The sequence below is a fragment of the Lolium rigidum genome, chromosome 5 (genome assembly GCF_022539505.1).
Source record: "Lolium rigidum isolate FL_2022 chromosome 5, APGP_CSIRO_Lrig_0.1, whole genome shotgun sequence".
In the NCBI taxonomy this organism is placed as follows: Eukaryota; Viridiplantae; Streptophyta; class Magnoliopsida; order Poales; family Poaceae; genus Lolium; species Lolium rigidum.
Window position 1 is genome coordinate 74,246,363 of NC_061512.1, and position 72,089 is coordinate 74,318,451.

Genomic DNA, 72,089 nt, shown 5'->3' on the forward strand with positions numbered 1-72,089 from the left:
CGTGGAATGGAGTAGGCTACGATGGCGGCGCAAGCAGAGAGAGGTGGCAAAACCCTAACTCGTGTATTAGATGTGTTTCTGCGGTAGCCGGGCAAGAGATTATATAGGCTCAGGAAACCCTAGGCAACGTGGGCCACGCCCACGTCGCACGCACGTTTTCGAGTCGGTTACAGATAGCCCACGGTCCGGGAGTGATCCGAACCGACTAACTGCGACCCGTCCGTCTAGGACTCTATTCGTTTTCCTGAGCTGCAAAAAGTAAGGAAAGTCTCGGCTCAATCCACTCACCACGAGCGCGGCGTGTCGTGTCGTGTCGAGACGAGACAAGCGAGCGAGAAGGAGGAGGAGCGCGCGTGAACCACTCCTATTCTTACTCACTTACTAGTGGTGGAACAACCCACCTTATAAGGTGGTCTAACTTCCTCCCAACTTTCCACGTGGGACTAAACTTCCCACCTCTTGCCACTCCCTAGTGAGCTTCCACCAACTTGGGCTCAAACTCACAAGGCTGTCACTATATGAGTTTTGAGATTTATAGGAAAATCTGAAATCTAGTATGGGCCACTAAGTGTGGGCCCAATATTTCAACAGTCCCCCACCAGATCTTAGATCCCCATTTAGAGATTTACCAATACTCGCTGCTTGTTTATATACCAGTGTTTCAGCGGAGACTGTTAAGTTGAACTTCCGCGTAGAACCTTAAGCTACATCCATTCACACTTGAACAATGGACTAAGCCTTGAATTGCAAGTTTTGCGTGAACAGGGTTTCACTCAAAGTCATAACCAGTACATGGCTGCCAGTAGCCTACCCCGCGGGTGAAGCATATGTGTCATTCTTCGTGGTCTCTTCATGAGTTTAGTAGAGATCACCCAAATCTCATAGATTGCAATGTTTAACAATCGAACTCATATATGTGTGTTATTTCAAGAATGCTCTGTAGGACAGCATCTTTGATAAAATAGCCAACATAAACACATTAAGGCTTGTTGCCAACCTGCCTTACAACAATTGAGAGTTGTGCATCTTCACATAGAAATGGTTACATAATACTCTCCTCAATTAAACCATTAGTTGTTCTTCCCAGGTCCTAATTCATGGGATCTCCGATCATAAAGGTTGGGTTACCACTATGGTGTAACATCAACGGGTCTCAAACCCATATCCCTCGATGCACTTTCTTTCACATTACGTGATAGTCCCTTTGTAAAGGGATCTGCCAGGTTTTTGTCTGTTTGAATATATGTAACAGTTATTACTCCGGAGTTTCGCAATTTCCTGACAGACTTCAAACGCCTTTTGACGTGTCTTGATGACTTCGCGTTATCCTTAGAATTGTTTACTTTGACAATTGCAGTTTGATTGTCACAATTCAAAAGGATTGCCGGAACAGGTTTCTCCCCACGGGCAATTCCATCAAGAGCTCACGCAACCATTCTGATTCAACAATGGTTGTGTCTAAAGCAGTAAGTTCTGCTTCCATAGTTTACCTCGTCAATATGGTTTGCTTGCAAGATCTCCATGACACTGCGCCACCTCCAAAGGTAAATACATACCCACTAGTGGCATAGAGATCAGCTACATCAGAGATCCAATTTGAATCACTATATCCTTCAAGCACAGCTGGGTGTCCTGAATAATGAATCCCATAACTCATTGTACCACATAGGTAGCGCATGACCCTATCAAGTGCATGTCAATTATCAGTACCCGGGTTTGACATGAACCTACTCAACTTGCTAACAGCAAAAGAGATGTCAGGTCTAGTCGCGCTCGCTGATGTCTACGGGTGCTTCTATTCTTGTAGACAGTGTTGGGCCTCCAAGAGAAGAGGTTTGTAGAACAGCAGCAAGTTTCCCTTAAGTGGATCACCCAAGGTTTATCGAACTCAGGGAGGAAGAGGTCAAAGATATCCCTCTCATGCAACCCTGCAACAACAAAGCAAGAAGTCTCTTGTGTCCCCAACACACCTAATAGGTGCACTAGTTCGGCGAAAAGATAGTGAAATACAGGTGGTATAAATAAGTATGAGCAATAGTAACGCAGCAGATAACAACGCAGTAGAAACAAGTAAACAAGCAGCGATAGCGATATTTAGGAACAAGGCCTAGGGATTACACTTTCACTAGTGGACACTCTCAACATTGATCACATAACGAATAGATAAATGCATACTCTACACTCTCTTGTTGGATGATGAACACATTGCGTAGGATTACACGAACCCTCAATGCCGGAGTTAACAAGCTCCACAATTCAATGTTCATATTTAAATAACCTTAGAGTGCATGAAAGATCAACACGACTAAACCAAGTACTAACACAAGCATGCACACTTGTCACCTTCACACTATGTAGGAGGAATAGATCACATCAATACCATCATAGCAATAGTTAACTTCATAATCTACAAGAGATCATAATCATAGCCTACGCCAAGTACTAACACGGATGCACACTACTCGTTACCATTACACCGTGCAGGAGGAATAAACTACTTTAATAACATCACTAGAGTAGCACATAGATAAATTGTGATACAAAACACATTGCAATCATAAAGAGATATAAATAAGCACTTCACTATGCCATTCATAACAGTGAATAAGTATTCTGTGAAATATAGCCTAAGAGACCCACACGGTGCACACACTGTCACCTTTACACACGTGGGAAAAAGAGTCTCCGGAGATCACATAAGTAAAACCCACTTGACTAGCATAATGACATCAAGATTACAAGCATCATCATATGAATCTCAATCATGTAGGGCAGCTCATGAGATTATTGTATTGAAGTACATAGGAGAGAGATGAACCACATAGCTACCGGTACAGCCCCGAGCCTCGATGGAGAACTACTCCCTCCTCATGGGAGACAGCAGCGTTGATGGAGATGGCGGTGGTGTCGATGGAGGAGCCTTCGGGGGCACTTCCCCGTCCCGGCGGCGTGCCGGAACGAGACTCCTGTCCCCCGGATCTTGGCTTCGCGATGGCGGCGGCTACGGAAGGTTTCTCGTACCGTGGCTTTTCCGTCTCGAGGTTTTAGGTCTGGTACCTTTATATAGGCGAAGAGGCGGCGTCAGAAGGTCGAAGGGGCGACGACACCATAGGGCCGCGCGGCCAGGGGGTGGGCCGCGCCACCCTATCATCTGGGGGCCCTGTGGCCCCCCTCTGGCGACTCTCGGGTGTTATGGATGCTTCCGGGGATTCTAAGATCTTTGGCGTTGATTTCGTCCGATTCCGAAAATATTTCCTTACTAGGATTTCTGAAACCAAAAACAGCAGAAAACGAGCAAGCGGCACTTCGGCATCTTGTTAATAGGTTAGTTCCAGAAAATGCACGAATATGACATAAAGTGTGCATATAACATGTAGAAGTCATCAATAATGTGGCATGGAACACAAGAAATTATCGATACGTCGGAGACGTATCAGCATCCCCAAGCTTAGTTTCTGCTCGTCCCGAGCAGGTAAACGATAACAAAGATAATTTCTGGAGTGACATGCCATCATAACCTTGATCATATTGTAAACATATGTAATGAATGCAGCGATCAAAACAATGGTAATGACATGAGTAAACAACTGAATCATAAAGCAATGACTTTTCATGAATAGCACTTTCAAGACAGGCATCAATAAGTCTTGCATAAGAGTTAACTCATAAATCAATAATTTGAAGTAAAGACATTGAAGCAACACAATGGAAGATTAAGTTTCAGCGGTTGCTTTCAACTTGTAACATGTATATCTCATGGATAATTGTCAATGCAAAGCAATATAACAAGTGTAATAAGCAAGTATGTAAGAATGAATGCACAGTTCACACAAGTGTTTGCTTCTTGGGATGGAGAGAAATAGGTGAACTGACTCAACATAAAAGTAAAAGAATGGTCCTTCAAAGAGGAAAGCATCGATTGCTATATTTGTGCTAGAGCTTTGGTTTTGAAAACATAAAGAGAGCATAAAAGTAAAATTTTGAGAGGTGTTTGTTGTTGTCAACGAATGGTAGTGGGCACTCTAACTACCTTATCAACCAGACTTTCAAGAGCGGCTCCCATGAGGGACGTTATCTCTACCAGCAAGGTAGATCATCCCTCTTCTCTTTTGTTTACACATGTACTTTAGTTTCATTATTTATGGATGACACTCCTCCCAACCTTTTGCTTACACAAGCCATGGTTAACCGAATCCTCGGGTGCCTTCCAACAATCACATACCATGAAGGAGTGTCTATTTGCAAAATTAAGTTGCTTACTTGATGAATCAGAGCAAAACATGTGAAGAGAATTATTAATGCAAGTTAATTAATCGAGGCTAGGAACCCCATTGCCAGCTCTTTTTGCAAAATTATTGGATAAGCGGATGAAGCCACTAGTCCATTGTGAAAGTCCGTCAGAAGTAAATGACAAGATCGAAAGATAAAACACCACATACTTCCTCATGAGCTATAAAACATTGACACAAATCAGAGGTGATAAATTTTGAATTATTTAAAGGTAGCACTCAAGCAATTTACTTTGAAATGGCGGAGAAATACCATGTAGTAGGTAGGTATGGTGGACACAAATGGCATAGTGGTTGGCTCAAGGATTTTGGATGCATGATAAGTATTCCCTCTCGATACAAGGTTTAGGCTAGCAAGGTTATTTGAAACAAACACGAGGATGAACGGTGCAGCAAAACTCACATAAAAGACATATTGTAAACATTATAAGACTCTACACCGTCTTCCTTGTTGTTCAAAACCCAATACTAGAAATTATCTAGACTTTAGAGAGACCAATTATGCAAACCAAATTTTAGCAAGCTCTATGTATTTCTTCATTAGTAGGTGCAAAGTATATGATGCAAGAGCTTAAACATGAGCACAACAATTGCCAAGTATCAAATTATTCAAGACATTCTACCAATTACTACATGTAGCATTTTCCGTTTCCAACCATATAACAATTAACGAAGCAGTTTCAACCTTCGCCATGAAAAATAAAAGCTAAGAACACATGTGTTCATATGAACCAGCGGAGCGTGTCTCTCTCCCACACAAGCATTTATTCAAACAAAAACAAAAACAAAAGCACACAGACGCTCCAAGTAAAGTACATAAGATGTGACCGAACATATAGTTTCAAGAGAAGAAACCTGATAAGTTGTCGATGAAGAAGGGGATGCCTTGGGCATCCCCAAGCTTAGACACTTGAGTCTTCTTGAAATATGCAGGGGTGAACCACCGGGGCATCCCCAAGCTTAGAGCTTTCACTCTTCTTGATCATAGTATATCATCCTTCTCTCTTGACCCTTGAAAACTTCCTCCACACCAAACTCGAAACAACTCATTAGAGGGTTAGTGCACAATAAAACTTAACATGTTCAGAGGTGACACAATCATTCTTAACACTTCTGGACATTGCATAAAGCTACTGGACATTAATGGAACAAAGAAACTCATCCATCATAGCAAAAGAGGCAATGCGAAATAAAAGGCAGAATCTGTCAAAACAGAACAGTCCGTAAAGATGGATTTTATTGAGGCACCAGACTTACTCAAATGAAAATTCCCAAATTAAATGAAAGTTGCGTACATATCTTAGGATCACTCACGTATATTGGCATAATTTTATGAGCTACCTACAGAGAGGCAGGTCGAAATTCGTGACAGCAAAGAAATCTGTTACTGCGCAGCAATCCAAATCTAGTATCAACCTTTCTATCAAAGACTTTACTTGGCACAACAATGCAATAAAATAAGATAAGGAGAGGTTGCTACAGTAGTAACAACTTCCAAGACACAAATACAAAATAAAAGTACTGTAGTAAAATAAACACATGGGTTATCTCCCAAGAAGTTCTTTCTTTATAGCCATTAAGATGGGCTCAGTAGTTTTAATGATGCACTCGCAAGAAATAGTATTTGAAGCAAAAGAGAGCATCAAGAGGCAAATTCAAAACACATTTAAGTCTAACATGCTTCCTATGCATAGGAATCTTGTAAATAAACAAGTTCATGAAGAGCAAAGTGACAAGCATAGGAAGATAAAACAAGTGTAGCTTCAAAAATTTCAGCACATAGAGAGGCATTTTAGTAACATGAAAATTTCTACAACCATATTTTCCTCTCTCATAATAACTTTCAGTAGCATCATGAGCAAACTCAACAATATAACTATCACATAAAGCATTCTTATCATGAGTCTCATGCATAAAATAAGTACTACTCCCAACATAAGCATAGTCATTCTTATTAGTTGTAGTGGGAGCAAATTCAACAAAGTAGCTAACATTATTATTGTCATCATCAAATATAGGAGGCATATTGAAATCATAATCAAATTTATCCTCCATAACAGGCGGTACTAAAAGACTACTATCATTATAATCATCATAAATAGGAGGCAAAGTATCATCAAAGAAAATTTTCTCCTCAATGCTTGGGGGACTAAAAAGATCATGCTCATCAAAACTAGCTTCCCCAAGCTTAGAACTTTCTATATCATTATCAACAATGGTGTTCAAAGCGTTCATACTAATATTACTACCAGCATGCAAATAAGATTCCATAGGTTTTTTAATTTTCGCATCAAACCATCCATGTCTTAAATCAGGAAATAGAATAAGAAGCTCATTGTCGTCCATTATGCCAAACTAGTGTAAACAAGAAACAAAAAGATGCAATTGCAGGATCTAAAGGAAATAGCTTCGAGTACTTACAACGAGCGAAAATAGCTTAGTAGCCGAGATCCGGAGTGTGAGTACCTTTTACCTTTCCTCCCCGGCAACGGCGCCGTAAAATAGCTTGATGTCTACGGGTGCTTCTATTCTTGTAGACAAGTGTTGGGCCTCCAAGAGCGAGAGGTTTGTAGAACAGCAGCAAGTTTCCCTTAAGTGGATCACCCAAGGTTTATCGAACTCAGGGAGGAAGAGGTCAAAGATATCCCTCTCAAGCAACCCTGCAACAACAAAGCAAGAAGTCTCTTATGTCCCCAACACACCTAATAGGTGCACTAGTTCAGCGAAGAGATAGTGAAATACAGGTGGTATAAATAAGTATGAGCGATGAGTAACGCAGCGAAGTAACAACGCAAGTAAAATAGTAAACAAGCAGCGATAGCAAGTATTTAGGAACAAGGCCTAGGGATTACACTTTCACTAGTGGACACTCTCAACATTGATCACATAACAGAATAGATAAATGCATACTCTACACTCTCTTGTTGGATGATGAACACATTGCGTAGGATTACACGAACCCTCAATGCCGGAGTTAACAAGCTCCACAATTCAATGTTCATATTTAAATAACCTTAGAGTGCATGAAAGATCAACACGACTAAACCAAGTACTAACACAAGCATGCACACTCGTCACCTTCTCACTATGTAGGAGGAATAGATCACATCAATACCATCATAGCAATAGTTAACTTCATAATCTACAAGAGATCATAATCATAGCCTACGCCAAGTACTAACACGGATGCACACACTGTCACCATTACACCGTGCAGGAGGAATAAACTACTTTAATAACATCACTAGAGTAGCACATAGATAAATTGTGATACAAAACACATTGCAATCATAAAGAGATATAAATAAGCACTTCACTATGCCATTCATAACAGTGAATAAGTATTCCGTGAAATATAGCCTAAGAGACCCACACGGTGCACACACTTGTCACCTTTACACACGTGGGACAAAGAGTCTCCGGAGATCACATAAGTAAAACCCACTTGACTAGCATAATGACATCTAGATTACAAGCATCATCATATGAATCTCAATCATGTAGGGCAGCTCATGAGATTATTGTATTGAAGTACATAGGAGAGAGATGAACCACATAGCTACCGGTACAGCCCCGAGCCTCGATGGAGAACTTGTTATCACCAGATTTTGGCTAAATCAGGAGGTGGGCCGCGATCAAGATGGGCTTGGAAGATTACATATGGAAGATCTATGAAGCGGCCTTACACGGAGAATTTGGGCTAGTTAGCCCGTGTATCTTAGTATAATAGATGGTGTATCGATTTAGAAGTTAGAGTTTATCTCGTGCACGGTTTAGTGCACGCCCACATTAGAAAGTCCGCTGGACTATAAATATGTACCTAGGGTTTATGGAATAAACAACAACTCACGTTCAACCCCAAAACAAACCAATCTCGGCGCATCGCCAACTCCTTCGTCTCGAGGGTTTCTATCGGTAGCGACATGCTGCCTAGATCGCATCTTGCGATCTAGGCAAGCACAAGCCCCACGTTGTTCATGCGTTGCTCGTACTGAAGCGCTTTTGATGGCGAGCAACGTAGTTATCATTAGATGTGTTAGGGTTAGCATTGTTCTTCGTTTAAGCATGCTTACGTAGTGCAACCTTTGCATATCTAGCCGCCCTCACGCCTATCTCAGTGTGGGGGCGGCACCCCGCTTGATCATTATTTAGTAGATCTGATCCGTTACGATTGCTCCTTGTTCTACAAGGATTAGTTTAATATCTGCAATAGTTAGGCCTTACAAAGGGAGGGAGGATCCAGTGGCACGTAGGGTGGCGTTCGCAAGTCCTAAACGGGATGTTCCGAGGATCAACTTCATGTTGGTTTGTAGGCCCTGTTTAGGATCGGCTTACGAGCACCGTGCGTGGCCGCGAGGCCCAACCTGGAGTAGGATGATCCGATTATGCGGTGAAAACCCTAAATCGTCGTAGATCTCATTAGCTTCATCTTGATCAAGCAGGACCACCAAGTATTCGTGCACCCCGTACGGATCATGGGTGGATCGGCTCTTTGAGCCGATGCACAGGATAACCTGAGAGCCGATCGAGGCTCGTATTTAACGTTTACATGTATGCCCTGCAGGAAACTAAGCGAGGCATCCCCATCACCTTCCTGACCAGGTATAGGTCAGGTGGCACGCCCTTGCACTTCGCAACGCCGCGTGTGACCAGAAGAGCATTGCGGGCCGTCGCTCGGGGGGGTCTCAGCCAGCCGCAGCTCTAGGCTCTTCCCGGCTCTACGGTGTTGACAAGGCCGCTTCCCGCCGGTGGGTTTTGGCAGTCAACACATTCTGGCACGCCCGGTGGGACCATCGTCTACATCAACCACATCGCCATCTACATCTAAGATGGCGGACGGCACGCCAGTCACGTGCGACGAGATCAAAGCCATCCTCGAAGCCGAACTCTTCGGCTCTTCCCACCGAACCCACTCCCATGGCGTCGGGGGGAGGGGTTCCACGCCCGAAGGTGCACTCGATGGGATAGATCTCTCCACCCCATCGGAGGAGCGCACCAGGTCTCTAAAGCATGGGGATCTGCCGTAGAAGCTCAGAAGGAAACATGACGGGATCAAGGCAACCCTTGGGACCGAACTCATCGGCTCCGCTGAGAAGACCCGGCCGCACGATATCAAGCTCGGTAGAAACCCACGTCCGGGGCCCGGTGTCGACACGGTGGATCTCAGCCACCCCATAGATCAACCAAAGTTTTCCTTTGGTGTCAATATGGCGGGATCCGCAAGCCGCCATGACAAAGAGGAAACAAAGCAGCCACTCCCGTGGCAAGGATGAAGAGGGAGCCAATCCGCGCGACCAACCCCGAGGTGAAGACAGCGGTACCCGGCAAGGGAGGGAATAAGAAGCATGCGGTATCGCCGCCCACGCTCCAAGCACCCTCTCAACAAATACGAGCAACACCACGACCGACGTCGGCACTACGATGCGGACGATGAAAGGAATTTCCTGGTCCGATGCCGAGATCGGAAGGCACCGCCAACATGGCAGAAGCAACAACGGGTACGATCGTCGCGCCGAAGGGAGGCCAAGGGGGCAGAGTGACACTGGATAAGCACCGGGATTGCCCGTTCTTCAAACACCGCCGGGACTCGAGGATGAGCCGATTGCCAACAATCGAGGACTGCCCGTAATGCAAACAAAGGAAGAAGGGTGCCGCTAACGTGTCTGTGTTCAGCCGGCTAGGGCCTTTCCCGCATCGGAACAAGCGTGCTGAGTCCCCTCAGATGGAAGATCTCGAGGAGCTAGAGGACGGTGGTGAAGAATACAAATATCATCAGCCCGTGATGGTGCCCCGATGGGCTCAGCCGTTCCCGTAAGCAAAGAGTCCCAGCGTCTGCGTGGGTTGGAAGAAACTGAAAGATTATACCTGCGCACGCTAAGGAAGGCACGGCCTGATCTGGCCGCCAAAATTCTGCGAACCCTGGACGAAGAAGGTCAGCCACAAAGAAGAGAGTGGCGCCCCGAACAGAGAAAAGCCGATGATGAAACATCGGCTGGCACAAATATGGTGTTTATCCTCCCTTCGGAGTTCAGTGCTCCAGGATTAGATGAGACATCCGTGGCACAACTTGACTGCGGCCCACGGCCGGTTATCTTTGAGAAGCCACGAGACAGGAGCTACAGGCATCTGAAGGCCCTGTACTTACGAGGGTATATCGATGGGAGGCCTGTAAACAGGATGCTGGTGGACACCGGAGCGGCAGTTAACATCATGCCGTACTCTATGCTACGTCGGCTGGGACGCTCGAGTTCGGATCTAATCAAGACCAACGTAACGTTGAGCGACTTCAACGGCCAAGCGTCTGAGGCACAAGGAGTTCTGAACGTGGATCTGACCGTAGGAAGAAAAACCATCCCTACGGCGTTCTTTATCGTTGATAGCACGAGCAGTTATGCTGTTTTGCTGGGAAGAGATTGGATCCACGCCAACTGCTGCATTCCCTCCACGATGCACCAATGCATAATACAGTGGGATGGTGATGAGGTAGAGGTCGTCCAAGCCGACGACTCGGCTGAAGTTTCAACGGCCGGCATGAACGCATGGGAAGCAAGCAGGCCAAGAACCCCTCTCAGGCATCAAATTGGACGATCGCGAGCGCATCGATGTGACAAAGGGAAGGGTTAAGCTAGTTTTATCCACTGGCCTGACCATGTAGTTGAAGCCAAGCGATGTGCAAGTTGGCGAGGCTGATCCTTGTGATCGGCCCCAAGGGTCTATGAAGGAGCATTACAAAACCTTCACTGAGCAAATAACGTGGAGGCCGATTCCAGTGATCGGCCGTGGATATCCTCACCCACCATTCTGCCCGGGTTCAACATGTTATCCAACAGAGCCGATACCATCAATTCTCTTGACAGAATCGGCTCGGGGGGCACCCAGGTAGATAAAATACGAGGATATGCAACGGGAGCATTTCATCTTCTGTTGATGGGTATTGGAATATGGGGGCCGATACACAAGTCGGCCGAATTCGAAAATTTTCAAGCATAGCCGATGCACAGACATCGACTTAAGAGCAGGGGGCTAGTTCCCTCCAAGAGATATTGCGCCCAGAATCTGGAGGGCATCAGAAATGTAAAGACGTTCTCACCGGGAGTTGCTTCAGCCTGCCAAAGATGATGAGCTGATCTGATCAGCAAGGCGCAAGGTTTGGACTGAAGAAGCTCGGGGAGGGCGGCTCGCCCTGAAATTCCCTCACTTTAAAGAGCCGATTTTGTTGAATCGGCTGATACGGCGTTGCGAGTTGGAAACCAAGGATGATCGACGTGATCAGCTCGCTGCTATTCTCACCCGACTAAGGCCCGGGGGGCAGCTCACCTTGAAGGTTATCTGCTCCGGGGAGCCGATTTCGTTGGAATCGGCTAGACTCTGCACCACAAGTTACCTGAATGGTGCTTATGTTGCAAAATTATCATAGCCTGCTGGATCGGCTGTATGGACCCTCGACGGAAGGGAGGTGATCGGCTGGTGGCCCTGCAGGACAGCTCTCTTGGACAAGGTTGAGCCCGCCCCGAAATTTCAACGGTGATGATCCATTCTTTATCCTCGCCTTGGCTGAGACTCGGGGGGCAGCTCGCCCTCGAGGTCTAACCAACTTGTCGGAATGGGCTCACTCTTCGTGACGGCTCGTTCAAGAGACAGTGATTGTTGTAGAAGGAAACTGCCGGAGCTGAGCGAGCAGAGTTCGGAGAAGATAATTTAAAGGAGACCTGACATTATTTCAGGAGTTTTGCCGCTAAGTTCAACATGCCATCTTGAGAGATCTGCGGATTTGCGCGATTAGGGCTTGGCCTTGTTTGGCAAGGAGTTTGGGTCTGGGTGGATCTATCTCGAAATCTATCGTGAGAGACCGATGCGATGCCATCGGCTTGTTGGGCATTGTCCAGTTTGGCAATCGGCAGAATCAGAACGAAAGACAATCGGCTAAATTATCATAAAGGGAATCGGCAAAATCGAGTTGGGGAATTTCTTCATTGATAAGCCAGATTTCTTACATAGAAGAGCTGATTGCTCTCAAAAGGAAATACCAGGGGGATACATTGCCCCGTCTGCTACTGCTAGCCCTATGCTAAGACCCTATCTAGGGGCCGCTGCTGCCCTCATCGTCGTCGTCGCCGTCGTCGCCACTGCCGGCGCTGCTCCCTGTCGGCTCGTCATCACTGCTCCAGCGGCCGCCGACAGGACCCTCGTCGTCTTCATCCTCTTCGTCAGCGTCGTCGTCCACTGTCGACGTCGCTGAAGTTCCCGGGCCAGAGGTGGCGGCGTTTGGCCGGCGGCTCGTCGGAGGAGCTGTCTTCATCCTCCTCCTCCTCTTCCTCCTCCTTCACCTCCTCGGAGGTGGTGAAGTCCGCCCAGGAGAGGCGGTCGTCTTCGCTCTCCTCCACCACTTCCTCGTCAGCAAGGAAGCGGAGGTCGCTCTCCCCGTCGGTGTGGGATTTATCATCCTCGGACCTAACGGAGGAGTCATGGTCCTCTTTGTCCCACTTCGTTGGGGCGAGGATGTCGTACGCCGCTTGCGTACCCCACGAGGGCGTCGACTCTCGGATGGGAGAGGACACGTGGGAAAGATCCGACGAAGAAGAAGAGGAAGAGGAAGAGGACATGGTTGCAGGGGAGGGTTTTTTGGAGCGCTGCTGCGGAAGGGGTAAAGAGGAGAACTGTTCGATGCGGCTAAATAAAAGGAGGTGGGGGTTTTTAATTTCCGAGCAGTTCTCGAGGACATGGTGCCAAAACTGTCAAATCGTGCAGAGAAGTTGGGAAGGCAAGTCGTCATGATGAGGCATGCTGCGACAGTTCCGCTCTGCCGTGACACGACCCCTCCGAGGAAAAACAGAGTGGCTTTGAAATTATCATTACCAAAACCAGGGGGCATGTGTTATCACCAGATTTTGGCTAAATCAGGAGGTGGGCCGCGATCAAGATGGGCTTGGAAGATTACATATGGAAGATCTATGAAGCGGCCTTACACGGAGAATTTGGGCTAGTTAGCCCGTGTATCTTAGTATAATAGATGGTGTATCGATTTAGAAGTTAGAGTTTATCTCGTGCACGGTTTAGTGCACGCCCACATTAGAAAGTCCGCTGGACTATAAATATGTACCTAGGGTTTATGGAATAAACAACAACTCACGTTCAACCCCAAAACAAACCAATCTCGGCGCATCGCCAACTCCTTCGTCTCGAGGGTTTCTATCAGGTAAGCGACATGCTGCCTAGATCGCATCTTGCGATCTAGGCAGCACAAGCTCCACGTTGTTCATGCGTTGCTCGTACTGAAGCGCTTTTGATGGCGAGCAACGTAGTTATCATTAGATGTGTTAGGGTTAGCATTGTTCTTCGTTTAAGCATGCTTACGTAGTGCAACCTTTGCATATCTAGCCGCCCTCACGCCTATCTCAGGTGTGGGGGCGGCACCCGCTTGATCATTATTTAGTAGATCTGATCCGTTACGATTGCTCCTTGTTCTACAAGGATTAGTTTAATATCTGCAATAGTTAGGCCTTACAAAGGGAGGGAGGATCCAGTGGCACGTAGGGTGGCGTTCGCAAGTCCTAAACGGGATGTTCCGAGGATCAACTTCATGTTGGTTTGTAGGCCCTGTTTAGGATCGGCTTACGAGCACCGTGCGTGGCCGCGAGGCCCAACCTGGAGTAGGATGATCCGATTATGCGGTGAAAACCCTAAATCGTCGTAGATCTCATTAGCTTCATCTTGATCAAGCAGGATCACCAAGTATTCGTGCACCCCGTACGGATCATGGGTGGATCGGCTCTTTGAGCCGATTCACGAGATAACTCGAGAGCCGATCGAGGCTCGTATTTAACGTTTACATGTATGCCCCGCAGGAAACTAAGCGAGGCATCCCCATCACCTTCCCGACCAGGTATAGGTCAGGTGGCACGCCCTGCACTTCGCAACGCCGCGTGTGACCAGAAGAGCATTGCGGGCCGTCGCTCGGAGGGGTCTCAGCCAGCCGCAGCTCTAGGCTCTTCCCGGCTCTACGGTGTTGACAAGGCCGCTGCCCGCCGGTGGGTTTTGGCAGTCAACAGAACTACTCCCTCCTCGTGGGAGACAGCAGCGTTGATGGAGATGGCGGTGGTGTCGATGGAGGAGCCTTCCGGGGGCACTTCCCCGTCCCGGCGGCGTGCCGGAACAGAGACTCCTGTCCCCGGATCTTGGCTTCGCGATGGCGGCGGCTCCGGAAGGTTTCTCGTACCGTGGCTTTTCCGTCTCGAGGTTTTAGGTCCGGGACCTTTATATAGGCGAAGAGGCGGCGTCGAAGGTCGAAGGGGCGACGACACCATAGGGCCGCGCGGCCGGGGGTGGGCCGCGCCACCCTATCATCCGGGGCCCTGTGGCCCCCTCCGGCGACTCTCGGGTGTTCGGATGCTTCCGGGGATTCTAAGATCTTTGGCGTTGATTTCGTCCGATTCCGAGAATATTTCCTTACTAGGATTTCTGAAACCAAAAACAGCGTAGAAACAACAGAATCGGCACTTCGGCATCTTGTTAATAGGTTAGTTCCGAAAAATGCACGAATATGACATAAAGTGTGCATATAACATGTAGAAGTCATCAATAATGTGGCATGGAACACAAGAAATTATCGATACGTCGGAGACGTATCAGCATCCCCAAGCTTAGTTTCGCTCGTCCCGAGCAGGTAAACGATAACAAAGATAATTTCTGGAGTGACATGCCATCATAACCTTGATCATATTGTAAACATATGTAATGAATGCAGCGATCAAAACAATGGTAATGACATGAGTAAACAACTGAATCATAAAGCAATGACTTTTCATGAATAGCACTTTCAAGACAGGCATCAATAAGTCTTGCATAAGAGTTAACTCATAAATCAATAATTTAAAGTAAAGACATTGAAGCAACACAATGGAAGATTAAGTTTCAGCGGTTGCTTTCAACTTGTAACATGTATATCTCATGGATAATTGTCAATGCAAAGCAATATAACAAGTGCAATAAGCAAGTATGTAAGAATCAATGCACAGTTCACACAAGTGTTTGCTTCTTGGGATGGAGAGAAATAGGTGAACGGACTCAACATAAAAGTAAAAGAATGGTCCTTCAAAGAGGAAAGCATCGATTGCTATATTTGTGCTAGAGCTTTGGTTTTGAAAACATAAAGAGAGCATAAAAGTAAAATTTTGAGAGGTGTTTGTTGTTGTCAACGAATGGTAGTGGGCACTCTAACTACCTTATCAACCAGACTTTCAAGAGCGGCTCCCATGAGGGACGTTATCTCTACCAGCAAGGTAGATCATCCCTCTTCTCTTTTGTTTACACATGTACTTTAGTTTCATTATTTATGGATGACACTCCTCCCAACCTTTTGCTTACACAAGCCATGGTTAACCGAATCCTCGGGTGCCTTCCAACAATCACATACCATGAAGGAGTGTCTATTTGCAAAATTAAGTTGCTTACCGATGAATCGGAGCAAAACATGTGAAGAGAATTATTAATGCAAGTTAATTAATCGGGGCTGGGAACCCCATTGCCAGCTCTTTTTGCAAAATTATTGGATAAGCGGATGAAGCCACTAGTCCATTGTGAAAGTCCGTCGAAGTAAATGACAAGATCGAAAGATAAAACACCACATACTTCCTCATGAGCTATAAAACATTGACACAAATCAGAGGTGATAAATTTTGAATTATTTAAAGGTAGCACTCAAGCAATTTACTTTGAAATGGCAGAGAAATACCATGTAGTAGGTAGGTATGGTGGACACAAATGGCATAGTGGTTGGCTCAAGGATTTTGGATGCATGAGAAGTATTCCCTCTCGATACAAGGTTTAGGCTAGCAAGGTTATTTGAAACAAACACGAGGATGAACGGTGCAGCAAAACTCACATAAAAGACATATTGTAAACATTATAAGACTCTACACCGTCTTCCTTGTTGTTCAAAACCCAATACTAGAAATTATCTAGACTTTAGAGAGACCAATTATGCAAACCAAATTTTAGCAAGCTCTATGTATTTCTTCATTAGTAGGTGCAAAGTATATGATGCAAGAGCTTAAACATGAGCACAACAATTGCCAAGTATCAAATTATTCAAGACATTCTACCAATTACTACATGTAGCATTTTCCGTTTCCAACCATATAACAATTAACGAAGCAGTTTCAACCTTCACCATGAAAAATAAAAGCTAAGAACACATGTGTTCATATGAACCAGCGGAGCGTGTCTCTCTCCCACACAAGCATTTATTCAAACAAAAACAAAAACAAAAGCACACAGACGCTCCAAGTAAAGTACATAAGATGTGACCGAATAAAAATATAGTTTCAAGAGAAGAAACTGATAAGTTGTCGATGAAGAAGGGGATGCCTTGGGCATCCCCAAGATTAGACGCTTGAGTCTTCTTGAAATATGCAGGGGTGAACCACCGGGCATCCCCAAGCTTAGAGCTTTCACTCTTCTTGATCATAGTATATCATCCTCCTCTCTTGACCCTTGAAAACTTCCTCCACACCAAACTCGAAACAACTCATTAGAGGGTTAGTGCACAATAAAAATTAACATGTTCAGAGGTGACACAATCATTCTTAACACTTCGGACATTGCATAAAACTACTGGACATTAATGGAACAAAGAAATTCATCCATCATAGCAAAAGAGGCAATGCGAAATAAAAGGCAGAATCTGTCAAAACAGAACAGTCCGTAAAGATGGATTTTATTGAGGCACCAGACTTTCTCAAATGAAAATGCCCAAATTGAATGAAAGTTGCGTACATATCTGAGGATCACTCACGTAAATTGGCATAATTTTATGAGCTACCTACAGAGAGGCAGGTCGAAATTCGTGACAGCAAAGAAATCTGTTACTGCGCAGCAATCCAAATCTAGTATCAACCTTTCTATCAAAGACTTTACTTGGCACAACAATGCAATAAAATAAGATAAGGAGAGGTTGCTACAGTAGTAACAACTTCCAAGACACAAATACAAAATAAAAGTACTGTAGTAAAATAAACACATGGGTTATCTCCCAAGAAGTTCTTTCTTTATAGCCATTAAGATGGGCTCAGCAGTTTTAATGATGCACTCGCAAGAAATAGTATTTGAAGCAAAAGAGAGCATCAAGAGGCAAATTCAAAACACATTTAAGTCTAACATGCTTCCTATGCATAGGAATCTTGTAAATAAACAAGTTCATGAAGAGCAAAGTGACAAGCATAGGAAGATAAAACAAGTGTAGCTTCAAAAATTTCAGCACATAGAGAGGCATTTTCGTAACATGAAAATTTCTACAACCATATTTTCCTCTCTCATAATAACTTTCAGTAGCATCATGAGCAAACTCAACAATATAACTATCACATAAAGCATTCTTATCATGAGTCTCATGCATAAAATAAGTACTACTCCCAACATAAGCATAGTCATTCTTATTAGTTGTAGTGGGAGCAAATTCAACAAAGTAGCTATCATTATTATTCTCATCATCAAATATAGGAGGCATATTGAAATCATAATCAAATTTATCCTCCATAACAGGCGTACTAAAAGAGTACTATCATTATAATCATCATAAATAGGAGGCAAAGTATCATCAAAGAAAATTTTCTCCTCAATGCTTGGGGGACTAAAAAGATCATGCTCATCAAAACTAGCTTCCCCAAGCTTAGAACTTTCTATATCATTATCAACAATGGTGTTCAAAGCGTTCATACTAATATTACTACCAGCATGCAAATAAGATTACATAGGTTTTTTAATTTTCGCATCAAACCATCCATGTCTTAAATCAGGAAATAGAATAAGAAGCTCATTGTCGTCCATTATGCCAAACTAGTGTAAACAAGAAACAAAAAGATGCAATTGCAGGATCTAAAGGAAATAGCTTCGAGTACTTACAACGGCAAAAATAGCTTAGTAGCCGAGATCCGGAGTGTGAGTACCTTTTACCTTTCCTCCCCGGCAACGGCGCCAGAAAATAGCTTGATGTCTACGGGTGCTTCTATTCTTGTAGACAGTGTTGGGCCTCCAAGAGCGAGAGGTTTGTAGAACGGCGAGCAAGTTTCCCTTAAGTGGATCACCCAAGGTTTATCGAACTCGGGGAGGAAGAGGTCAAAGATATCCCTCTCAAGCAACCACTGCAACAACAAAGCAAGAAGTCTCTTGTGTCCCCAACACACCTAATAGGTGCACTAGTTCGGCGAAGAGATAGTGAAATACAGGTGGTATAAATAAGTATGAGCAGTAGTAACGCAGCGAAGTAACAACGCGATAGAAACAATAAACAAGCAGCGATAGCGATATTTAGGAACAAGGCCTAGCGATTACACTTTCACTAGTGGACACTCTCAACATTGATCACATAACAGAATAGATAAATGCATACTCTACACTCTCTTGTTGGATGATGAACACATTGCGTAGGATTACACGAACCCTCAATGCCGGAGTTAACAAGCTCCACAATTCAATGTTCATATTTAAATAACCTTAGAGTGCATGAAAGATCAACACGACTAAACCAAGTACTAACACAGACATGCACACTGTCACCTTCACACTATGTAGGAGGAATAGATCACATCAATACCATCATAGCAATAGTTAACTTCATAATCTACAAGAGATCATAATCATAGCCTACGCCAAGTACTAACACGGATGCACACACCGTCACCATTACACCGTGCGAGGAGGAATAAACTATTTTAATAACATCACTAGAGTAGCACATAGATAAATTGTGATACAAAACACATTGCAATCATAAAGAGATATAAATAAACACTTCACTATGCCATTCATAACCAGTGAATAAGTATTCTGTGAAATATAGCCTAAGAGACCCACACGGTGCACACACTGTCACCTTTACACACGTGGGACAAAGAGTCTCCGGAGATCACATAAGTAAAACCCACTTGACTAGCATAATGACATCTAGATTACAAGCATCATCATATGAATCTCAATCATGTAGGGCAGCTCATGAGATTATTGTATTGAAGTACATAGGAGAGAGATGAACCACATAGCTACCGGTACAGCCCCGAGCCTCGGATGGAGAACTACTCCCTCCTCATGGGAGACAAGCAGCGTTGATGGAGATGGCGGTGGTGTCGATGGAGGAGCCTTCCGGGGCCACTTCCCCATCCCGGCGGCGTGCCGGAACGGAGACTCCTGTCCCCCGGATCTTGGCTTCGCGATGGCGGCGGCTCTGGAAGGTTTCTCGTACCGTGGCTTTTCCGTCTCGTGGTTTTAGGTCTGGGACCTTTATATAGGCGAAGAGGCGGCGTCAGAAGGTCGAAGGGGCGACGACACCATAGGGCCGCGCGGCCAGGGGGTGGGCCGCGCCACCCTATCATCTGGGGGCCCTGTGGCCCCCCTCTGGCGACTCTCGGGTGTTCTGGATGCTTCCGGGGATTCTAAGATCTTTGGCGTTGATTTCGTCCGATTCCGAGAATATTTCCTTACTAGGATTTCTGAAACCAAAAACAGCAGAAAACAACAACTGGCACTTCGGCATCTTGTTAATAGGTTAGTTCCAGAAAATGCACGAATATGACATAAAGTGTGCATATAACATGTAGAAGTCATCAATAATGTGGCATGGAACACAAGAAATTATCGATACGTCGGAGACGTATCGGCATCCCCAAGCTTAGTTTCGCTCGTCCCGAGCAGGTAAACGATAACAAAGATAATTTCGGAGTGACATGCCATCATAACCTTGATCATATTGTAAACATATGTAATGAATGCAGCGATCAAAACAATGGTAATGATATGAGTAAACAACTGAATCATAAAGCAATGACTTTTCATGAATAGCACTTTCAAGACAGGCATCAATAAGTCTTGCATAAGAGTTAACTCATAAATCAATAATTTAAAGTAAAGACATTGAAGCAACACAATGGAAGATTAAGTTTCAGCGGTTGCTTTCAACTTGTAACATGTATATCTCATGGATAATTGTCAATGCAAAGCAATATAACAAGTGCAATAAGCAAGTATGTAAGAATCAATGCACGAGTTCACACAAGTGTTTGCTTCTTGGGATGGAGAGAAATAGGTGAACTGACTCAACATAAAAGTAAAAGAATGGTCCTTCAAAGAGGAAAGCATCGATTGCTATATTTGTGCTAGAGCTTTGGTTTTGAAAACATAAAGAGAGCATAAAAGTAAAATTTTGAGAGGTGTTTGTTGTTGTCAACGAATGGTAGTGGGCACTCTAACTACCTTATCAACCGGACTTTCAAGAGCGGCTCCCATGAGGGACGTTATCTCTACCAGCAAGGTAGATCATCCCTCTTCTCTTTTGTTTACACATGTACTTTAGTTTCATTATTTATGGATGACACTCCTCCCAACCTTTTTGCTTACACAAGCCATGGTTAACCGAATCCTCGGGTGCCTTCCAACAATCACATACCATGAAGGAGTGTCTATTTGCAAAATTAAGTTGCTTACTGATGAATCAGAGCAAAACATGTGAAGAGAATTATTAATGCAAGTTAATTAATCGGAGCTGGGAACCCCATTGCCAGCTCTTTTTGCAAAATTATTGGATAAGCGGATGAAGCCACTAGTCCATTGTGAAAGTCTCGTCGAAGTAAATGACAAGATCGAAAGATAAAACACCACATACTTCCTCATGAGCTATAAAACATTGACACAAATCAGAGGTGATAAATTTTGAATTATTTAAAGGTAGCACTCAAGCAATTTACTTTGAAATGGCAGAGAAATACCATGTAGTAGGTAGGTATGGTGGACACAAATGGCATAGTGGTTGGCTCAAGGATTTTGGATGCATGAGAAGTATTCCCTCTCGATACAAGGTTTAGGCTAGCAAGGTTATTTGAAACAAACACGAGGATGAACGGTGCAGCAAAACTCACATAAAAGACATATTGTAAACATTATAAGACTCTACACCGTCTTCCTTGTTGTTCAAAACCCAATACTAGAAATTATCTAGACTTTAGAGAGACCAATTATGCAAACCAAATTTTAGCAAGCTCTATGTATTTCTTCATTAGTAGGTGCAAAGTATATGATGCAAGAGCTTAAACATGAGCACAACAATTGCCAAGTATCAAATTATTCAAGACATTCTACCAATTACTACATGTAGCATTTTCCGTTTCCAACCATATAACAATTAACGAAGCAGTTTCAACCTTCGCCATGAAAAATAAAAGCTAAGAACACATGTGTTCATATGAACCAGCGGAGCGTGTCTCTCTCCCACACAAGCATTTATTCAAACAAAAACAAAAACAAAAGCACACGGACGCTCCAAGTAAAGTACATAAGATGTGACCGAATAAAAATATAGTTTCAAGAGAAGAAACCCGATAAGTTGTCGATGAAGAAGGGGATGCCTTGGGCATCCCCAAGCTTAGACGCTTGAGTCTTCTTGAAATATGCAGGGGTGAACCACCGGGGCATCCCCAAGCTTAGAGCTTTCACTCTTCTTGATCATAGTATATCATCCTCCTCTCTTGACCCTTGAAAACTTCCTCCACACCAAACTCGAAACAACTCATTAGAGGGTTAGTGCACAATAAAAATTAACATGTTCAGAGGTGACAAAATCATTCTTAACACTTCTGGACATTGCATAAAGCTACTGGACATTAATGGAACAAAGAAACTCATCCATCATAGCAAAAGAGGCAATGCGAAATAAAAGGCAGAATCTGTCAAAACAGAACAGTCCGTAAAGATGGATTTTATTGAGGCACCAGACTTGCTCAAATGAAAATGCCCAAATTGAATGAAAGTTGCGTACATATCTGAGGATCACTCACGTAAATTGGCATAATTTTCTGAGCTACCTACAGAGAGGCAGGTCGAAATTCGTGACAGCAAATAAATCTGTTACTGCGCAGCAATCCAAATCTAGTATCAACCTTTCTATCAAAGACTTTACTTGGCACAACAATGCAATAAAATAAGATAAGGAGAGGTTGCTACAGTAGTACCAACTTCCAAGACACAAATACAAAATAAAAGTACTGTAGTAAAATAAACACATGGGTTATCTCCCAAGAAGTTCTTTCTTTATAGCCATTAAGATGGGCTCAGCAGTTTTAATGATGCACTCGCAAGAAATAGTATTTGAAGCAAAAGAGAGCATCAAGAGGCAAATTCAAAACACATTTAAGTACAACATGCTTCCTATGCATAGGAATCTTGTAAATAAACAAGTTGATGAAGAGCAAAGTGACAAGCATAGGAAGATAAAACAAGTGTAGCTTCAAAAATTTCAGCACATAGAGAGACATTTTAGTAACATGAAAATTTCTACAACCATATTTTCCTCTCTCATAATAACTTTCAGTAGCATCATGAGCAAACTCAACAATATAACTATCACATAAAGCATTCTTATCATGAGTCTCATGCATAAAATAAGTACTACTCCCAACATAAGCATAGTCATTCTTATTAGTTGTAGTGGGAGCAAATTCAACAAAGTAGCTATCATTATTATTCTCATCATCAAATATAGGAGGCATATTGAAATCATAATCAAATTTATCCTCCATAACAGAGTGGTACTAAAAGACTACTATCATTATAATCATCATAAATAGGAGGCAAAGTATCATCAAAGAAAATTTTCTCCTCAATGCTTGGGGGACTAAAAAGATCATGCTCATCAAAACTAGCTTCCCCAAGCTTAGAACTTTCTATATCATTATCAACAATGGTGTTCAAAGCGTTCATACTAATATTACTACCAGCATGCAAATAAGATTCCATAGGTTTTTTAATTTTCGCATCAAACCATCCATGTCTTAAATCAGGAAATAGAATAAGAAGCTCATTGTCGTCCATTATGCCAAACTAGTGTAAACAAGAAACAAAAAGATGCAATTGCAGTATCTAAAGGAAATAGCTTCGAGTACTTACAACGGCGAAAATAGCTTAGTAGCCGAGATCCGGAGTGTGAGTACCTTTTACCTTTCCTCCCCGGCAACGGCGCCGTGAAAATAGCTTGATGTCTACGGGTGCTTCTATTCTTGTAGACAGTGTTGGGCCTCCAAGAGCGAGAGGTTTGTAGAACAGCGGCAAGTTTCCCTTAAGTGGATCACCCAAGGTTTATCGAACTCGGGGAGGAAGAGGTCAAAGATATCCCTCTCAAGCAACCCCGCAACAACAAAGCAAGAAGTCTCTTGTGTCCCCAACACACCTAATAGGTGCACTAGTTCGGCGAAGAGATAGTGAAATACGAGGTGGTATAAATAAGTATGAGCAGTAGTAACGCGACGAGTAATAACGCAAGTAAAACAAGTAAACAAGCAGCGATAGCGATATTTAGGAACAAGGCCTAGGGATTACACTTTCACTAGTGGACACTCTCAACATTGATCACATAACGAGAATAGATAAATGCATACTCTACACTCTCTTGTTGGATGATGAACACATTGCGTAGGATTACACGAACCCTCAATGCCGGAGTTAACAAGCTTCACAATTCAATGTTCATATTTAAATAACCTTAGAGTGCATGAAAGATCAACACGACTAAACCAAGTACTAACACAGACATGCACACTCGTCACCTTCACACTATGTAGGAGGAATAGATCACATCAATACCATCATAGCAATAGTTAACTTCATAATCTACAAGAGATCATAATCATAGCCTACGCCAAGTACTAACACGGATGCACACACCTGTCACCATTACACCGTGCGGGAGGAATAAACTACTTTAATAACATCACTAGAGTAGCACATAGATAAATTGTGATACAAAACACATTGCAATCATAAAGAGATATAAATAAGCACTTCACTATGCCATTCATAACGGTGAATAAGTATTCCGTGAAATATAGCCTAAGAGACCCACACGGTGCACACACTCGTCACCTTTACACACGTGGGACAAAGAGTCTCCGGAGATCACATAAGTAAAACCCACTTGACTAGCATAATGACATCTAGATTACAAGCATCATCATATGAATCTCAATCATGTAGGGCAGCTCATGAGATTATTGTATTGAAGTACATAGGAGAGAGATGAACCACATAGCTACCGGTACAGCCCCGAGCCTCGATGGAGAACTACTCCCTCCTCATGGGAGACAGCAGCGTTGATGGAGAGGGCGGTGGTGTCGATGGAGGAGCCTTCCGGGGGCACTTCCCCGTCCCGGCGGCGTGCCGGAACGAGACTCCTGTCCCCCGGATCTTGGCTTCGCGATGGCGGCGGCTCCGGAAGGTTTCTCGTACCGTGGCTTTTCCGTCTCGAGGTTTTAGGTCTGGGACCTTTATATAGGCGAAGAGGCGGCGTCAGAAGGTCGAAGGGGCGATGACACCATAGGGCCGCGCGGCCAGGGGGTGGGCCGCGCCACCCTATCATCTGGGGGCCCTGTGGCCCCCCTCTGGCGGCTCTCGGGTGTTCTGGATGCTTCCGGGATTCTAAGATCTTTGGCGTTGATTTCGTCCGATTCCGAGAATATTTCCTTACTAGGATTTCTGAAACCAAAAACAGCAGAACAACGAAGCGGCACTTCGGCATCTTGTTAATAGGTTAGTTCCAGAAAATGCACGAATATGACATAAAGTGTGCATATAACATGTAGAAGTCATCAATAATGTGGCATGGAACACAAGATATTATCGATACGTCGGAGACGTATCACTCGCTAAGTACATGAGTGAGCCAACGATCTGAGATTATCTCAATTGATCTACGGCAATCCTCCGGTTCTTGCATAATGTCACACTGGGATCATAAGGTGTTGGAGAAGACTTGCTATCAATATAGCCGAACCGGCTCAAGATCTTCTCAGCATAATGGGATTGCGTTAGAGTAATCCCACTCTCGTTCTTAATAAGCTTGATGTTCATAATCACATCAGGTTCTCCCAGGTCTTTCATATCAAAACACTTTGACAAGAAAGACTTGACCTCGTGTATTACTTTCATGTTTGTACCAAATATCAGAATATCATCCACATACAAACACAATATAACACCTTCGCCCCCACCATGGCGATAGTAAACGCACTTGTCAGCCTCATTGACAACAAAGCCTACAGAAGTTAAAGTTCAGTCAAACTTCTCATGCCATTGCTTAGGTGCTTGTTTTAGGCCATATAAAGATTTCAACAACTTGCACACCTTTCTTTCTTCACCTTTTACTACAAACCCATCAGGCTGATTAATAACGCGTGAAGCACACGTCCGTTGGGAACCCCAAGAGGAAGGTGTGATGCGTACAACAGCAAGTTTTCCCTCAGTAAGAAACCAAGGATATCGAACCAGTAGGAGTCAAGGGCCACGTGAAGGTTGTTGGTGACGGAGTGTAGTGCGGCGCAACACCAGGGATTCCGGCGCCAACGTGGAACCTGCACAACACAATCAAAATACTTTGCCCCAACTTAACAGTGAGGTTGTCAATCTCACCGGCTTGCTGTAAACAAAGGATTAAATGTATGGTGTGGAAAATGATGTTTGTTTGCGAAGAACAGTAAACAACAGAGTTTGCAGTAGATTGTATTTCAGATGTAAAAGAATGGACGGGGTTCCACAGTTCACTAGTGGTGTCTCTTCGATAAGAAATAGCATGTTGGGTGAACAAATTACAGTTGGGCAATTGACAAATAGAGAGGGCATAACAATGCACATACATATCATGATGACTACTATGAGATTTAATCAGGGCATTACGACAAAGTACATAGACCGCTATCCAGCATGCATCTATGCCTAAAAAGTCCACCTTCGGGTTAGCATCCGCACCCCTTCCAAGTATTAAGTTGCGAACAACGGACAATTGCATTAAGTATGGTGCGTAATGTAATCAACACAAATATCCTTAGACAAAGCATTGATGTTTTATCCCTAGTGGCAACAACACATCCACAACCTTAGAACTTTACATCACTCATCGCAGATTCAATGGAGGCATGAACCCACTATCAAGCATAAATACTCCCTCTTGGAGTTACAAGTATCAACTTGGCCGAGCCTCTACTAGCAACGGAGAGCATGCAAGAACATAAACAACACATATATGATAGATTGATAATCAACTTGACATAGTATGCCATATTCATCGGATCCCAACAAACACAACATGTAGCATTACAAATAGATGATCTTGATCATGATAGGCAGCTCACAAGATCTAACATGATAGCACAATGAGGAGAAGACAACCATCTAGCTACTGCTATGGACCCATAGTCCAAGGGTGAACTACTCACACATCAGTCCGGAGGCGATCATGGTGATGAAGAGTCCTCCAGGAGATGATTCCCCTCTCCGGCAGGGTGCCGGAGGCGATCTCCTGAATCCCCTGAGATGGGATTGGCGGCGGCAGCGTCTCTGGAACTATTTCCGTATCGTGGCTCTCGGTAATAGGGTTTTCGCGACGGAGAGTATAAGTAGGTGGAAGGGCGGAGTCGGAGGGCTGATGAGGGGCCCACACCATAGGCCGGCGCGGGCCCCTCCCTGGCCGCACCGCCCTATGGTTTGGCCGCCTCGTGGCCCCACTTCGTATGCTCTTCGGTCTTCTGGAAGCTCCGTGGAAAAATAAGACCCTGGGCGTTGATTTCGTCCAATTCCGAGAATATTTCCTTTGTAGGATTTCTGAAACCAAAAACAGCAGAAAACAGCAACTGGCTCTTCGGCATCTCGTCAATAGGTTAGTGCCGGAAAATGCGTAATAATGACATAAAGTGTGTATAAAACATGTGAGTATTGTCATAAAAGTAGCATGGAACATAAGAAATTATAGATACGTTTGAGACGTATCAAGCATCCCAAGCTTAGTTCCTACTCGCCCTCGAGTAGGTAAACGATAATAAGTATAATTTCTTAAGTGACATGCTACCAACATGATCTTGATCAATACTATTGTAAAGCATATGAGATGAATGAAGTGATTCGAAGCAATGGTAAAGACAATAATTAAACAACTGAATCATATAACAAAGACTTTTCATGAATAGTACTTTCAAGACAAGCATCTATAAGACTTGCACAGGAGTTAACTCATAAAGCAATAAATTCTTAGTAGAAAGCTTTGAAGCAACACAAAGGAAGATATGAGTTTCAGCAGTTGCTTTCAACTTCAACATGTTTATCTCATGGATAATTGTCAACGCAAAGTAATATGATGAATGCAAATAAGCAAGTATGTAGGAATCAATGCACACAGTTGACACAAGTGTTTGCTTCTAAGACAGAAAGAAGTAGGTAAACTGACTCAACATAAAGTAGAAGAATGGCCCTTCGCAGAGGAAGCATGGATTACTATTTTTGTGCTAGAGCTTTTCATTTTGAAAACATAGAAACAATTTTGTCAACGGTAGTAATAATTCATATGTGTTATGCATAAGATATCCTATAAGTTGCAAGCCTCATGCATAGAGTACCAATAGTGCTCGCACCTTGTCCTAATTAGCTTGGATTTACATGGATTATCATTGCATAACATATGTTTCAACCAAGTGTTACAAAGGGGTACCTCTATGTCGCCTGTACAAAGGTCCAAGGAGATAGATCGCATTTGATTTCTCGTTTTTGATAGATCTCAACTTAGGAAATCCATACCGGGACAACATAGACAACATATAATGGACTCCTCTTTAATGCATAAGCATTCAACAACAGATAATATTCTCATAAGAGATTTGAGGATTAATGTCCAAACTGAAACTTCCACCATGATTCATGGCTTTAGTTAGCGGCCCAATGTTCTTCTCTAACAATATGCATACTCAAACCATTTGATCATGATAAATTGCCCTTACTTCAGACAAGACGAACATGCATAGCAACTCACATGATATTCAACAAAGGTGTAATAGTTGATGGCGTCCCTAGAAACATGGTTACCACTCAACAAGCAACTTATAAGAAATAAGATACATAAGTAACATATTCAATACCACAATAGTTTTTAAGGCTATTTTCCCATGAGCTATATATTGCAAAGACAAGGAATGAAATTTTAAAGGTAGCACTCAAGTAATTTACTTTGGAATGGCAGAGAAATACCATGTAGTAGGTAGGTATGGTGGACACACATGGCATAGTTTTTGGCTCAAGGATTTGGATGCACGAGAAGTAATCCCTCTCAATACAAGGCTTTGGGCTAGCAAGGTTGTTTGAAGCAAACTCAAGTATGAACCGGTACAGCAAAACTTACATAAGAACATATTGCAAGCATTATAAGACTCTACTCTGTCTCCTTGTTGTTCAAACACTTCACCAGAAAATATCTAGACTTTAGAGAGACCAATCATGCAAACCAAATTTCAACAAGCTCTATGGTAGTTCTTCATTAATAGGTGCAAAGTACATGATTCAAGAGCTTAAACATGATCTATTTGAGCACAACAATTGCCAAGTATCAAATTATTCAAGACATTATACCAATTACCACATGAAGCATTTTCTGTTTCCAACCAAATAACAATGAACGAAGCAGTTTCAACCTTCGCCATGAACATTAAAAGTAAAGCTAAGAACAACTGTGTTCATATGAACGAGCGGAGCGTGTCTCTCTCCCACACAAAGAATGCTAGGATCCTATTTTATTCAAACAAAAACAAAAACAAAAACATACAGACGCTCCAGGTAAAGCACATAAGATGTGACGGAATAAAAATATAGTTTCACTAGAGGTGACCTGATAAGTTGTCGATGAAGAAGGGAATGCCTTGGGCATCCCCAATCTTAGATGCTTGAGTCTTCTTGAAATATGCAGGGATGAACCACGGGGGCATCCCCAAGCTTAGAGCTTTCACTCTTCTTGATCATATTGTATCATCCTCCTCTCTTGATACTTGAAAACTTCCTCCACACCAAACTCAAAACAAACTCATTAGAGGGTTAGTGCATAATCAAAAATTCACATATTCAGAGGTGACATAATCATTCTTAACACTTCTGGACATTGCACAAAGCTACTGAAAGTTAATGGAACAAAGAAATCCATCCAAAATAGCAAAACAGGCATTGCGAAATAAAAGGCAAAATCTGTCAAAACAAAACAGTCCGTAAAGACGAATTTTTCAGGGGCACTTAACTTGCTCAGATGAAAAAGCTAAAATTGAATGAAGTTGCGTACATATCTGAGGATCACGCACGTAAATTGGCAGATTTTTCTGAGTTACCTACAGACGGGGCTACTCAATTTCGTGACAGCAAGAAATCTGTTTCACGCGAGTAATCCAAATCTAGTATCAACCTTACTATCAAAGACTTTACTTGGCACAACAATGCAATAAAATAAAGATAAGGAGAGGTTGCTACAGTAGTAACAACTTCCAAGACTCAAATATAAAACAAAAGGGCAGAAGTAAAAAAATGGGTTGTCTTCCATAAGCGCTTTTCTTTAACGCCTTTCAGCTAGACGCAGAAAGTGTGAATCAAGTATTATCAAGAGATGAAGAATCAATATCATAATTTGTTCTAATAATAGAATCATAAGATAACTTCATTCTCTTTGTAGGGAAGTGTTCCATACCTTTCTTGAGAGGAAATTGATACTTAATATTCCCTTCCTTCATATCAATGATAGCACCAACAGTTCGAAGAAAAGGTCTTCCCAAAATAATGGGACAAGATGCATTGCATTCAATATCCAAGACAACAAAATCAACGGGGAAAAGGTTATTGTTAACCGTAATGTGAACATTATCAATCCTCCCCAAGGGTTTCTTTATAGAATTATCAGCAAGATTAACATCCAAATAACAGTTTTTCAATGGTGGCAAGTCAAGCATATCATAGATTTTCTTAGGCATAACAGAAATACTTGCACCAAGATCACATAAAGCATTACAATCAAAATCATTAACCTTCATCTTAATAATGGGCTCCCAACCATCTTCTAACTTTCTAGGAATAGAAGTTTCAAGTTTTAATTTCTCTTCTCTAGCTTTTATGAGAGCATTTGTAATATGTTTTGTAAAGGCCAAATTTATAGCACTAGCATTAGGAATTCTAGCAAGTTTTTGTAAGAACTTAATAACTTCAGAGATATGACAATCATCAAAATCTAAACCATTATGATCTACAGCAATGGGATCATTGTCCCCAATATTTTGAAAAGTTTCAGCAGTTTTATCACAAGCAGTTTCAGCAGTTTCAGGCAATTTTGCACGCTTTGCACTAGGAGTAGAAACATTGGCAACACCAATTATTTTACCACTGATACTAGAAGGTTTAGCAACATGTGAAGCATCATCATTACTAGTGGTGGTAATAGTCCAAACTTTAGCTACATTATTCTCTTTAGCTAGTTTTTCTTCTCTTTCCCACCTAGCATGCAATTCAGCCATCAATCTAACATTTTCATTAATTCGAACTTGGATGGCGTTTGCTGTAGCAAATGACTTAATATCTTTATCTTCTTTAGGCATAACTTTCAATTTTAAAAGATCAACATCAGCGGCAAGACTATCAACCTTAGAAGCAAGAATATCAATTTTACCAAGCTTTTCTTCAACAGATTTGTTAAAAGCAGTTTGTGTACTAATAAATTCTTTAAGCATGGCTTCAAGACCAGAGGGTACACTCCTACTATTGTTGTAAGAATTACCATAAGAATTACCATAACCATTACTAGTATTAGAAGGATATGGCCTATAGTTGTTACCAGAATTATTCCTATATAAGCATTGTTGTTGAAATTATTATTTTTAATGAAGTTCACATCAACATGCTCTTCTTGAGCAACCAATGAAGCTAAAGGAACATTATTAGGATCAACATTAGATCTACCATTCAAAAGCATAGACATAATAACATCAATCTTATCACTCAAGGAGGAGGTTTCTTCAACAGAATTTACCTTCTTACCTTGTTGAGTCCTTTCGGTGTGCCATTCAGAGTAGTTTATCATCATATCATCAAGAAGCTTTGTTGCGGCGCCTAAGGTGATGGACATAAAGGTACCTCCAGCAGCTGAATCCAATAGGTTCCGCGAAGAAAAATTCAATCATGCATAGAAGGTTTGGATGATCATCCAAGTAGTTAGTCCATGGGTAGGGCAATTCTTTACCAAAGATTTCATTCTTTCCCATGCTTGGGCAACATGTTCATTATCCAATTGCTTAAAATTAATTATGCTACTTCTCAAAGATATAATTTTAGCGGGAGGATAATATATACCAATGAAAGCATCCTTACATTTAGTCCATGAATCAATACTATTCTTAGGCAAAGATAGCAACCAATCTTTAGCTCTTCCTCTTAAGGAGAAAGGAAACAATTTCAATTTTATAATGTCACCATCTACATCCTTGTACTTTTGCATCTCACAAAGTTCAAAAAAATTATTAAGATGGGCAGCAGCATCATCAGAACTAACACCAGAAAATTGCTCTCTCATAACAAGATTTAGTAAAGCAGGTTTAATTTCATAGAATTCTGCTGTAGTAGCAGGTGGAGGAATAGGTGTGCATAGGAAATCATTATTATTTGTGCTAGTGAAGTCACACAACTTAGTGTTCTCAGGAGTATTCATTTTAACAGTAGTAAATAAAGCAAACTAAATAAAGTAGAGTAAATGCAAGTAACTAATTTTTTGTGTTTTTAATATAGAGAACGCAAACAAGACAGTAAATAAAGTAAAGCTAGTAACTAATTTTTTGTGTGTTTTTGATATAGAGAACAAACAAAGCAGTAAATAAAATAAAGTAAAGCAAGACAAAAACAAAGTAAAGAGATTGGATGTAGGAGACTCCCCTTGCAGCGTGTCTTGATCTCCCCGGCAACGGCACCAGAAAAAGAGCTTGATAATGCGTGAAGCACACGTCCGTTGGGAACCCCAAGAGGAAGGTGTGATGCGTACAGTAGCAAGTTTTCCCTCAGTAAGAAACCAAGGTTATCGAACCAGTAGGAGTCAATGGCCACGTGAAGGTTGTTGGTGACGGAGTGTAGTGCGGCGCAACACCGGGGATTCGGCGCCAACGTGGAACCTGCACAACACAATCAAAATACTTTGCCCCAACTTAACGAGTGAGGTTGTCAATCTCACCGAGCTTGCTGTAAACAAAGGATTAAATGTATGGTGTGGAAAATGATGTTTGTTTGCGAAGAACAATGAAACAACGAGTTTGCGATAGATTGTATTTCGGATGTAAAAGAATGGACCGGGGTCCACAGTTCACTAGTGGTGTCTCTCCGATAAGAAATAGCATGTTGGGTGAACAAATTATAGTTGGGCAATTGACAAATAGAGAGGGCATAACAATGCACATACATATTATGATGACTACTATGAGATTTAATCAGGGCATTACGACAAAGTACATAGACCGCTATCCAGCATTCATCTATGCCTAAAAAGTTCACCTTCGGGTTAGCATCCGCACCCCTTCCAGTATTAAGTTGCGAACAACAGACAATTGCATTAAGTATGGTGCATAATGTAATCAACACAAATATCCTTAGACAAAGCATTGATGTTTTATCCCTAGTGGCAACAACACATCCACAACCTTAGAACTTTACGTCACTCGTCCCGCATTCAATGGAGGCATGAACCCACTATCGAGCATAAATACTCCCTCTTGGAGTTACAAGTATCAACTTGGCCAGAGCCTCTACTAGCAACGGAGAGCATGCAAGAACATAAACAACACATATATGATAGATTGATAATCAACTTGACATAGTATTCCATATTCATCGGATCCCAACAAACACAATATGTAGAATTACAAATAGATGATCTTGATCATGATAGGCAGCTCACAAGATCTAACATGATAGCACAATGAGGAGAAGACAACCATCTAGCTACTGCTATGGACCCATAGTCCAAGGGTGAACTACTCACCCATCAGTCCGGAGGCGATCATGGTGATGAAGAGTCCTCCGGGCGATGATTCCCCTCTCCGGCAGGGTGCCGGAGGAGATCTCCTGAATCCCCCGAGATGGGATTGGCGGCGGCGGCGTCTCTGGAACTATTTCCGTATTGTGGCTCTCGGTAATAGGGTTTTCGCGACGGAGAGTATAAGTAGGCGGAAGGGCAGAGTCGGAGGGCTGACGAGGGGCCCACACCATAGGCCGGCGCGGGCCCCTCCCTGGCCGCGCCGCCCTATGGTTTGGCCGCCTCGTGGCCCCACTTCGTATGCTCTTCGTTCTTCTGGAAGCTCCGTGGAAAAATAAGACCCTGGGCGTTGATTTCGTCCAATTCCGAGAATATTTCCTTTGTAGGATTTCTGAAACCAAAAACAGCGAGAAAACAACAAGCGGCTCTTCGGCATCTCGTCAATAGGTTAGTGCCGGAAAATGCGTAATAATGACATAAAGTGTGTATAAAACATGTGAGTATTGTCATAAAAGTAGCATGGAACATAAGAAATTATAGATACATTTGAGACGTATCACTGATCCATATAAAATTCCTCTTCCAATTCTCCATTAAGGAAAGTTGTCTTTACGTCCATATGATGAACGATAAGACCATAGGAGGCAGTCATGGACTGTAGTACTCGAATGGTGGTAAGTCTAGCGACAGGTGAATAGGTGTCGAAGTAATCTTCGCCTTCTCTCTGTGTGTAGCCTTTAGCTACAAGCCGCGCCTTGTACTTCTCAATAGTACCATCAGGTCTTAGCTTCTTCTTCAACACCCATTTGCAGCCCATAGGCTTGCATCCATGGGTCGTTCTGATAGCTCCCAAGTTCCATTAGAAAGAATCGATTCCATCTCATTATGAACAGCTTCTTTCCAGGCATCTGCATCTGGAGATGCATATGCCTCTGCAATGGACGTGGGAGTATCATCCACAAGGTACACAATGAAATCATCACCAAAGGATTTTTCAATCCTCCGTCTCTTGCTCCGTTTAGGAGCTTCATTGTCATCCTTTTCAGTAACATTCTCATGTGATTGTTCAAAATACTCATTAGATGGATTAGACAGGAATTATCTCAGTAGAAGTTCTAGCAATGCTATGCATATCTTTCATAGGAAACATATTCTCAAAAAATGTTGCATCACGAGATTCCATAATAGTATCAACATGCATATCAGGTACCTCGGATTGAACTACTAAAAATCTATAGCCTATACTCCGCGGAGCATAACCTAGAAAGATACAATCCACTGTCTTTGGTCCGAGTTTGCGCTTCTTAGTAATTGGAATATTGACTTTCGCCAAACATCCCCATGTGCGCAAATACGAAAGTGATGGTTTTCTCCCAGCCCACTCCTCGTAAGGGGTTTTATCTTTATTCTTGTTAGGAACTCTATTCAGGACATGACATGAAGTCAACAAAGCCTCCCCCACCATGCCTTTGATAAACCAGCAGTGGCTAACATGGAATTCACCAAGTCAGTCAGCGTGCGGTTTTTCTTCTCGGCAACACCGTTTGATTGGGGCGAATAGGGAGGCGTCCTCACATGAATAATGCTATGTTCCTCACAGAATTCATCAAAGATTTTAGGAAAATATTCACCACCACGATCCGACCTAAGACGCTTGATCTTTCTCTCTAGTTGATTTCAACTTCGGCCTTATAAATTTTAAAGTAGTCTAAAGCTTCATCTTTAGTTTGCAACAAATAAACATAGCAAAATCTAGTCGCATCATCAATCAATGTCATGAAATATCTCTTTCCACCTTTTGTCAACACACCATTTATCTCGCATAGATCAGAATGTATGAGTTCTAGAGGTGCCAAGTTTCTCTCCTCGGCCGCCTTGTGAGGCTTCCGAGGTTGCTTTGATTGCACACAACTATGGCACTTAGAACCTTTGTCAATGGTGAAATTTGGAATTAAACTCAAACTGGATAGCCCAGACATTAAACCAAAATTAATGTGACATAAACGAGAATGCCAAACACTGGTATCATCACTAATATTGCCACAAATATGGTTCATAGACTTATTACTGAAATCAGAAAGCGAAAAGCGGAACAAGCCTCCGCACTCATAGCCTTTACCAATAAATTGTCCAAACTTGGAAACAACTACTTTATTCGACTCTAAAATAACCTTAAACCCATCTCTGCATAGAAGGGAGCCGCTAACGAGATTCTTGTTCATAGTAGGGACATGTTGCACATTCCTCAGCTGCACGATCTTCCCCGAAGTGAACTTCAGATCTACCGTGCCAACACTACGAACAGAAGCATGTGACCCATTCCCGATCAAGACAGAAGAATCCTGGGCGACCTAGTAAGAAGTGAACATGGATATGTCAGCACACACATGAAAATTAGCACCTGTATCAATCCACCAACATGGAGATTGAAATACCGAAAGAACAGTAAAGAGATTGCCGTACCCATCAGCATTGCTAGCGGTTACCGTGTTGACTTGCCTCGCCTTTTTCTTGTGATCTGCCCTCTCTAGACAGTCCTTAGAAAAATGGCCAGTCTCTCCACAGGTAAAGCAGCTCAGATCTACTTTGTTTATCATCTTCTTCTTCTTGAAGATTGTAGTCTTCATAGGCTTATTGAAGGAGGGCTTGTTATTCCCTTTATTCTTGTTGTAGGGTTTCTTCTGCACCATGTTGGCGCTAGACTGACCCTCTACTTTCTCAGTAGTATCCTTAGCCCTAGCTTTCTCCTCAACATCAAGAGACGCTATCAGATTTTCAACTGATATCTCCTGTCTCTCTTGTGTTTGAGAGTTGTGGCAAAGTTCCTACATGAAGGAGGCAACTTAGCAATGATGCATCCAGCCACAAACTTGTAGGTAAGGCACACTTAAGGAGTTCAAGCTCTTTCTCAATGCATTGTATCTCATGAGCTTGTTCGACTACAGAACGGTTGTTCACCATCCTGATGTCATGGAAGCTCTCCATGATGTACAGTTCACTTCCTGCATCGGTTGCACCGAATTTAGCATTCAGTGCATCCCAGAGCTCTTTACCATCTGTTATGTGCATGTACACATCACACAGAGGATCAACAAGAATACTCAGAACGCATCCGATGAAGAGAGTATTGTTTTCCTTGAACTTGTTCTGATCTTGCTCAGATATAGTTCCTTCAGGCAAACCATTACTAACTTCGAATACTTTCAGATGAGTAAGCCATAGCATGGCCTTAACCTGCCACCTCTTAAAGTGCACACCGGTAAACTTATCCGGCCTCAGTGCATCAGCAAAACCAGCCATTGTTAACTCAGGAAATTGCCTACAATTAGGTTTTTGGATTGTTGGATAATTAGGCAAAATTTCCATGATTAATTCCAGAATATAAAACATGATGACAACAACTACTAACATGTGAAACTCGAACATACTGCATTAATCAACATGAGTAGCAGCAGTGCAAACGGTAAAGCATCCATCGCTAAACAGATCGAGATATGTCGCACGTACCAATCTGGTGGAGGTGGCGTAGATGATGTCGCAGCAGTAACGTTGTTGATGATAGGGACGACGGGTCGAAGTAGACGGCGTTGAAGACGACGGTAGGCAGCACCGCCCGACTTGGACGGAAGACGACCCGTGATGAAGAGCTTGAGCAGTCGCGCAAAGCGCTTCCCACAAACCTAATTCGCCCTCTCCCGTACAGGATCGCAAGGACGAGCGGTTCCGGAGACCTGCTCTCCCGTTCGCCGATGCACATCGGCGCGCGGGATGGAGTAGGCTACGATGGCGGCGTAAGCAGAGAGAGGTGGCAAAACCCTAACGCGTGTATTAGATGTGTTTCTGCGGTAGCCGGGCAAGAGATTATATAGGCTCAGGAAACCCTAGGCAACGTGGGCCACGCCCACGTCGCACGCACGTTTTTGAGTCGGTTACAGATAGTCCACGGTCCGGGAGGGACCCGAACCGACTAACTGCGACCCGTCCGTCTAGGACTCTATTCGTTTTTCTGAGCTGCAAAAAGTAAGGAAAATCTCGGCTCAATCCACTCCCCACGAGCGCGGCGCGTGTCGTGTCGTGTCGTGTCGAGACGAGACGAGCGAGCGAGAAGGAGGAGGAGCGCGCGTGAACCACTCCTATTCTTACTCACTTACTAGTGGTGGAACAACCCACCTTATAAGGTGGTCTAACTTCCTCCCAACTTTCCATGTGGGACTAAACTTCCCACCTCTTGCCACTCCCTAGTGAGCTTCCACCAACTTGGGCTCAAATTCACAAAGCTGCCACTATATGGGCTTTGAGATTTATAGGAAAATCTGAAATCTAGTATGAACCACTAAGTGTGGGCCAATATCTCAACAGTACTTTGCATGTTGGTTACTTTTGCCATTGCTTCATTCAGCTCATTATTCGTATACTACTGCACTTTTATTCATGTTTAACCAACCCTGCGTATACATGTCCTCATCTAAAGTCTTCCTCTGTATGTCCCCATCTTCACCGATAAGTTAGGCAACATCTTCAAGCCTCTTAGAGCATCTCTAGCAGATTCCAAAACCGCAAACCCCTAATCCACCTATCCAGGCCACTCCAAACGTGTTAGGGGGCTAAAAAACACCGCATAGCGGACTGCAAACAAAAATCGCAAGCATAAGGTTTATCCAAATTACTCGATAATTCTCAAATGCAGCAACTTAATCAATTAAAACAGATTATTCAAAGTACTCAATCATACATGAAACACGACACCAAAAGAAGATCGAACATCACATCATGAAAGAGGGAAGTGATCACGCGTCACCGTCGCCTGCCGGTGCATCGACATGGCCGCCGCCGCTCGTCGTAGCGTCTCCACCTCCGGCAGTCATCGCGGTAGCCATGGCAGCGCGTGCAGCTTCCCTCCTCCGCGCCAAGATCTACGTCTTCATTAGCTTCCACCACTCAAGGGTCTCCTCATCCATGGCGGCCGGATTCATCAACATAGTGGCATTCTCCCCGCGATGAGCTCCGCCATGGCACGGTGCTCCTTGGCGCGTGCGCTCTTCTCTTCAATGTCGGCCTTGCGCTTTGCATCCTCCCGGAGGGTCGCCCACTTTCCCTCTTTCTCCTTTGCCTTCGCTTCCATCATCTCCTTCTTCGCCGCCAAAGTTTTGATCAACAAAGCCTCTTTGGATTTGACCATCACATCGATCTTGAGAGACAATGATGCAACCTCTCCTTGTCTCTTGATCTTCTCCTTGGTCATCATGCATCCATCGGGCCTCTTGTCCTTGTTGTTATTCTTGATCTCAAGTACGTCATCCTCCTCTGCATCCTCCAACTCGATAAGCTTGTGCTTCGGCGATGGCGCCTCTTGTTCCCTCAACTACCATTTCGGATTGTGCTCAAGAAGGGCATAGCAATGAGCGAATTTGAACGGTACGTGCTTCAGACCCGGCATCTCCCGAAACCTTTGATGCGCAATAGCTTCCCAATCGCCAGCGTTGGTGCCGCTCGGTGGCACGTTACACACGCCCTCGATGCAACCTGACCACCGGCTACTGTCCCATCGGCCTTGGAGCGAGAGGTAGGAGCGGGTTGGAGTAGTAGAGAGAGGCGGCATCAATTGGAAGAATTTATCCTCGATGCGTTGCCAATACCTCTTGCCGGTTTGGTCGGTGCCGGTCACGGCATCAATCGAAACCGCCTCCCAAGCACGGATCAAGATCACGTCTTAGAATTCGAAGTAGTTGCCGGTACGGATCGCTCTCCCCTTCGCCTTGGCCACCGCCCCATCGAATGCCCCCTCCTCGATCTCTTCCAATTCATCTTCTCCCTCACCGCCGGCGTCTTCTTCTTCCTCAAACTCCTCGCCTTCGAGCCCCTCCGCCAATCCATCGTTGTAGTCACCGTAGTCCGCAAGCGGCGGCGTGTCCATGTCCACGGCAACATCGTTGAGCATGTCAACATACGACTCCGGCGCGTCATCAACCACGGGACTTTCATCGACCACCTTGCGCGCATAGCCCGGCTCCATCCGTGTAGGCACCAACGCCGCTGTCAAGGCAGTTAGCGACGCCATCTTTGCCGCGGGTGGCTTCTCCGCAGCCTTCTTTGGAGCCACCTTCTTCAGCGTCGGCGCCGCGGCCGCCACCTTGCTGCTCAGCCGCTTCACCCGCTTGGCCGGGACGGCAGGGGCAGCGGGGAGCGCCAGGCCAGTGGGAGGCGCGGGGACGACGTGCTGCCCCAGTCGCTTCCGCTTTCCGACAGCTGCGGCAGCGGGAGGCGCGGCGACCACGGCGTTGGATCCAGATGCGGTCGCTGCAGCTGGTCCGCACGGCGCGGCCTGTACCGGGAGCGGCGGAGAGTTGATTGCGTCCATGTCGGGGCGGACGCGGGGGCTCCGGTGGCCGGAGATGGGTGGGGCGGCGGAATCGGGGGCGGGTGGAGCGGAAGTGGGAAAGGGATGAGCTGAAAGTTCCTTCGCGCCAAAGGGGGAAATGGATGGAGGCCGCGCTCACACAACCCTCCGACCCGGGAACTTGGGGGTTGCGAGGCACGAATCGGGATGGCCCGGATTTTGTTGTTGGAAATGGGGGTCCGATACGGGATCTAAACGGTCCTTTTACCCTCCGAACCAAAATATCGGCGGTTATTATGCGGACGGGGATCGGATGGGAGATCTGCTAGAGATCCCTGCATGTCGTTATCCAGGTCGCTTGGCACATGTACTATTGCCTTGACGTTCGCTGCCCGCCCCAGATTCAACCCGTTTAATCATGAACATATGCTCTATCTCTGAAAGTTTATATCAATATCTTAGGTAAGAATTTTAGCAAGTCCAATACTATTATTGATTGTACGATGGCAAGAATCCCATGAATTTAACCTGAGGTAGCTCTCCATCAGACCCTCAAGGACAATATTTTCATGGACTCATTTTTTTTGTCCCAACTTTTTGCAGGGTTATATCAATTTATCTATGATTCAGGAGTTCCAGACAAGTTAAGTTGTTCATTTCATACGTAACAAGCCATACCTACTCAATGGTTTAGCAATCCTTAAAAAACATAACTACTTTTTGTGTCACCAGAACGATACAGATACCAAAGTGTGCTACTCATCACCATGCAATTGCATAGGTTCAATATGCACGCTGCATCATAATTTGTTTGAGTATATAATGATCTTGAATGCCAGGTCGGTTAATCTTAGGACGAAGGGTCCACAAAAGTTGATCGCAGTATTCTTCGCATGTTTCAAAAAGAGATTAAGACGAATCTATATATCTGGGCCTTTTCAAGGTATGAAAACTATATAGCATACTTGGTTGAATTTGTGGTCAGCTAATATATTTCTTGTAACCTTCAATTGTTCATTTGTTCCACATCGAATTTATTCTCTGCAAACAAAGCATTGTTCCAAAAATTTATTTCAAGTATTATATTTGATCAACTTACCAGACCACTATATTTTATCAAGTACATCAACTGCAAATATTTTGTTATATTTTATATATGCATTTGTATTGTCACATGATATATGTTCTGATTTTCAGCTAACAAATAATTGGATTTCTCAAGTTCCCATCGCAACGCGTGAGGTATCTTCTAGTTATAAGAATGATCATACCCGCTTCCTAAAGAAATACTTGCAGAAACTAAAGGTATCGATGAAAAATAGGATTTTCATGTGATTCCTAAAAAAAAATAACCTTCCTTGAAAAAGACAATTTGGTAGAAACAACCTAATTGTAGTTAAGTACTACCAAAATTTGGAAATTAATTAACACATATCCAACTCGTTCAGACTAGTCACAATGCATAGTGTCGTATACAAGTATCATGTGTATGATACTACTATATGTTACTATATCCATAATGCATGGTATCATATACTAGTAGTATCATAATTTTCTTATATTAATTGATTTGTAGAATCTTAATGCAAATATATGTACAAGATTTTTTTGATATTAAATTTTCTAGTATATGTGCTATGATACGGTATCTATCTATGATACTACTATCATCTCTCTCATCTTTAATTCCACTACCACATCAATGCTAAGTACTCCCTCCGGTCCGGTATTCTGGGCTCCTTACGGAAAAACTATTTGTTCCAAAACATCTAAAAAATAAGGCCTGCTTTCATTTAATTTCCTAATTAATTGCCTCCTAGATTTACTCCTAGCCACAATGCATGCTTCTCTCTTCTTTTTCCTAGGTTGTGTGAAACGGTTTCTTTGCATGAGGTGGGCTAAAATGATGGTTCACTTGCCCACCTTAATAACGATAGTTAATGGAAAAAAATCAAAATGGCATGTTGATTAGTGGAGTTATACGAGAAAACGAGACTCAACTTAGCCAATAGTTTTGTACCTTGATCGCGGTGCTATTCCTAATAAGCACATAATACCGGACCGGAGGGAGTATCATATAGTAGTATATAATGCATATGATACTTGTGTATGATACTATCTCTATAGTGGGTAGTACCCTGAAGTAGTATCATAGTCATACTATATTTATTGTTATTTAGAATCTCAACGTAAATTTGTGCACAAGATTTGTTTGGCATTAACTTCTCTCGTGATATGCGCTATGATACGGTATCCACCTCTGTTACTAATCTTCTCTCTCCTCGTTAATTAACTGCTACATCAATATTTTTATGAGATCAATATGCATGATACTAGCTAAGATACAAGCACTATAGCTAGACTGATACTCCCATTGTGGGTAGTCTCATAATCTTTATACTAATTAATTACTACTAATTAATGAACATTAATATATCCGACTCTTGGCTACTTATACACTTGCAGTCAAGCTCGGACTCTTACAATCGAACTCTAACGACAGAATTGCGTTTGTCAAGCAGGAGTTAACCAATATGACAGGTAGCGGCCAAATGCACATAACTATGATCTTGTTCATTGGGTACCTTGCCGTTCGTGCACAATGTAAGTACATGTATACCGCCATTACAATCTTGTGTTCTTACTGGAAATTTCACGTGGCATATGTGTAAATATATCTTCGGTACTGCATATCGTAATACGGATTGCAACAGGTGGTCTGGAGGCACAACAAACGGTGGCCTACGAAGACGGTCATGACAACATAAGTACCAACGCTACCCTGCTCAATTCAACAACAGTAGAAGAGAGCAAGCTTAACCTAAAATTTTGCGTCAGCCATATCGGATGCCATCTCGAAGGAGGGCACAGTGGTACCTGCTACTGCTGCGAGATGCAGGAAGAACGATGTTTCGCAACGCGGGATGAGTGTTGGGACAACTGCCCTTCCTGCAACCCCAAGTGCAAGCCACCGCCACCATCGTAGTTGACGATAATTTTTTCCATTCCCTGCTTGAATGATTATTTGCCGGTAATAAGAGTACTGCATTCGGGTTTGGGTCCAGATTAAAGGATTCAGTTGGTGTCGTGAGTTGTAGTTCAATTTCAGTGACATATTTTACTTTGAGTGTTCAAGAAGTACACTTTACCCGCAAAAAAAAAAAGTACACTTAACAGATTTTCAGAATAACAATGAGCAGATATTTTTGGTAGTCCGCTGCCAAAACTGAACCAACTGAACCTGAAATAGTTACGACTTTGAAATCATAGATCGGAAGGTTTCAACAACCCAATTCATTTTTTTTTTTTTGAAACGGAGGCAAAAGCTTTGCCCCATCGATTAATTAAGCAGAAAGTGCACAGTTTTTAGGAAAAAACCGGGCGAAAACCATACAACAAGACACCGCAGGGCCAAACCCCCACTTGCCACGCCATAAAGGCAAAACGACCTTGTCGCCCTCGCGACACAAAGTCGATATCCTCAACACTGTCAAGATGACGAACATTCGGAGCCGCCGCTCCGACATACCGCTGCTCCGTCACGCCCTGGGCATCCACCAAGACCACCACCTTCCGGGGCCGCCGCCCCGACGTACCACCGCTCGCTCTCGAGCTGCAATGCCGCACGAACCGTTCACCCGCAACCCAAGCTGCCCAGGGCAAACGACCGCAGACCACGGTCATCACACCAACTCATCCGGGACCGCCGCCCCGACATAACGTCCGATCGTCCCCACTAGGACGCGCCGACCGAGCCGACTGCCCTGCCGCCTACACGGCCAGGGTCGCCACCCAAGTCGTGGCAAGCCGCATCCCCGCACCATAGAGATGTTGCCGCACCGCCTTCCGGGGCCGCCGCCCCGGCTCACAGCCACCTATCCGAGGCCGCCGCCTCGACATCCTCCAACCCGTCCGGCGTGGCAAGATAGCACGACAAGCAAAACCACCACCGCCGAGAGAAGGTCAAGCGCTCCAAGACGACGCCTCCAAGAAGGGAAGCGACGAGACCGTCGCCGTCGCCCGCACCGGCCGAGGCCAAAGCTTGGGTTTTCACAGGCCAAAGCTTGGGTTTTCACCCGGAGAGCATGAAGCCTTCAATGCAAGAGAGGTAGGAGCCTCGCGACGATGCCTTCAAGAAGGAGAACGGCGCCCCGGGGCGTCGTCATCGCCGGCACCGACCGAGTCGGGCAGGGCTTTCACCCGGAGCACCATCCTGCCAAAGCGTCCCTCACCGGCAGGGCAGTCAAAGCATGCCGACCAACATGCCATCGCGGATGCCCACCGTCCCGTCGCCGTGCCCCCGAATCCCAAGGCCACCAGCACCTGGCCACCGCTGCAGCACCATGCACGAACCATGCCGCAGCCCCTTGGAACAGCCACCATGCCCGTCGCCACGCCCGCCATCTACAGCCTCGCCGCGGAAGCCAAGAAGAAGGACGCGGCCACAGCCCCGGCCGCCACCAGCCGCAGCGCGACCCCCTGGCAAGCCCAACCAGGCCCGCACGAACCCATCTAGGCCCGCGCCATCCTCCCCCGCAGGCCGCAGCACCTCCACCGCTCCCTGGCCGGTCACCACCACGCCCGCACGCAGACCAGCGCCAGCAGCCCCGCCCGCGCGTGCCCAACCTCCGGTCCCTGTCATGGAGGCGTCCCTCCAGATCCTCCGCGCCAGGAGCCGAGAGGCGCTAGGTCCCCGCCGCCCCCTTCGCCGGCGTCGCCCGGCTTTGCCCGGCGGCAGCCTCGGGGGGCGACGAGGAGGGGGAGATGGTGGGGAGAGGTGGCGGCGGCGGGGGGCTAGGGTTTGCCCCCCCTGTCGCCCGGAGGAGACGACGAGGGGAGCGGGTGACTTTTTCCTCGTTCCCATTTGCGCATATAACAACCCAATTCATAGGTTTCACCTCCCACCAGAATATATTTTAAATACACAAATCACATGTTCGACCTCTGATATCGAGCCTCTCATAATATATTTCGCATCCTTCTGTCCACAACTTTCAACCAAACAAAATTACACCAAAGCTCATGAATCGATTCTCAACCACAAACTAAGAAAATCTAGTACTACTCAGCAATCCATAGCCGGGCTTAAAATTCACTATAACACTCCGGCTTTATGTTCACATCAACAACGTTACGCTAAGAATAAACACAAATCACCTCATTATGATTAATTACAACCAAAACACCACAATATAAGTACCAATTAATTCATGAGTTGATGACCCTACAGTTTCTCCTAATCTCTCCCTGGTCTCCGGTGAGGACACCAACGCGACCCATCTTACGAACGGCGTTCTTGAACTCCTTCAGGAAGTGGCCTTCCTTGGTGAGCCCGTGGATCATGCCGACGGCACGGCGGTCGGTGAGCAGGGCGGCGTCGGACGTGAACAACCCACGGCCAAGCTTGAGATTGACGTAGTAATGGGAGTCGAACCGGGCCGGGCTGCTGGGGTCCATGGGCACGACGGTAGCGTTGTTAGACGGCGACCTGCACGCCCAGCGCAGCTGCGCGGCATAGGCAGCGTTGAGGGTCGGGTCGGTGGCGGGGGTGACGGCGCCGGTGGGGGTGGAGCTGAACAGGCGGCTGCTGAAGAGGTTGCAGTGTCCGATGCCGATGGTGTGCGCACCTGCGAATACACATGGGTACGGGTATATGTGTCATGTGGAGGTTAGAACCTTTTTGTTGGAGGTGAAATTCTACTGCCATATTGCGATATCGATATGCTATACTTTATTGTTATTGTTGTGTACATACAGCTTTTGTAATATTTTGAAAACAAAATTGATTTTCAAGCTAATTTGAATAAGTTCTATATACAAAAAGTGTACAACATCTTAAAAGCACCATGACAAACTGACAACAAGAACAACAATAAAATCAATGTAACATGCATAATAGAGGATTAATGGCACTGTTATTTACATCCCATATTGGTTTTTCTAGCTAGCTACCTCCGTTTCATATTGTAAGATGTTTTGTGTAGTCTGATTACCTACGCAAATTATAATATGAACCAGAGGTAGTAGTAGTATATAGTGGAGTATTGGTTTCATTGAAGCGTCCACTCTAGCCAGTCCGAAGAATAATGCATGACTGACTCAAACTCTTGGATGGTCCACTTAATTCGCAGTTGAACCGCTATTTCGAGCACAGCGCGCTAGCTTACCTAGCTAGCCCATTCTTGGTCAGGTGGTGCAATCTCAGGGCCATTATGCATGAGCTGATCAACAGCCCATATATTGGCACTTGGACCAGTCTAGTCTTGTTGGGACTGCGCACTTCACAAGCACACTGTATACCCTAGAGGAAGAGCCCACATCACTTAACCAATGATGGGCCAAATGGAATCCAACCTCTTGCACCACAGTTGAATGGATTTGATGTGGTGTTGGTTAGGAGTGCTGGTAGTTGGTAGTTACTGGTAACCACCACTAAGTCATGCACTGCTGGTAGACGTCGTACTATCTAGGAGTGTTGGAGTACAGCACAATTAGCTGTACCAGCTTCATTAACCCATGCCCATGCATGCCAAAGATCTCAGCTCTTTGGTTGCTGGAAGATAGTATAGATCAAGCATAACTCTAAACGAGACAGCGCCCACTTAGATTTGCTGCATGCGCCTGATTGAGCAGGGCACATGCATGGATTGCCACTCAATGATGGTTTTCTTGTGGAAAGGGCAAATCTTAGATCGAGTTTGCTTTTGACTTGAAAATATATGTGCCCTGACTCAATGTACTACGTTGTTTGCATTTGTGACCATCATAAGCATTAATTATTGACGTGCAAACATATAACTGTACATTGTTTGCATTCGTTTTTTAATCCTCAAAATAGGCTTCTTAAGGAAGTCAACTGTTAATTCTTTTTTGGAATTGGGCTTGTATTAGATCATGAGATAATATTTTGACTACATACATACCAATTTTGAGTGCAACTGTTTGTTGTTGTTAGCTGTTGATGAGTGGTAAACGGATATATATACACCAACTTTATATCAAGTAATAAAACAACCTCCTCGATCTCGGATACTTTCATCGTGTGGCCACCACGGGCATATATAACCATCTCACATAGGCCTATAGAATTGATTAATATACCTCAATCATAAGCTTTCTTTATGTGTTGATTAGGTTTAATTGTCTAGGAGTACATGTCTCATATAGGCCTATTGAATTCAGACATCAATCAGTCAATCAGAAACTCCAAACCTATAGAAGATACTCCCTTTGTGAACAATTACTTTGCGTTCTGGATTTAGTTAAAGTCAAATTTTGTTAAGATTAATTGAATAGTTAGGGGATACGTATATACATCTATAATGTAAAATTTATAGTATTAGAATCATCCTAAAGTATACTTTCATACTATATGCATTTGGTATTTATAAATGTTGGTATATTTCTTATATTTTATTAAACTTAAAAAGGTTTGACTTTGACTAATTGCTAGAACGCGACGTAAATAAAAATAAAAAAGAGTAGAAAAATATGTGAAGTATATTTAACACTCTCCATCACGTCCAGCTTCATACGGACCTTAGATGTGGGATGAATGTAGGCCGCAACTAATTCCACAGTAATATGTTGACCTCGTTAATTTTGACCTTGAGATACCTTAGCCACTGGAGGTATAGCTAGCTTATCGATCAGCAACGAGCGGCCATGAATGGCCGGCTTGAGTGCTCGGGCGACCACAACGACCAGCTGGGTCGATATGCACCGACGCAGGCATGCTTGGATGGCGGTTGCCCCGTCCCTTTCTGTCGCTGGCTAGCTACACGCTTGGCTCTGGCCTACGGCAGACGTTCGGCAACACGGGTGCATGTGCATGCAGCCTCTACTCACCACGCCTGCGCACTCGCCGCCAAACCGACCGCCGATCTATATGCATCTGTACACTGTGGCCACTTGCCACGTATATATCTTACGACGCGTGAGCGTAACTAATTAAATATGTCATCGCTTGCTGGTGTACCATATTGATTTCTTCTTTTAAATATCGGATCAAAGAACGGAAATTGTTTAGTTCGGGCTACACACGTAGAGTGTTATTTCGAAATTTTTGAAAATGACACTTTAAAGTTTCAGAAAATCCTGAAAAAATTCTAGATGTTGATAATAATGTATTTTTTCCGACGTGCAAAAAATTCACTCAAAACATCTTATATTTTTGGGCCATAAAAATTGGGCAAATTCTAACAAATTTTAAAGGTTATAAAGTTTGCACCCTTTTGCTACATAAAATTTTCACATTTGCCATATTTGCATTGCTAATAAAGTATTTCGAATTGAAATTTTGCTGCTATGTCTCGATCAACTAAGATTTTCTTAAGTCTAAGTCACTTACAAAAAAGTGCTTTGAGTTGCACTTTTCTGTTAAAAAGGTGCAATTCCACTTTTCTGCCAGAAATATGTAACTAGACCGAGTTACACGTTTCTTTGAACTGCAGTTGCACTTTTCTAAGGTCACTGAGACTTAACAAAATCTCAGTCAACTAAGACATAGACACACCCTATAAAATTCATCATTACCTATACCAAGGATTTTTGTGATTTTTCTGCAACTTTATTATAATTTAAAAAAAACACGAGCTACATGTAGTGCCACACTCATCGAAGAGTGTGATCTCTGACTTTCGTTGTATCTCCGTATCTCCGGTCTCTACCACTTAATACAATGTTTTTTACAAAACAATATGTAAACCTTGTAAATTTTATTTTTACGCCGAGATTAGCTTTTGTTCAGTTTATTTAGTTAGTCGTAGCGACCAATTATGTATGGGCGGGTTCGTCTAAGTCTCAGTCACCCGATAAAAGTGCAGCCGCATCTCAGAGAAAAGTGACATTCCTTGTAGTTGCACTTTTATGCCACAAGGTTGCACTTCTCAGAAAAACAACTTGTTTTTAAAAGTGCAACTGCAGTATAGTGAAAAGTGCAACTCCATTTTTCTAAGGTAACTGAGTCTGAGATTTAGCAAAACGGATTATAAAGGACGGTAGGAATTTTATAGCCCTCCTGATTTCATTATAGCTGATGTAATTCGTGATGTAACTCTGCTAGAGGTTGTAACAAGCGTATATCTTGTTTTCTTTCCGATCGAAAAGATTGCCGTACGTACGAATGTACGTGTAGACGTGTACTACTGCGTGTATCCGCTATTGACGAAGTTGACTTGATGGTACAGTACCTGAGAGGATGACGAGGTCCTTGACGTCGAGGCCCTTGCTGGCGAAGCTGGCCTCCAGCGCGGTGAAGTTGTCCGAGGGCGAGGGGATGTCCGACAGCGCCTCCGATGCGCGCGACACCACGCCGTCGCGCCGCCCCAGCTGCACGTCCCACAGCTCCCGACCGAACTGCATTATGCACATACTAACACGCGTGAATTAATGTCTAGATTAGCCATGAGTGTGCATACGTTCACTGAGTTACTGATGAAGATGCATGCTCTGCGCTGACCGACCGACCTGGACGGAGACGGCGTCCCTGGCGGCGAGCGCCACGATGTCGGCGCAGGAGACGACGCCGGGGCAGACGGCCTCCAGCACGGCCTTGGCGGTGTCCACGACGTCGAAGCCGCCCAGCGACCTGTTCGGCGCGGCGTCCTTCTCCGCCGCGTTTCCGTTGCTGCCCCCCGTGGAGTCGATCAGCAGCGACGCGTCGCAGCCCCTCACGAAGCAGTCGTGGAAGAAGAGGCGGAGCAGCCTAGCGGGGAGCGCGGCGGGGTCCTCGGCCACGCGGGCCTGCACGATGTCCCGCACAACTGCCTCCGCCGCTGGGCAGCTGTGCCTGTAGAAGTGCGCCTTCAGCAGCGCCGCATCCACGACGCCGCCGCCGCCGGCCAGCGCGCCGGCCAGGACGACAAACGCGAGCAACGTTGGCGGCGCTATCGTCATCGGGCTGGCTCTGGCGAAGCTGGCCTACGTACTAGGTAGGATGGAATGTGACGCGGGTGATGCTCGCGCGAGTGCGATCGACAGGTGAGAGTAATGGAAGCCTGCTAGGCTGCTAAGCTTATGCGGGTGCGGCTGTTTCTGCGTGCGCTTATTAAGGGGCGGCCACACAGCGTGCGGCGGCCGGCATCGATGGTTGATCTCGATCTGTGAGGTCCCCAGTAGAACAGTCCTTCTGTTAGCCGTCCGATAGTCATCTACCGACGAACAGGTAACGTTCTGTGGTGGCAGACTATTTTTTTGAAACACGTACAAACATAGATGCTCACGACCATACATGCTCACCCCATGAACACACACACTCCCTATCTTTATTTGCATTTTCGAAAAACTGAGTCCAAGAAACCAGTAGCAGGTTTGAGATTTACGAAATCGCCACAAGTATCTCGTTATATGGAAGGAACCAGCTAGCGTCCGGTTGACCGGAAACCATGTTAACTCTCGATCGATTTAGTAAGTTGGATCGTTCGTACTCTACCTTTGTTTTTCATATGCAATTAAAAGCCCGCTAACAAAGAAAAATAAGACACTACAAGCTCAAATGCTAGTTAAATACGAGAAAAATATATATAAATGGTTATATAAAAACTCAAAAATACGCGTAATTACCCATATACGTGTAATTGCACATATTGGTGCAATTACATATATATGTGTAATTGCACATATACGTGCAATTGCACAATTACATGTCCATGTGTAATTGCACATATTGGTGCAATTATACATGTAGGTGCAATTACACAGATATTTGTAATTGCAAATAGATATGGAATTACAATAGAAAGATTACTCCCTCTGGCCCTAAATAATTATCGCAGGTTTAATAAATCTAGATATATTTCAGACTACATTTTTATCCAAACTTACGATGAATATTTATAGCCATGGTGAGTAAAAGAAAGACAAAACAATTCAGCTTTGTTCTAAATTATCTACACAAATATTAATCACAAGAAGAAACAAGCCTATACAAGCCTAGAAAATATAAAAAAGCACGAACCTAAGGACACAAGCACAACAACTAGAGGGGAAGTGGATATTAAAATGATGCATGGCTGATCCACGCGAGCAAACTGCATCGTAATCCTTAAGGATCTGCCTAGGAAGCAGTTGACTGAGAATAACTAAAGTCTCAGTCCATCGATGGTATAGGTAGCTAGCTCCATCGGGCGTACAACTATGGACCGTTGTGTCATTGTATTTGTGTTTCCTTCGGCCTGCGAAAGAAATAACAACCTCTAGTTTCTAAAGGCCCACTAGATACTTTATCCTTCATGCCCATAGTAAACACATCGGAGACACCTGCATGCATGCATGCATGTGCATGTAAAAACTTTTCTTTTGTTACGCCCAAGTCTACTGGTCGCTAGCTTAATTAACTTAGCATCTGTATTAACATCCTTGCCTTACAAAAATCATTATAGTTGCACAATAAAAATGGAAAAAATTGGTAGTTCATAATCGTTGGAAAACTGCACGGTGCAACTCAAAACACGGATAGAGTTACACATTTTCTCAACAAAAGTGCAACTTGTATAAGAAACTAATTATATTTGAAACTCGTATAAAAAATCCGGATAGAGTTACACATTTCTTAAGAAAAGTTCAACTCATATAAAAACGTTTATAGTTGAATATTTCATGAGAAAATTGCAACTCGTGTGAAAAAACGTTTAGACTTGCACACTTCTTGAAAAAGGTGCAACTCATATTGAAAACCGGATAGAGTTACACATTTTTTGAGAAAAGTGCAACTCCTATCAAAAACTGGTTAGAATTGCAACTCGTATAAAAAAGTGGGATGGAGTTGCACATTTTTTTGAGAAAAGTGCAACTCATATAAAAACTGCTAAGAGTTAAACTTTTTTTGAGAAAAATGCAACTCATATGAAAAACCAGTTATAGTTGCACATTTTTTAAGAAAAATGCAACTAATAACATAAATCCGACATAGTTACACATTTCTTGAAGATAAGTGCAACTCATATAAAAGACTAGATAGAGTTACACATTTCTTGAGAAAAGTAAAACTCATATAAAAACCCGCTTAGAGTCGAACATTTCTTGAGAAAAAATGCAACTTGTATGGAAAACCGGTTATAATTGCATATTTCTTGAGAAAAATGCAACTAATAACATAAATCTAACAGAGTTGTACATTTCTTGGAAAAAAGGGCAACTTATATAAAAAACTAGACATAGTTACATATTTGTTGAGAAAAGTGCAACTTATATAAAACCCCTTAGAGTCGAACATTCCTTGAGAAAAATACAACTCGTAACTACGGCTAGACACACATGGCCACAGCGACGGTGAGCTTGCGGACCGCCTTGAGCTTCTCTCTGAAGCGCAAGTGCCTCAGCCTAGTTCCCCTCTTTACCTCCTCTGGAATGAAACGACGAGTAGATGGAAGAAAGAAAATAGAAGAAATACTGACCAATGGGACCATACAATATACAAAGAGAGGCAGAAAGAAAGAAAAAATAGGAGAGAAGATATGCTCAGAGACGGAGAGAAAAGAGGCCCACGCTGGCGTAACGGACGACCCAACAGGACACTGGTACAGAACCCACGTAGACGAGCGTAGATCTTAAAGATTGATCGAACGGATGAAATAATCGACTGAGACTTAAGCTTTTCTCAGTCACCTGAAACATAGCAAATCCGAATTCTTAAACACCAATGCGCCCGAATCAAACAAAATCCAAAAGCAGAGAGAAAACAACTTTAGCTGAACCCGTACGAAGACTAAACAACAGATCGATCAACAAGTAAAAAAACAGATCGATCGAGCTCTAACTAAGTTCTCGGCTAACCTGGACTTAGCAAAAAGGTATACGGAAACGTTGACTCCTATTAAAAAATATTCTATTTTTATGAAACACCAAAATATTAAACCATAAATTTAAATTCCAGTGAGTTGGGGTAATACGACCCTCCTAATCATTACTATACATGTATGGATGCGTTAGATTAGTGGTGGAAACCAAACGGAAATGGACTGAAACATGCTCTATCGTTTTTTGCTTTCTACCTATCTTGCCGGGATCCTAAACAAAATCGAAACCCCCGGTAACAAATAGGGAATCAGAAATCGATAGAGACGAATATGGAATGGATACAGGATGGATGCATCGGAGCATCTCTAACAGATGATTAAAACTAAAACTAGCCTGGTGATGTAAAGACCATTTTTTACGTCACATTCGTCCATAAAAAAAGCCTCTCCAACAGATGATCTTGATCTATTTGGCGATGTATAATTTTTACATCGCGACATAAATTTGGGCCAAGTGACCCAAATATACATCACGGAAGGAGGTGATGTATATTTCTCCACGCAACGCGGGAGAGGGGAACCGCTAGGCAGAAGCTTCAGCTTTGTTCGCGCCTGATGAGTACATCCCTATCGAACAACTACCTCCGTCATTGCAAGATGAAGAAGATGTTGCTGTGAAGCTCAAGTTCAATGAAGTCAGAATTGGACCTATGACAAGAGCTTGCGTGAAGATGCTAAAACAACAGGTCAACTTGTTCTTAAACGATACTTTGATTGAAGAGAATTTTATACTACCTATATCCTTTGACTTGTGTATAATCAGGTACGAGGATAAATGAAGCATCGCACGAGGAGGAGGAGAATAGCTGGACATGGTGCTGGACATGAAGAAACCTCATGAACGCGCGAGGCAGGAGAGGGAGGCATGCGCGAAGGAGAAAGATGAGATCCAGGCCAGCGCTACGCTCGACGCGACCGGCCGCCATGCCGGATGGCCCGGCCCCACGCCCGACCAAACCGGCTCCTAGGCTGGATTAGCCCGGCACCCGCCGGCTCCTGGACCAGTGCCAGCCGGGCACGATCCAGGGACCCTGGACCCCCCGTCCTGGTCCAAACCGGACTGCCCAGCCCCTAGCCCGGTCGACCGGCCCCCAGGCCGGCCGTGTCCGAGTCAGTCTCGACCAGATCCCGATCTGGGTCGGTTATTATTGTTATTTTTCGACTTCTGGTCGTCCTGAACCCCTATATAAGTGCCCAGGATACCCCCATAATAGGTTTAGACCACGTTTAAGATAAACCCTAGTTAATAGTTGATTGCTTTGCAACTCTATTGAATCTATACACCAATTCACATCGATCTGGTGTTTTGCTGCTGAAAGTTTTGTGTGATTTGCTGTTCCATTGGGAATTAGAAGGTTGCAATTTACCGCTTCGTGGTCGGCGGCTACGTGTGCAAGTGTGTGGAGTTGAAAATATCTTGGAGGGTTGAGAGTTGTTGCATTGGCGACGTGTAAGCGGCTTTCCCGACCAACTTAAAGGTTGGGGTTCTAGTGTTGTGGTGTAGTGGACAAGAATCAATCGAGAGACTTCGACAGCGTCATACAAGTTATCTCCACATCTTCATCATGTTACCTCTGTTGTGTTCATTGTGTGTTCATCACCATCCACCATGCTTACTGAGAAGATCGGGCAACCCCTTATCATCTTGGTATCAGATTTCGGTGTTTCCTCGGTAAGCCATTCACAATCCACCCCATAGTTGAGTTGTGAGTGTTTCCTATCCAGAAAAAGCCAAAAATATATTAGGGTTAGGGTTTTCCATAGCCTTAGATTGCATCAATTTTGATTTTTAGTTGCTTTTCATAGTAGTTTTTGCGTATCTTTTTCTTTCATCTAGTAGATTGTCTAGGGTTTGTGTTTCGATATCATCTAGTTTTCAGTTTTTGTTGCTCCGAGTTCTCATAGCGTACAGTTTGCTTGTTCCCAACCATAGACACAGCCTTTCGATATACGTGACTAGAAACTTTCCCACAAGAGACTAGTTTTACCGCTCGACAGGCTGCTCGTTAGGGTTTTGGTGCTGTGCAATTTCTATTGGCTGTGTTACAAGGAGTAGAGTCAAAAAGTCAAAAAAAAATTACTGTAGCTACAGTAACCGTGAGACAGAGGAAAAAGAAAAAGTACATCAAAAAAAAGCAAAAGAGTGAAGAGAAAAAGTGAAGTGCTAGTAAGATCAAGTGAAGGTCTAGTTTACTTTTCTGCACCCGTAGTTGAGCAATCTTGTGCCTGTTCCGTTGAGCTTTGCTAGTGTCTCTCGAGTGCATTGTAACATTATTCTTCCATATAGTTGCATTGCCACATTTATCGCCTTGTGTGAGTATCTTTGGTTGTTCTACGGTCAGCGCTAGAGCTTGTTTTTTGTGCAAATAGGTAGCCTACTGATACGTCTCCGACGTATCGATAATTTCTTATGTTCTATGCCATATTATTGATGATACCTACATGTTTTATGCACACTTTATGTCATATTCGTGCATTTTCTGGAACTAACCTATTAACAAGATGCCGAAGTGCCGATTCTGTTTTCTAGCTGTTTTTGGTTTCGAAATCCTAGTAATGAAATATTCTCGGAATTGGACGAAATCAAGTCCCGGGGGCCTATTTTGCCACGAACCTTCCGGAAGACCGAAGAGGATACGAAGTGGGGCCACGAGGGGCTGCCACCATAGGGCGGCGCGGCCCGGCCCTTGGCCGCGCCGACCTGTGGTGTGGGGCCCCGTGTGGCCCCCACGTTGCCCTTCCGCCTACTTAAAGCCTCCGTCGCGAAACCCCCGAGGCAAAAAACCACGATACGGAAAACCTTACCGAGACGCCGCCGCCGCCGATCCCATCTCGGGGGATTCGGAGATCTCCTCCGGCACCCTGCCGGAGAAGGGATTCATCTCCCGGAGGACTCTACACCGCCATGGTCGCCTCCGGAGTGATGAGTGAGTAGTTCACCCCTGGACTATGGGTCCATAGCGGTAGCTAGATGGTTGTCTTCTCCTCATTGTGCTTCATTGTTGGATCTTGTGAGCTGCCTAACATGATCAAGATCATCTATCCGTAATACTCTATGTTGTGTTTGTCGGGATCCGATGGATAGAGAATACCATGTCATGTTAATTATCAAGTTATTACATATGTGTTGTTTATGATCTTGCATGCTCTCCGTTACTAGTAGAGGCTCTGGCCAAGTTTTTGCTTTTAACTCCAAGAGGGAGTATTTATGCTCGATAGTGGGTTCATGCCTGCATTGACACTGGGACGATGTGACGAAAGTTCTAAGGTTGTGTTGTGCTTGTTGCCACTAGGGATAAAACATTGGCGCTATGTCCGAGGATGTAGTTGATGATTACATTACGCACCATACTTAATGCAATTGTCTCGTTGCTTTGCAACTTAATACCGGAGGGGGTTCGGACGATAACCTCGAAGGTGGACTTTTTAGGCATAGATGCGGTTGGATGGCGGTCTATGTACTTTGTCGTAATGCCCAATTAAATCTCACTATACTTATCATGTCATGTATGTGCATTGTTATGCCCTCTCTATTTGTCAATTGCCCGACTGTAATTTGTTCACCCAACATGCTTTTATCTTATGGGAGAGACACCTCTAGTGAACTGTGGACCCCGGTCCATTCTTTAATACTCGAAATACAAATCTGCTGCAATACTTGTTTCTACTCGTTTTCTCTGCAAACAATCATCTTCCACACAATACGGTTAATCCTTTGTTACAGCAAGTCGGTGAGATTGACAACCTCATCTGTTTCGTTGGGGCAAAGTACTTTGGTTGTGTTGTGCAGGTTCCACGTTGGCGCCGGAATCCCCGGTGTTGCGCCGCACTACATCCCGCCGCCATCAACCTTCAACGTGCTTCTTGGCTCCTCCTGGTTCGATAAACCTTGGTTTCTTTCTCGAGGGAAAACTTGCTGCTGTGCGCATCATACCTTCCTCTTGGGGTTGCCCAACGAACGTGTGAAATACACGCCATCAAGCTCTTTTCCGGCGCCGTTGTCGGGGAGATCAAGACACGCTCGCAAGGGGAGTCTCCACTTCTCAATCTCTTTACTTTGTTTTTGTCTTGCTTTATTTTATTTACTACTTTGTTTGCTGCACTTATATCAAAACACAAAAAAATTAGTTGCTAGTTTTACTTTATTTACTGTCTTGCACTCTATATTAAAAACACAAAAAAATTAGTATACTTGCATTTACTTTATCTAGTTTGTTTACTACTGCTAAAATGAGTAATCCTGAAGTTGAAGTTCGTTCATTTAAGCAACAAGGAGGAGAATGTTTAAAAGATGCTTGGTATAGAATTAGTGATGCCCATAATAGGTGCACTAAGAAACACTCCACCACTATCCTACTCGGGAATTTTTATGTTGGTATCTCTAGCTGGAATAGATATGTTCTTGATTGTCTCGCGGGAGGTAACTTCCTAGGTGCTCCCGCTTTAGAAGCTAGTTGCATTATTGAGAGTTTATTTGGAACACCACCTGTAAATGAAATTAAAATTGAAACCTCCCTTGAGGATGTTATGAAAAAATTGGAAACCATAGAGAAAAATTTTAGTGTTGAAACTAAGTTGGAGATGTTACTTGTTAAAACTGATAAACTTGATAAATCCTTAGGAGGAATTGATGAAAGAATTAGTGTCCTAGGAACTTGTATTGACCATGATAATCAAATTAATAGGATTGGCGAACTTGAAAAAGCTATGGGAACCTTGGGTTCAACCTTTTCATCTATACAGCTTAGAGAGAAAGCTTATGTGGGAAAGGAGCAAAAGTTTATGTATGCCTCTAAAGTGCCTAAACCAAAGAAATATTATTATAGGCCTAAAATTGACAAAGGCCCTAGTACCACTGCAAATGGGGGAGCTTATGATATCAATGCTCCATCTCGCGATAATACTTGAGTTACACTTTCTGCGCCTAGCTGAAAGGCGTTAAAGAAAAGCGCTTATGGGAGACAACCCATGTTTTTACTACAGTATTTTTGTTTTATATTTGTGTCTTGGAAGTTGTTTACTACTGTAGCAACCTCTCCTTATCTTAGTTTTGAGTTTTGTTGTGCCAAGTAAAGTCTTTGATAGAAAAGTAAGTACTACATTTGGATTACTGCGCAGTTCCAGATTTCTTTGCTGTCACGAATCTGGGTCTATCTCCCTGTAGGTAGCTCAGAAAATTAAGCCAATTTACGAGCATGATCCTCAGATATGTACGCAACTTTCATTCAATTTGAGCATTTTCGTTTGAGCAAGTCTGGTGGCCTAATAAAATCCATCTTTACGGACTGTTCTGTTTTTGACAGATTCTGTCTTTTATTTCGCATTGCCTCTTTTGCTATGTTGGATGAATTTCTTTGATCCATTAATGTCAAGTAGCTTTATGCAATGTCCAGAAGTTTTAAGAATGATTGTGTCACCTCCGAACATGTGAATTTTTATTATGCACTAACCCTCTAATGAGTTGTTTCGAGTTTGGTGTGGAGGAAGTTTTCAAGGATCAAGAGAGGAGTATGATGCAATATGATTAAGGAGAGTGAAAGCTCTAAGCTTGGGGATGCCCCGGTGGTTCACCCCTGCATATTATAAGAAGACTCAAGCGTCTAAGCTTGGGGATGCCCAAGGCATCCCCTTCTTCATCGACAACATTATCGGGTTCCTCCCCGAAACTATATTTTTATTCCGTCACATCTTATGTACTTTGCTTGGAGCGTCGGTTTGTTTTTGTTTTTGTTTTGTTTGAATAAAATGGATCCTAGCATTCACTTTATGGGAGAGAGACACGCTCCGCTGTAGCATATGGACAAGTATGTCCTTAGGCTCTACTCATAGTATTCATGGCGAAGTTTCTTCTTCGTTAAATTGTTATATGGTTGGAATTGGAAAATGATACATGTAGTAATTCTAAAATGTCTTGGATAATTTGATACTTGGCAATTGTTGTGCTCATGTTTAAGCTCTTGCATCATATACTTTGCACCCATTAATGAAGAAATACTTAGAGCTTGCTAATTTGGTTTGCATATTTGGTTTCTCTAGAGTCTAGATAACATCTAGTATTGAGTTTTGAACAACAAGGAAGACGGTATGGAGTCTTATAATGTTTACCATATGTCTTTTATGTGAGTTTTGTCTGTACCGTTCATCCTTGTGTTTGTTTCAAATAACCTTGCTAGCCTAAACCTTGTATCGAGAGGGAATACTTCTCATGCATCCAAAATCCTTGAGCCAACCACTATGCCATTTGTGTCCACCATACCTACCTACTACATGGTATTTCTCCGCCATTCCAAAGTAAATTGCTTGAGTACTACCTTTAAAATTCCATCATTCACCTTTGCAATATATAGCTCATGGGACAAATAGCTTAAAAACTATTGTGGTATTGAATATGTACTTATGCACTTTATCTCTTATTAAGTTGCTTGTTGTGCGATAACCATGTTTCTGGGGACGCCATCAACTATTCTTTGTTGAATATCATGTGAGTTGCTATGCATGTCCGTCTTGTTTGAAGTAAGAGAGATCTACCACCTTTATGGTTGGAGCATGCATATTGTTAGAGAAGAACATTGGGCCGCTAACTAAAGCCATGAATCATGGTAGAAGTTTCAGTTTTGGACATATATCCTCAATCTCATATGAGAATAATAATTGTTGCCACATGCTTATGCATTAAAGAGGAGTCCATTATCTCGTTGTCCATGTTGTCCCGGTATGGATGTCTAAGTTGAGAATAATCAAAAGCGAGAAATCCAAAATGCGAGCTTTCTCCTTAGACCTTTGTACAGGCGGATGGAGGTACCCCATTGTGACACTTGGTTAAAACATGTGCATTGCAAAGATCCGGTAGTCCAAGCTAATTAGGACAAAGGTGCGGGCACTATTAGTATACTATGCATGAGACTTGCAACTTGTAAGATATAACTTTCATAACTCATATGCTTTATTACTACCGTTGACAAAATTGTTTCATGTTTTCAAAATAAAAGCTCTAGCACAAATATAGCAATCGATGCTTTCCTCTTTGAAGGACCATTCTCTTTTACTTTTATGTTGAGTCAGTTCACCTATCTCTCTCCACCTCAAGAAGCAAACACTTGTGTGAACTGTGCATTGATTCCTACATACTTGCATATTGTACTTGTTATATTACTCTATGTTGACAATTATCCATGAGATATACATGTTACAAGTTGAAAGCAACCGCTGAAACTTAATCTTCCTTTGTGTTGCTTCAATACCTTTACTTTGATTTATTGCTTTATGAGTTAACTCTTATGCAAGACTTATTAATACTTGTCTTGAAGTACTATTCATGAAAAGTCTTTGCTTTATGATTCACTTGTTTACTCATGTCATTACCATTGTTTTGATCGCTACATCCACTACATATGTTTACAAATAGTATGATCAAGGTTATGATGGCATATCACTTCGGAAATTATCTTTGTTATCGTTTTACTCGCTCGGGACGAAGCGGAACTAAGCTTGGGGATGCTTGATACGTCTCCGACGTATCGATAATTTCTTATGTTCTATGCCATATTATTGATGATACCTACATGTTTTATGCACACTTTATGTCATATTCGTGCATTTTCCGGAACTAACCTATTAACAAGATGCCGAAGTGCCGATTGCTTTGTTCTCGCTGTTTTTGGTTTCGAAATCCTAGTAACGAAATATTCTCGGAATTGGACGAAATCAAGTCACGAGGGCCTATTTTGCCACGAACCTTCCGGAAGACCGAAGAGGATACGAAGTGGGGCCACGAGGGGCTGCCACCATAGGGCGGCGCGGCCCAGCCCTTGGCCGCGCCGACTCGTGGTGTGGGGCCCCCGTGTGGCCCCCCACGTTGCCCTTCCGCCTACTTAAAGCCTCCGTCGCGAAACCCCCGAGGCGAAAAACCACGATACGGAAAACCTTGCGAGACGCCGCCGCCGCCGATCCCATCTCCGGGGATTCTGGAGATCTCCTCCGGCACCCTGCCGGAGAAGGGATTCATCTCCCGGAGGACTCTACACCGCCATGGTCGCCTCCGGAGTGATGAGTGAGTAGTTCACCCCTAGACTATGGGTCCATAGCAGTAGCTAGATGGTTGTCTTCTCCTCATTGTGCTTCATTGTTGGATCTTGTGAGCTGCCTAACATGATCAAGATCATCTATCCGTAATACTCTATGTTGTGTTTGTCGGGATCCGATGGATAGAGAATACCATGTCATGTTAATTATCAAGTTATTACATATGTGTTGTTTATGATCTTGCATGCTCTCCGTTACTAGTAGAGGCTCGGCCAAGTTTTTGCTTTTAACTCCAAGAGGGAGTATTTATGCTCGATAGTGGGTTCATGCCCGCATTGACACCAGGACGATGACGAGAAAGTTCTAAGGTTGTGTTGTGCTGTTGCCACTAGGGATAAAACATTGGCGCTATGTCCGAGGATGTAGTTGCTGATTACATTACGCACCATACTTAATGCAATTGTCTGTTGCTTTGCAACTTAATACTGGAGGGGGTTCGGACGATAACCTGAAGTTGGACTTTTTAGGCATAGATGCAGTTGGATGGCGGTCTATGTACTTTGTCGTAATGCCCAATTAAATCTCACTATACTTATCATGTCATGTATGTGCATTGTTATGCCCTCTCAATTTGTCAATTGCCCGACTGTAATTTGTTCACCCAACATGCTTTTATCTTATGGGAGAGACACCTCTAGTGAACTGTGGACCCCGGTCCATTCTTTAATACTCGAAATACAAATCTGTTGCAATACTTGTTTCTATTGTTTTCTCTGCAAACAATCATCTTCCACACAATACGGTTAATCCTTTGTTACAGCAAGCCGGTGAGATTGACAACCTCATCTGTTTCGTTGGGGCAAAGTACTTTGGTTGTGTTGTGCAGGTTCCACGTTGGCGCCGGAATCCCCGGTGTTGCGCCGCACTACATCCCGCCGCCATCAACCTTCAACGTGCTTCTTGGCTCCTCCTGGTTCGATAAACCTTGGTTTCTTTCTGAGGGAAAACTTGCTGCTGTGCGCATCATACCTTCCTCTTGGGGTTGCCCAACGAACGTGTGAAATACACGCCATCACCTACCTACAGCCCCACATATATCCTGCTTTGTCGTGTGATTGTTCTTATACCTTGATATTCTTTTCGCTACATCTGTGCACTAGTTTGTTAATCCAAGTTGGTAAGCATACTAATTCACTTTGGAGCGTAAGGTTTACCTTTTCTTATCAGTTTTGAGTGAGTTGTGAGAGTACCACCACAGATTTTTGGTTTAGTACACTAATCTACTAACCATGTCATCTAGTGATGCTAAACTTGTTAACCAGACATAGACGGATGGAGCTGATATTATTTCTTGGAGGGAGTATGAAGCTCTTCGTAATGAGATGCGACGTGAATTCAGCGAACAGGGCCAAGGACTTAATGATGAAATTGAGAAGGTCACCAAGAAGCTTGACACTACTAATGAGACCGTCAATACAATTCAAGAACAAGTGATGGATATTCAGCGCTCTCTTCAAGCGTTGCAGTTAACTGGACGTGGTAACCGTGGTCATGGCTTTGTTGAACTCGGAGCTCGCCATGTCCTTACAAAATCGCAAAACGATGGTTTGGGTAAGCCAAAGTTCTCAATATCCAAATTTGAAGGAGGTCCTGATGTTGAAGAATACCTCACATGGGAGCTGAAAATTGAGAAGTTATGGCGACTACATGACTATACAGAAGTTAGGAAGATTAAGCTTGCTTCCTCAGAATTTGATGGCTATGCATTGCGTTGGTGGGATGGAGTTACACGTGCTCGTCAAGAAGATGGAGAAGTGCCAGTTCTTACATGGCGCGAGATGAAGGCGATTATGAAGCTCGTTTTGTTCCCACTAGTTATTTGTGATCTATATATGATAAGTTGACCCTCTTGAGACAAGGTGTTCTGACGGTGGATGCTTATTTCAAGGAGATGGAGATGCTTATGCAGCGTGGCCGTGTCCGTGAGTCACTTGAGATGACAATGCAGCGTTTTCTACATGGTTTGAAGTATAACATCAAAGGTATTGTTCGTCATCACCGTTACACCAATATGAATGAGCTACTACATCATGCCAGAGAAGCTGAAGCACAGTTAGCGAAGGAAGCGCAAATCAAAGGTCGTGCTACGGGAGCTGGGCGCTACACACCTCGGGTGCCCCCATCTACTGCGCCGAAGCCATCCTCGCGCCCCGCACCTTTTCCTAATTTGTCTAGCAAGCCGGTCTCCAATGTGTCCAACACAAAGAAGCCCGAACCTACTGCAAGTGGAAGTGGTTATAGCATGTCTACAGCGCGCAACCGCGATATGAATTGTCATACATGTGGTGGCAAGGGTCACTTCAAGAGAGATTGTCCTAACCGTAAAGTGATGATCATTAATGACAACGATGAGTATGAGACTGGAGATGATGCTGATCCGGATGCTCCAGAAGATGATGATTATGACAGTGATGGTCTAGATGCTTATCCTTCTGAAGCTCGCACTATTGTTGTGTCACAGCGTGCTCTTAATGTGCAGCCAAGTGCATCTACTCAGCGCTGCAATTTGTTCCAAACAAAGGCACTCGTTGGTCCTGATAAACCTTGCAAGGTCATTATTGATGGCGGGATTTGTCGCAATCTAGCAAGCAAGGAGTTGTGTGCCAAGCTGAAATTGAAGTATCTACCGCACCCGCATCCATACTATATTCAGTGGTTAAGCGACAATGGTGAGATGAAGGTAAACCACATGGTGCGTGTTGATTTTGAGATTGGACAATATAAGGATTCCATTGATTTTGATGTGGTTCCTATGACGGTATGTCACCTGCTGTTGGGCCGGCCATGGCTCTTTGACCATTCTATGCAACACAATGGTCGTGCCAATACATATCACTTGGAGTTCAAGGGCAATAAAATTAACGTGTAGCCTATGTCACCACAGCAAATTGTCAATGAATCTCGTCAGAAGACTGAAGTTAACTTGGAGGATGCATCCATAGATAGGCGAGAGAATTGTAATGCCGTGAGTGATATAACGAAAACTGAGAGAGTGAATTCCTTAGTCCTACTAGCCACCAGAGAGGATATGAGAGAATTTAGTGAGGATCCTACATCCATGCCTCGTGTGCTCATGTGAGGTTTTGGTTTCTAACGACATGACCCCTATTTCTCTTGGTGTTTCTCATGTTTTGCAGGAATTCAGTGACGTGTTTCTGGAGGAGGTGCCCGCAGGATAGCCACCATTGCCTGGTATTGAGCATCAAATTGACTTGATCCCCGGAGCCTCGCTGCCAATAGGGCGCCATACAGGACGAACCCCGAAGAGACCGAGCGCTACTCGACAAAGGTTATATTCGCATAAGCCTTAGTCCTTGTGTTGTTCCTGTTATTCTTGTTCCTAAGAAAGATGGTACATGGCGCATGTGCGTAGATTGTAGAGCGATAAACAACATTACTATTCGATATCGTCATTCTATTCCCCGTTTAGAGGATATGCTAGATGAATTGAGTGGTGCTGCTGTTTTCTCTAAAATTGATTTGCGTAGTGGTTATCATCAAATTAGGATTAAAGAGGGGGTGAATGAAAATAGCCTATAAAACAAAATTTGGTTTATATGAGTGGTTAGTGATGCCTTTTGGTTTAACTAATGCACTGATACGTCTCAAACGTATCTATAATTTCTTATGTTCCATGCTAGTTTTATGACAATACTCACATGTTTTATACATACTTTACATCATTTATACGCATTTTCCGGCACTAACCTATTAACGAGATGTCGAAGAGTCAGTTCCTGTTTTCTGCTGTTTTTGGTTTCAGAAATCCTACAAAGGAAATATTCTCGGAATTGGACAAAACGAACGCCCAGGGTCTTATTTTTCCACGGAGCTTCCAGAAGACCGAAGTGGATACGAAGTGGGGCCACGAGGTGCCGACACCACAGGGCCACGCGGCCAAAGGGGGGCCCGCGCCGCCCTATGGTGTGGGGCCCCCGTGCCTCCTCCGACTCTGCCCTTCCGCCTACTTAAACTCTCCGTCGCGAAAACCCTATTACCGAGAGCCACGATACGGAAAAAGTTCCGGAGACGCCGCCGCCGCCAATCCCATCTCGGGGGATTCGAGAGATCGCCTCCGCACCCTGCCGGAGAGGGGAATCATCACTCGGAGGACTCTACATCACCATGATCGCCTCCGGACTGATGTGTGAGTAGTTCATCCTTGGACTATGGGTCCATAGAAGTAGCTAGATGGTTGTCTTCTCCTCATGCGCTATCATGTTTAGATCTAGTGAGCTGCCTATCATGATCAAGATCATCTATTTGTAATGCTACATGTTATGTTTGTTGGGATCCGATGAATATGGAATACTATGTCAAGTTGATTATTGATCTATCATATATGTGTTGTTTATGATCTTGCATGCTCTCCGTTGCTAGTAGAGGCTCTGGCCAAGTTGATACTTGTGACTCCAAGAGGGAGTATTTATGCTCGATAGTGGGTTCATGCCTCCATTGAATGCGGGACGAGTGACGAGAAAGTTCTAAGGTTGTGGATGTGTTGTTGCCACTAGGGATAAAACATCAATGCTTTGTCTAAGGATATTTGTGTTGATTACATTACACACCATACTTAATGCAATTGTCTGTTGTTTGCAACTTAATACTTGGAAGGGGTGCGGATGCTAACCCGAAGGTGGACTTTTAGGCATAGATGCATGCCGGCTAGCGGTCTATGTACTTTGTCGTAATGCCCTAAGTAAATCTCATAATAGTCATCATGATATGTATGTGCATTGTTATGCCCTCTCTATTTGTCAATTGCCCAAGCTGTAATTTGTTCACCCAACATGCTATTTCTTATTGGAGAGACACCACTAGTGAACTGTGGACCCCGGTCCATTCTTTTACATCTGAATACAATCTACTGCAATCATTGTTCTCTGCTGCTCATTGCAAACAAACATCATTTTCCACACCATACATTTAATCCTTTGTTTACAGCAAGCCGGTGAGATTGAAAACCTCACTGTTACGTTGGGGCAAAATATTTTGATTGTGTTGTGCAGGTTCCACGTTGGCGCCGGAATCCCTGGTGTTGCGCCGCACTACACTCTTCCGCCAACAACCTTCACGTGGCCTTCATCTCCTACTGGTTCGATAAACCTTGGTTTCTTACTGAGGGAAACTTGCTACTGTACGCATCACACCTTCCACTTGGGGTTCCCAACGGGTGTGTGCTTTACGCGTCATCATGCACCTAGCACTTTTATGAGACTAATGAACCATGTTTTACGTGATTTTATTGGCAAGTTTGTGGTTGAGTCCTTTGATGACATATTAATTTACAGCCGCAATGAATCTGATCATACTATGCATATTCGACATGTTTTGCAAGTGTTGTGTGATAATAAACTCTATGGTAATCTTGAGAAGTGCACATTTTGCAAATATAAGGTCATATTTCTGGGTTATGTTGTCTCTAAGCATGGAGTAGAGGTAGATTCATCTAAAACTGAAGCAATTCAAAATTGGCCTACTCCCATGAAGGTGAGTGAAGTAAGAAGTTTTCATGGTCTTGCTGGGTTTTATAGAAGATTTGTGCCCAATTTTAGTACTATTGTTGCACCTTTGAATGAATTGACTAAAAAGGGTGTTGTTTTTGAGTGGGGTGCAGCCCAAGATCATGCATTTGATGAGCTGAAATGTATGTTAACTTCTGCATCGTTGCTTGCCCTTCCTTATTTCAATACGCAATTTGAGATTGAATGTGATGCTAGTGGTATTGGAATTGGTGGTGTGTTGATGCAAGAGGATCGTCCAATTGCATATTTTTCTGAGAAACTTTCTGTTGCTAAATTGAACTATCCTATCTGTGATAAAGAATTGTATGCTTTAATTAGAGTTCTTGAGGTTTGGCAACATTATTTATGGCCAAAAGAATTTATCATACATTCTGATCATGAAGCTTTGAAATATCTGAAAGCTCAATCTAATTTGCATAGGCGTCTTGCTAAGTGGGTTGAGTTCATTGAGTCTTTTTCATACATTATTAAGCATAAGATGGGAAAATATAATGTTGTTGCTGGTGCTTTATCTAGGAAAAATATGCTATTAACTCAACTTGATGTTAAAATTTCTGGATTAGAGATTCTATGTGATTTGTATGCTACTGATCATGATTTTGATGAACCATATCGCTTGTGTGCTACTGGTAAAGCATGGGGAAAATATCACATACAAGATGGGTTCTTGTTTAGAGCTAACAAACTATGTGTTCCAGAATCGTCTGTGCGTTTGCTCTTATTACAGGAATCACATGCTGGAGGTTTGATGGGTCACTTTGGGCGTGAGAAGACGCTACTCATGCTCGCTGATCACTTCAATTGGCCAAAGATGAGGCGGGATTTGGACAGGTATGTGAAGAGATGCATTACTTGCAACAAGTCCAAGTCCAAGCTGAAGCCCCCTCACGGTTTGTGTACTCCTTTACCGGCACCTACTACACCATGAGAAGATATTAGTATGAATTTTGTGTTGGTTTTGCCGCGTACTAAAAGAGGCCATGATTCTATATTGTAGTGGATAGATTTTCTAAGATGTCACACTTTATTGTCTGCCACAAGAGCGACGATGCATCGCATATTGCTAAACTGTTTTTCAGGGAGATTGTACGTCTACATGGAGTCCCGAAGACTATTGTTTATGATCGTGACGTGAAGTTCATGAGCTACTTCTGGAAGACACATTGGGGAAAGCTGGGGACGAAGCTACTTTTTAGCACTACTTGTCATCCCCAAACTGATGGTCAAACTGAGGTTGTGAATAGAACATTATCACAACTGTTGAGATCCATGATCAAGAAGAACTTAAAGGAGTGGGAAGATTGTTTGCCGCATGTGGAGTTTGCTTACAACAGGGCGGTACATTCTACCACAGAGTTGTGTCTGTTTGAGGTGGTGTATGGTTTCAAACCCATTACTCCACTTGACTTGTTGCCTCTACCCATACATGAGAGAGTCAATATGGAGGCATCAAACAGGGAATATTTTGTACAAAAGATACATGAGAAGACTAAAGAGCCGATTGAGAAGAAAGGCAAGAACAATGCTGCAAGAGTGAACAAGAAGCGCAAGGAGATGTTGTTCAAGCCTGGTGATATGGTCTGGGTTCATTTTCATAAGGACAGGTTCCTGAAGCTACGGAAGTCCAAGTTGCTTCCTCGTGGTGCTGGTCCTTACAAAGTGATTGCCAAGATCAATGACAATGCATACTCTATAGATGTTCCAACTGACGAGTTTGCTGTCAGTAATTCTTTCAATGTTGCCTATTTGACACCATATGACGGAGAAGACCTTGGAGCGTCGAGGTCGACGCCTTTTGAAGGGGGAGAGATGATGAGGACATCCCTACCGAGCCACCACCTTTGTCATTGCAAGATGAAGAAGATGTTGCTGTGAAGCTCAAGTCCAATGAAGTCGGAATTGGACCTATGACAAGAGCTCGTGCGAAGCTGCTAAAACAAGAGGTGAACTTGTTCTTAAACGATACTTTGATTGAAGATAATTTTATACTACCTAAATCCTTTGACTTGTGTATGATCAGGTACGAGGATAAAGGAAGCATCGCACGAGGAGGAGGAGAACAGCTAGACATGTTGTACATGAAGACACCTCATGGACGCGTGAGGGAGGAGAGGGAGGCATGCGCGAAGGAGGAAGATGAGTCCAGGCCGACGCTACGCTCGGCGTGATCGGCCGCCACGCCGGCCGGCCCGGCTGATGTGGGCATTACCCTTCGGGTAATTAATATTGCGCTACCTCCTACGACCCAACCAGGGGCCCATGAAGGTCATCTTCCAATCAAGGTGGGCCGCAATGTCGGTTCCCGTGAAGACTTCTTGACGAACAAGGCAAGGAGACGAAGAAACAAGGAAAGTTTAGATGTAGCACTCTTTGTAACCTAGTCGTACTCGAACAGACCTCTCGAGACCTGACTCACAATATAAGGGCCAGGAGAGGGGCTTCCGAGGAACACAATCAATCTAGCCATAACCATCGCAAGCCGAGAGTTAGGTCATACACAAATCTAGCTTCTCGTCGGGTTCTTAATAAAATCCTTCGGCTACCCCATTGTAACCCGATATTCACAATAATCAAGATCATACAAGCAAGAAGTAAGGGTTTTACCTCGTTGAGGGCCCCAAACCTGGGTAAATCTTTCTCCTCGTTTGTTTGGTATCCGATGTCTCATGTTAGCCTGCAGGATTCCATCACCCCTAAGCCCCTCAAGGTGGGCATTGCCGAGGAGTACCCTCGACAATTGGCGCCATCTGTGGGAAACCTATCGGCACATGTCTCGGCATCGGCTCCATCGGCCATGCTATCAGCAGCTTCATCATCATCATCATCGGCGGTATCGTCGGCCCCTTCATCACCAAGTTCAGGGAATTCGATTCGATTCGGGTCCTTCGAATTCACGCCACATGACAACTCGTCTTGCCCGACCTTTTTGGATCTGCAAGGGGGATTGGGCATGACGTTTGGAAGCATCCACTACAACATCAATGCTGAGGGCATCCTTCGACTGCCCGAACCGATCGCCTTCAGTTCAGCAAGGACATCATCCTCGACAGCGACAGGGTCAACCGCGACTAATCCAGACTCGGCCACTTTATCGACTGAGCTCTCCGCATCAATGGACTCTTCACTGCCAACGACCCCTCGATCAATGTCATCCATGTTGGTTGGATCCGATGATTCTATGTCATCCGACATGACTTCATATTATTGTTTAAACTGTGATACCAGGCATGGGTTGGGCTCGGACGACACATTGTTCGTCTGCAGTGCCAATTATTCTTCGGGTGAGGAAAGTATCGACAGCGTTGCCAGGACAACTACTTGGAGGGCGGTGCATTATCAGATCTATGCCACCCTCAGTGCAGCAAACGGAGGAGAAGAAGGAGAACGTACGCCACATGCGAGCAGGCGCCGAATCCCCGAAAATAGCGCTAGCAATGATGACAGCGATTACACTATCGCCGAAGAAGAATGGGCGGCGGCTCGAGCTGCTATACTTAAAAACACTGGGCTCCCCTCTGGGACCTCAGTAGGAACACTTAATGTGTATCGTTACATACTAGAAAGAAATCGAGTACGGCTGTCAAATGAGCAGGGGACTCTCGGCCGACGTAGGGTTGTGGACGATCAATCTAGCGAACGCCGAAGGGCCTCACAGGCAGGCGCGTCTCGGAGCAATCAAGGTTCGGGCAGATATCCAGCAAGGATGCCTCGGCTTTCGGAAGAGGATGCAAGGGAAATAACTCCGAACTTGTCCAAATATTTTATGACTACGGTCACCGCGGGCATGTTGAGACCAAAAACCGTTGAGGGAGCCACGGCCAATCTCGCAACATACTTAATCAACCAGCAACCACCACCTGAAGGGCCCATGGCGCAAGCACATCGGGGTGCTCTGGAGAGCCTCGCAATCCTTGGAGATAAACTGGTTCCTCGTAAAGAAAAGTCCACACATCAGGGCAGCGGCTCCAAGCATCGTTCGAGAGACGCCCGGAATGACATTACTCAAAGTAGGATCGATAAAGCCCGGCGACAACGAGCCGCAAGAGGAGGGTATGATAGCATCGATTTCGAAGAAACTCAGGAGTACGACGGTGAGATGCGAGGAGCTGGCTGCTTGAGTTATAAGATTCGAGAGACAATGCCACCCAAAAGTTTCAAACCTACTCCCACCGACGCTACCAAATACGACGGACAGCAGGAGCCGAGATCCTGGATAGATGATTATCTTCAAACCGTGATTTTACACAAGGGGAATCAGATAGCGGCAATGCAATGCTTGCAACTTTACTTGAAAGATTTGGCTCGAGCTTGGTTGAGGGGTTTACCAAAGGGCTCCATCAAATCATGGGAGGACTTGGTCGATGCTTTCGTCAAAAAATTTCAAGCGGCTTAAAAAAGGCCTGTCGGAATCGAGGAATTGCGTCATTGCCAGTAGAAGCAGAAGGAGTCGATGCGGGCGTACATCAGAAGGTTTACCAAGTTGTTAAACGCTGCCGAAGATGTCTCTGTCGATAGAGCAATCGATGCCTTCAGCGATGTCATTCGACGGGAAGCATACATTGAGGAGCTCGGTCGCAAGAAACCAAAGACTATCACCAAGTTGATGAAAATCGCCAAAAGTTGGGCAGATGGAGAAGATTAATGTGAGAAAACCTCGTCCGCGCAGCGACGATGAAGATGATGATCACCCAAGGCATGACTCGGGCAGTCGAAAAGATCGACACAAAAGGAGGAAAGATCGTGGGTACGACGACTCCAACTTGGTAGCTGCTGGATATTCCGATCGACGAGATGATCGGTATGACGACAGACGTGATGACCGGCAGGATAATCGTAATAACTCAGGAAGCCGTGGCAACTACAAAGGATGACCTTCAAGGATCCCAGAACTACCTTTTGTCGAACAGCTAAACGCCCCCTATTATTTACATTCATATATTGACTCCAAGGATGACAAGAAGAAGTTGAGTCATCTACTCAAAGATTGTCGACAGTTCATTGAGATGCTAAATTTCATTCAGGGGCCTCAGCAGTCGAATCCACCACCACCGCCACCACCACCTTAGCACCAAGTTCAGCAAGTACAACCTCATAACCCCAATGAGTCCTTTCCTCCACCAAGAGGACAGATGAGTATGATTCACAGAACTGGTGAGAAGATAGATGAAGAAACTTACACAGGAAATTAACCTCGCAGAAAGCATCATGGAAAATATCCCAGAATATGTCGACTGGTCATCACAAAGCATCATGTTTAGCATAGCAGATCACCCGATGACCATCCCAAAGCCAGGTCATGCTGCCTTAGTAGTTGAAGCTCAAATAAGAGGATTTAGTATGAGCAAAGTGTTTATGGATGGTGGAAGCGGATTGAACCTATTATTCGCTGACACAGCCAAGAACATGGGGGTCACAATGAAGATGCTAGAAGAATCTGATACATGTTTTCATGGCATCCTTCCTACCTTACCGGCATATCATCTCGGCAAGGCCTCACTGAATGTTGTCTTTGGGAAACCCGATAATTTCAGGAAAGAAAGGATCGAGTTTGAAGTAGTTAATTGGGAATCACAGTACCATGCTATACTTGGTAGACCAGCGTACACCAAGTTTATGGTTGTGCCACACTATGCGTATCTCAAGCTCAAGATGCCAGGCAACAATGGAACAAACATCACAGTACATGGAAGTTTTTCTCGATCGGACAACTGTGATCGCGAGTTTCAAAGGATTGCTGCCAAATTCGGAATGAAACAGGAAGTTATCGACTACTCGTCCAAGCAATCGACCTCTCATGAAGACGACTAGGTCAAGAAGTCGAAAAATAAACCAGATGACACTGCATTGGGGGTATTAGTGGTTGGACCCTCAAAGGTGGATGACAAAGCCTCAGCAGAAGATATTAATGCTTTGGCACTTACTGCTAGCACTTCTGATGAAATCATCGGCGTCTCCGTAGTCACCGGCCCTGTAGACAAGACTCAAGATAAGAATAATCCTCCTCTTGTTTAAAAACAAGACAAGCAGCGTTATGCGCCTTTACTTTTTTGTCTTAGAAGTTTCTTCAATTTTCAATAAGGCTTTTTAGCCGCATCATCTTTAGTTTATCTTACTAATAAAGATTCAAGTTTCGTTTCTTTCGGATACCTGAACAAGTTCATCAAGACTACACCCGCTATTGCCATCTAAAAGCCTCTGAAACACGAGTGATGTAATAGAAGGCAAAAT

At 43.9% G+C, this 72,089-nt stretch overlaps 1 protein-coding gene across 1 annotated transcript; it reads right to left on the reverse strand.

Moving 5' to 3' along the window:
- Nucleotides 1-44,665: 44,665 nt before the first annotated feature.
- On the reverse strand, nt 44,666-49,354 carry LOC124651212 (peroxidase 3-like). The gene is made up of 3 exons (XM_047190338.1): nt 48,926-49,354; nt 48,649-48,814; nt 44,666-45,084 (listed from the first exon to the last, which is right to left on the reverse strand). The coding sequence occupies exons 1-3, from the start codon at nt 49,352-49,354 to the stop codon at nt 44,666-44,668; spliced, it is 1,014 nt and encodes a 337-aa protein (XP_047046294.1).
- Between the last annotated feature and the right edge of the window lie 22,735 nt (nt 49,355-72,089).

Excerpts from the sequence above, each read along its gene's own strand:
- LOC124651212 (XM_047190338.1), bottom strand. The coding sequence starts at position 49,354 with ATGACGATAGCGCCGCCAACGTTGCTCGCGTTTGTCGTCCTGGCCGGC. Across the intron at positions 48,815-48,925 it reads GGGACGCCGTCTCCGTCCAG|TTCGGTCGGGAGCTGTGGGA; the intron begins GTCGGTCGGTCA and ends TGCATAATGCAG. Across the intron at positions 45,085-48,648 it reads GGACCTCGTCATCCTCTCAG|GTGCGCACACCATCGGCATC; the intron begins GTACTGTACCAT and ends GTGTATTCGCAG.